Source organism: Benincasa hispida, chromosome 1 (genome assembly GCF_027475165.1).
Source record: "Benincasa hispida cultivar pf3 chromosome 1, pf3_genome.v1.1, whole genome shotgun sequence".
NCBI classification, from domain to species: domain Eukaryota; kingdom Viridiplantae; phylum Streptophyta; class Magnoliopsida; order Cucurbitales; family Cucurbitaceae; genus Benincasa; species Benincasa hispida.
The window spans coordinates 30,181,493-30,253,581 of record NC_143478.1 but is presented as its reverse complement, the minus strand read 5'-3'; the positions used below and the strand labels follow the sequence as shown (position 1 = coordinate 30,253,581).

General features: G+C 37.3%; 5 protein-coding genes across 12 annotated transcripts; 2 read left to right on the top strand and 3 right to left on the bottom strand.

Moving 5' to 3' along the window:
- The first annotated feature begins 34,205 nt into the window (after positions 1-34,205).
- GB1 (GTP-binding protein 1) lies at positions 34,206-37,876 on the top strand. Of its 5 annotated transcripts, none has more exons than XR_005482442.2 (9): positions 34,268-34,446; positions 34,812-34,920; positions 35,593-35,802; positions 35,924-36,064; positions 36,357-36,465; positions 36,587-36,648; positions 36,948-37,051; positions 37,237-37,406; positions 37,576-37,876. XR_005482442.2 is itself a non-coding variant. In XM_090312332.1 (9 exons), exons 3-9 carry the CDS (start codon positions 35,710-35,712, stop codon positions 37,590-37,592), a joined length of 609 nt encoding a protein of 202 aa, XP_090168458.1. In that variant the 5' UTR covers positions 34,268-34,446; positions 34,812-34,920; positions 35,593-35,709; the 3' UTR covers positions 37,593-37,876. The 5 variants fall into 5 exon arrangements, 3 of the variants coding, with proteins under 3 accessions (XP_038890758.1, XP_090168441.1, XP_090168458.1); XM_090312332.1 differs by having other exon boundaries at positions 37,237-37,319; XM_039034830.2 differs by lacking the exon at positions 34,812-34,920 and having other exon boundaries at positions 34,206-34,446; positions 37,237-37,319.
- Positions 37,877-37,938: 62 nt separating this feature from the next.
- Positions 37,939-42,698, bottom strand: MBD13 (methyl-CPG-binding domain protein 13). 4 transcript variants are annotated; one of them, XM_039034333.2, is made up of 6 exons: positions 42,126-42,350; positions 40,947-41,075; positions 40,738-40,833; positions 40,409-40,570; positions 39,639-39,810; positions 37,939-39,383 (listed from the first exon to the last, which is right to left on the bottom strand). In XM_039034333.2, the coding sequence occupies exons 1-6, from the start codon at positions 42,207-42,209 to the stop codon at positions 38,200-38,202; spliced, it is 1,827 nt and encodes a 608-aa protein (XP_038890261.1). In that variant the 5' UTR covers positions 42,210-42,350; the 3' UTR covers positions 37,939-38,199. The 4 variants fall into 4 exon arrangements, with proteins under 4 accessions (XP_038890261.1, XP_038890477.1, XP_038890319.1 ...); XM_039034391.2 differs by having other exon boundaries at positions 37,967-39,383; positions 40,947-41,055; positions 42,126-42,265; XM_039034470.2 differs by lacking the exon at positions 40,947-41,075 and having other exon boundaries at positions 37,967-39,383.
- A 434-nt stretch (positions 42,699-43,132) lies between these two features.
- On the top strand, positions 43,133-47,750 carry LOC120080283 (single-stranded DNA endonuclease family protein). Its single transcript, XM_090312313.1, has 14 exons — positions 43,133-43,289; positions 43,403-43,560; positions 43,661-43,722; positions 43,806-43,933; positions 44,413-44,464; positions 44,814-44,886; positions 44,981-45,054; positions 45,207-45,266; positions 45,368-45,491; positions 45,711-45,810; positions 46,409-46,491; positions 46,577-46,677; positions 46,820-46,950; positions 47,128-47,750. Exons 1-14 carry the CDS (start codon positions 43,222-43,224, stop codon positions 47,603-47,605), a joined length of 1,692 nt encoding a protein of 563 aa, XP_090168439.1. The 5' UTR covers positions 43,133-43,221; the 3' UTR covers positions 47,606-47,750.
- An 88-nt stretch (positions 47,751-47,838) lies between these two features.
- On the bottom strand, positions 47,839-48,898 carry LOC150038376 (DNA mismatch repair protein MSH3-like). Its single transcript, XM_090312905.1, has 4 exons — positions 48,706-48,898; positions 48,495-48,664; positions 48,069-48,364; positions 47,839-47,976 (listed from the first exon to the last, which is right to left on the bottom strand). The coding sequence occupies exons 1-4, from the start codon at positions 48,896-48,898 to the stop codon at positions 47,973-47,975; spliced, it is 663 nt and encodes a 220-aa protein (XP_090169031.1). The 3' UTR covers positions 47,839-47,972.
- A 908-nt stretch (positions 48,899-49,806) lies between these two features.
- LOC120080068 (pentatricopeptide repeat-containing protein At3g29230-like) lies at positions 49,807-51,968 on the bottom strand. Its single transcript, XM_039034657.2, has one exon. It carries the CDS (start codon positions 51,729-51,731, stop codon positions 50,040-50,042), a length of 1,692 nt encoding a protein of 563 aa, XP_038890585.1. The 5' UTR covers positions 51,732-51,968; the 3' UTR covers positions 49,807-50,039.
- Positions 51,969-72,089: the final 20,121 nt, after the last annotated feature.

Genomic DNA, 72,089 nt, shown 5'->3' with positions numbered 1-72,089 from the left:
AAACCCTTTTGGTTGAGACATATAGATACTCTCTTCAAGATAGCCACTCAGAAACGTTGTCTTGACATCCATTTGCCATATTTCATAGTCATAAAATATAGCAATGTACAAGAGTATTCTTATTTACTTTATCATGGCAACCGAAGAGAAGGTTTCTTCATATTCTACCCCATCTCTTTGGGTAAACCCTTCTGCCACAAATTTTGCTTTGTAGATCTGTACCTTACCAATTTGGTCTCATTTTCTCTTGTAGATCCATTTTCAACCAATGGTTTTTACCCTTTCAGTTTCATCTACAAGATTTCAGATAGAATTGAAGTACATAAACTCCATTTCAAGGTCCATGGCTTTAATCCATTGGTCTCTATCGACATTATTCATTGCTTGTTTGAAAGTCAATGGATCCTCTAAGCCATCATCTAGTATGATGACTTGAGTTTCAGTTAAATCCATGTACCGGTCAAGCTGTTGCACAACCCTTCCACTATGACGAGGCATTCTGAACTCTTGAAAAGGATGTGAAGTACTAGTTTCATCAACAACTCTTGTTGATGGACCTACTTTGTCAATAACTCTTGTTGATACATTTGTCATTTCTCTGGATCATGATTAGTTGTCGTTTGTAACTTAAACATGTATGTGGAGACATACAAGTGGATCATTCCTTAAGTGATAACCAAATGGTCTGTATTATATGGATATAGGAGGGAAACCTTATCCTGGTAACGCTACGGATGCGGCCCGCTTTGTAGAATAATTACAAGTGTTGTGACTTGCTACAGATGATCTTATCCTAATCATTCATATGGAGACATGTGAGCAGGGGCGTCCTATACAAAGGAGTCTGTATAAGACCAGACCACAAAGTGTTATAGTCTTGTTTCATAACATCGTTCATGATAGAGACTTCAGTTCACTAGAATGACTATAGGTAATATGACCTCAATCCTGAGTGAGTTAGGAACTCCTGCCTTTGAGAGCGGTCCTTTGATTTGTTGGGTGCAAGTGGCCAGATCGCCAACTCAAACCTACCACTTCGGGGATTCATCTGATTTGAGAGTTGGAAACTCAGCTATACAAGAAGGAATTCGCTCCTTCCCCGAAGCAGGGGTAAGTAGATAGATTGCTCCCTTAAGGGCTGATCCCAGGGCTTCAATGATGTGGCGCCACACACCTTCTCATGGCCCGAGAGGTTTTACACATAGTGGGACTATGTTGTATTGTTCATTAAAGGGATCAGTGGTACTTAAGGAGTTAAATGTAACTATAAGGCAAAACGGTAAATTAGCTCAGCTGTACTTACGAGCATCTATGGAAGGGTTATCGTACTGTTAATTGGTTATATCCAATGGACACAGAAATATATCTGTGGTGAGAAGAGTGCAGCTTTCGATCTTTAGTGGAATGTTTAGCAGTTAACGGATGGTGGATCTCGTGGCTAAAGAGTTTAGTCATCTATTCACATACCATTGGAGCTTCGAACCATAGGTTCATAAGGTCCCCTTGGTAGCTCAATGGATTCAAGATGAAAATCAATTTTTGGGTCAATTTGAAATGTTCAAATTGACAAGAGGGAGTTCGATTATATATGATATGATTGAACTGGTTAATTATATATGATATGATGGACATTATGTATGAGATATATTATTTGGAGGAAAATGATATAAATATGATTTATATCTAGTGGAAGAGAAAAGACTATGGTTCATATGTTGCATATGATGTGATATTAAACCATAGGTTAATGAATATAATATGATTATATTTATTATTTATTTTTGGACAATTATAGGATAATTGTGCCAGCATTTTCTGCGTAACCGTGTGATAGTTGAAGGTTGCCTTCAGTTTTCATAACTAAAGAATAAAATGAAAAATGTTTTCATTTTGCAAAGTGATCAGAGATTCGCTCACGTTTGGTATATATTGCTTATCGCATAGCAAACCGAGAGCCTACACGATAGCTCAATGTTTCTAAACAATCGTATACATGTGCACCTTTTAGTACACGATCACATAGGATTTTCTAAACGATCGTCTAGCTCTTTCCTAAACGATCACGCGCCCGAGCGTTTACTAAACGATCGTCTATAAAATCGCGACCTATTTACCGAACGATCGTGTACCTCTTCCTAAATGATCAAGCATTGTCTATACAATAGACACCTGCCTTCTCCCACTTGCTTGGTCGTAGTATACGATCTTCTTTTCCTCCTTCCCTCTACCAAATCTAATAGAACCCACACCTCCTGGATTCTCACACCGATAATACCGAGGGTTCTAAATGGTGGTGTCCTCTCTGCTATGTTCGTGTGGAGTCCGTTCGTGGGTAGATGATGGTGATTTGGTGAACGATTGTTTAGACGTTCTCAGTGAGAGCGAGAGGAGTAGTCTTTGTATGAGAACGAGTTCGAAGGTGAAGAAGAGTTCTTCAACTGGCACGTTTCTTGTTCACTTGTTGTTTAAGTTTCAAAGCATGCTTGTAATTAGTTGTTAAAAGCATATCTAGTCTGTTAGATTGTAAATGTGTTAATTCTATCACAATGAGTTTGGAATGATCTCACTTCCGCTCAGAGGTACTCTTTGATAAGAGTTCCTTCATAATTCACTTTCTGATACCAATTGATAGGATATACTAGCATGTGACGGAAGCAAACAAAATCAATAAGCACTCTAATTACATTTAATTTGAGTTCTAAAGCATGTTATTTCAAAAAATCAAAATGTGGGTTTCAAGTTTCACATACCTTTGATGAAATATTCCAATCTAAGCTACTCTTCACGTTAATTCACTTCCAAATCGATAGTGAACCATCAAGAGATCTTCTACTATTTTCAGCCTTGAATTTGATTGGTGGAACTCGAATTTGAGTGAATTTGTGAAGTTAGAAATGTGAGTTTTGTGAGGAGAAGATGAACTTCAGAAAACTATTTTCTTCAGCTTCAAAACTTCATTCTTTTTCACAATTCAGGATTTTAATCACCACCAACATGCAAGCACTTTAGATCCAGTTCAAGGTCAGTAGTTACTTCCTCTATATGGTGGGATTTGTGCGTTCTTCAAGTGGAAACACCTCATACTTCAATGAAGTGGGGTGTTTCCACTTTAAAAACCCAAAATTGATTTTTAATTTATATTTTAATTAATTCTAAATTAATTAAATTCAATTTAATTAATTCATAATTAATAAAATTTAATATTTCAATATTCAATTTCTCAAATTGAAATTTAAAAATTGGAAATTAATTTGATGTTTTAATTAATTAATTAATTAAATAAATATCAAATATCAAATTAACCACACATTAAATTTAAAACATGAATTTTATTCATGTAATTAATACTTAAGTCAATATTTAAATATTATTAACTCTCCAATTTTGTTTAATTTTAACAAATTAAACATTAATTAAATCAAACATAATTATACAGACCCTAATTTTGAATTAGAACTTATTTAAATTGAAACCCTAATTCCAATTTGAATATTTTTAAATTGAAATTTAATTTGAACAATTCAAATTGATATCATTCCAAATTCACTCAATTTATTAAGTCAAGATGTTCATGTTTTATGAGCTAGTAAAGGGATCTTATGGACATACAGATCATGAGTTCCAACGATTTTAAGATTAATTAGCTAAAACTCTTTAAACCAAATTAATCAGTATTTGTTAACTAACGAGTCACACCACTATAGCTCGACAGTTGCACTCTCCTCACTGTAGATATATTTGTGTCTACATGATTTAACCATAACCATTAAGTCGACCCTTCATAGGTTGTTCGTAATAACGGCTGGGTTAATATGTTGTTTTACCCCTGATATTACGTCTTGTTCCTTAAGTTCCTACCGATCCTCTAATGAACAATTGGTTTATGATACAATCAATAAATCGGATCTCTTTCGGGCGAATGAGAGGGTAGGGCCCCTTGTTAAAAAACTGGATTCAGTACTTAAGAGAACAACTTTTCTCCTAGCCCTAAATCGGGTAGGCATGAATTTCTTATTGCACCCTATGTCCCTAGCTATCTACCTGGTCTTACCCCTGAAATGGGAGGCTTATTGAGCAGGCGCTATTGAGCCAACCTACACCCATGAAAATCTAAGGATCATCCCGAATAAACAAGAGTTCATAGTTAACTTAGGATTAAGATCAAGTTACCTAGGTCAGCTAAGCGAAATAGTCAGTATTTAAACAGTAAACAACGTTATAAAGTATGAGTGACTTATTTCTTGGTCCAATCTTATGCAAACTCATTGCATAGGATGCCCCCACTCCTCATGTCAATACATGAACGAATCAGGAGAACTTCACTTGTAGCACCTTTCCAACTTGTAACCACTACAGAGTAGGCCGCATCCAATAGTGTTATCAGAATAAGACACCCAATCTTATTAGTATACTATAGACCATTCTAGCTACAAGTATTCATGTAATAGCCATGGGTCTTAGTTTATTGGATTTAGACTTTATGAATACAATTTAAAAATTCAATAACAACTTTATTGAAAAAATATTAAATAACATCTGTATTGATAATAGAATGTGTTTAACTTTACAAACTGGGAGTTTTAGGACACACAACCCAAAAACAAAGCTCTAGAGCACCAACCATGAAGAAAGAGAAGGAAAATGACTATAGTACCATGTGGACACGAATGATCGCTTGTGTTAGTGAATTTAATTTTGGAATTAACTTATAACAGAGAAGAAACACAGAATGATAAACATCATACAACCTTATGTATGCTTTTCTAAAAGGACAGAGAGGAAAAGGAAAGAATATACACACTCTTGAAGAACTCTTTCTTCATGATTTTCCTTTCTCGGTGAGATCACGAACTCAAAACTTCTTTGATGAACAGAACAACAAACAAAAACCTTTGGACACTACCACCAAGTGTCTTCTTTGCTATTCTCTAGGTGAGAAATCAAGCAGAGGTGCGGCCTTGCTTTCTTTAATTTTGGTGAAGGGAGAAAAGAAGTTCTTAAGAGAAATTTGTATAAAGAAAAAAGATGCTACAGAGAGTATCTTCCAACTTGAGTTTCACATAATTAAAAATTATTCACTAACTCCTTTGTTAATGGCAATATGAGAGATGTTAGGGAGTTATCAAATAACTCCCTTCACATCGTGAAAATAACTTCGATAACTTTAATTATATTAACTAAACTAATAAAATTGAATTAAACGATACATTATATCATAATCTATAGTTTATATTATATCACATATAATATAACTTATAGTTTATTCTCTCATATAACTTAATGTTTTAATATGAAACATATTTATATTAATTTTAACCTATAGTCTATATGAATCTTATTTATATAATTAATATTTGAACCATATTCAAATATTTATTTCTCTCAATAAACTTTATATTATAATGTATCCATATACATTATATTAATTGATATTTGAGCTAACAATGTGACTTTATGGACCTACAAATTAGAAGCTCTAATGATACGAGATTAATTAAATTAATCAACATTCATTAAATGTTGGTCACTCCACTAACGACCGACAACTGCACTCTTTATACTGTAGATATATTTATGTATCCATTGGATATAACCAATCAACAGTAAATTGACCCTTCACAAATTACTCATAACGACAGTTGGGTCAACATTACCATTTTACCCTTATAGTTACATCTAACTCCTTAAGTACCACTGGTCCCTCTAATGAACAATTAGTCATAGTCCAACTATAACTAGACCCTTCTCTAGCTAGTGAGAGGGTGAGGCGCCTCATTGTTCAAGACCCAGAATTAGCATTTAAAGAACAATTTATCTACTTACTTTATGATTGGGAAGGAGTGAATTCCATATTGTGTAGTTGTGTTCCTAGCTCCCCACTCGGACGAATCACCAAAATGGTAGGCTTAGTAAGTCGGAGAAACTTGCCACTCTCACCTATACAAATCAAAGTACTACCCTCATAGGCAGGAGTTCACAACTCACTCAGGATTAAGGTCAAGTCACATATGGTCATCCTAGTGATATGTAAGTCTCTTCAAGTAATGGTGTTATAAAAAGAGACTAATCATTTCATGGTCCGGTCTTATACAAACTCTTTGCCTATGATACCCACAATCACATGTCTCCACATGAATGATCAGGATCATATCATTTGTAACATTTACAACAATTGTAACAACTATAAAGTGAGTCGTCTCCATAGTGTCACCAGGATAAGGTACCCAATCTTATCCATCTACTGCAGACCTTTCATGTTATTACTTAAATATGATCCAATTGTAAGTCACCACATATAAGCTACATTAAATAACCTAGGATCTGAGTTTATTGGTTTTAAGTTAATGCAACAAAATGTCAAATAAAATAACACTTTATTTTATTAAATAAATAATTCATTTGTACAAAAAAGTTACAAACTACTAAAACACAAGATTTAAGGCATAAATCTCACAAGCTCCCACTTATCTTAAAGTTAATGGGGTTTACAAATACAAAGCATAAACAGAATACAACACACAAAACAATAAACTATGGCATACAGTATGCGTTCAGTAATTTCTCCCACTTGCCCTAGACTAAATGATACATGTCTCGTAGACCCAGACTCTCCAGGTGACTCTCAAACACATTAATCTGAGAGCCTTTGTAAATGGATCAGTAACATTATGCTTCGAAGTGATCTTTGTGACGATCACGTTCCCTCGATGCACAATCTCCCGAATGAGATGATATTTGCGCTCAATATGTTTCCCTCTCTTGTGTCTCCTAGGCTCACTGGAATTTTCCATAACACCACTATTATCACAATAAAGGGTGATGGGCTTTGACATGTCAGGAATAACTTTTAGATCTATCAAAAACTTCCTAAGCCATACAGCCTCCTTGGTAGCTTTACAAGTCGCAACATATTATGCCTCCATGGTAGAGCCAACAATGCAACCTTACTTTGTGCTTCTCCAGACTACTGCTCCTTGATTAAGAGTAAACACTGATCCTGATGTGGATTTCCTAGAATCCTTATCAGTCTGAAAATTAGAGTCAGTGTATCCTGTGAGGATCAAATCTTTAGCTCTATACACAAGCATGTAGTCCCTCATTTCCCGAAAATACTTGATAATGGTTTTAACGGTTACCCAATAATCTAATCCTCGATTGGACTGATATCTCCTGACAATCTTCACTGCATAGCAAATGTCAGGTCTAGTACATAACATTACATACATCAGGCTACCAACGACCGCTGCATAGGGGATCCGTTTCATTTTCTCAACTTCTTGAGGTGTCTTAGGACACTGTTCTTTAGACAATACAATTATATGGCTAAAAGGTAATGAACACCTCTTAGAATTGTGCATCTAATATTTGACAAGCATCTTGTCAATATAAAATGCCACCAATTTAGCCTTAAAGGTTTGTTCTCATCTACACCCCTTTTTCTCTTATAGATTGATGACTTAAATTTTAAAATGATTTTCTATATTATATCGCTTATGCATTACTGATGAATGTGAATGATTCAAGTTCATGTCCTCGGCAACGGCGCCATAAACTTGTAATATTAAAATTTGTATCTATCTTTATCTATGTGAATTATTATGCGCTAATGAATGAATATGATGATGTGCTGTGTGCTCAAGTGCTTTGCGATAAAGATATTATTGCGATACTACATTCTAAGTGTATGTGTTGATGATAATATGTTTCGTAGTATGCGATGATGTAGTACGTGTCACAAGTTTTCTTGCTCTGAAACCAAGTATAATCCAACGCAAGTTTCTCAGAATGACCCGAGGTCGAACACGGGGATTATTGTTGTTTAGCTGCGATACTAATGTGGTAAATGCGACCGGTTATTATAAAGAATAAAGAATTTGGTTTGACAGAAAAGTAAATTGCGTTGAAAGTAAAATTGCGTTATAAATAAATGTCTAAACTATTAATGATATAAGGTGAGGACTGGCTGTGAAGTTGTACAAAGAATCTAATGAATGCGATGGAAAATCTTGTGAATGAATCAGAAAAAGAATAAGTAGAGGGAAAAGACATCGCAAGTTCGTCAATCTAGTTAAGGACGCAACTAAGGTTCTGCTTTCCCTTGGCTTACAGCTTTCAGTGATCGGTCGTGTTCCCATACGTCTATGGTGAAACAGAGATGAATGTAATGAATGCAAGGTTGTTTCCATCTCTGGAAATACTTCTCACTTTAGTTAACGCATTCTTCCAACCTTCTCTTGATAGGCGGAATAACATCTTCACTTCTACTCTCACAGGTGAAGATGCCGTCGAGCATGCTTTAGCTAAACTTAGTCGATTACCTTAACAAAGATTAACTCACTCGTTTAATCCTTCCTCTTTACCCAGGGGATTAAGAACACATGATAGAGAAAATGGATGATAAATGAGTGGAAAGGAATAGAGAGATGATAATGATGAAGATAATGATATTTAACTTTAAAGATCAACGTTTGATACATGATTTGTGAATGAAAGATTAAAGAAGATGAACACAATAGATGAATGAAAGAATAGAAAAAAATACGGAAAGAGTGTCAATATCTTGACACATATCCCGATCGGAGATGTTGTGCTTGCCGACGTGTAGATGAGATGAAGTGGAAAGCTTTCCTCTCAGGCTTGCTTTCCCGGTAGAAGTGACCTCTTGCACAGAGCTTCAGCTTTGAGAATAAGAAGAATTTCTTGCTCAGATACTCACCTTTCAGCCTTGTCTCGTCGTTCTCCCGGATTTTCTCTGTAAAGTCTCTTCAGACCAGCCTCTTTTGCAATGAATTCAAGGAAGCTATTTATAGACCTCGGCTCTTGTATTGGTGGTCCCACTTTATGTTCTGATAATTCCTGCCATGGCGTAATGGAAAAGTCCACTCTGCTCCACGATCAATCTGTCAGAATCGTACAACAGAAAGTTGTACACTTGTCATAATCGCTCGCGAATGCGTTGCTCTTCACATCTTCGATCAATCGCCGCATGCGGTGTAGTTGTTTTGATCTATTGTTGATTACCGCATGCGGTGGAAATGCGTTGATCGCTTGAATCCATGATCGATCGTCGCATGCACTGCAATTGCGTTGATCATTTTTCGTTCTTGATAAATTGTCGCATGCTGTGTAGATGCATTTTACATTTTGTCCCAGAGCAATTAATGCATACGGTGACCTATTTTCTGAAAAACAAAGAGTTGGACATTCCATTTCGCCATTGCTATGGGGTTAGTGGTTGTGTTCACGACACTTTATAATTTTCGTTTTTATCAGCTAATTCTTATACTATCGACGCAACTCTTCCTTCTTTTTGCCGCATAATCTAAATAAAACAACATAAATAACTTGTATTTCTACAAGTTATCATAGATCCATTTACAACCTATAGATTTTACCTTATCAAATTGATCTACAAGATCCCAAATTGAATTGAAGTACATAGACTCCATTTCGGGATCCATAGCTTTAACTCATTCATCTTTGTCCACATCATCTATTGCTTGTTTATAGGATAATGGATCCTCAACGTCGCCATCTCATATGACGATCAGGATTTCTGTTAAACCCATATAACAAGTAGATGGGTTCGTAAACCTCCCACTACATCGAGGCTCCCTCAACTGTTGGGGTGGATATGATTGACTAGATGAATCGATATCAACAACTTTTGTTGATGTACTAGCCTCTTAAACAACTTTTGTTGAAGTTTCAGTAGTTTTGTTGGAAAACTCACTTAACACAATTTTACTACGGGGCTTATACTCCTTCATTTTACTGTTGGAAAACTCACTTAACACAATTTTACTGTTGAGGTGGATATGCTTGACTAGAAGAATCGATATCAACAACTTTTTTTGATGTACTAGCCTCTTAAACAACTTTTGTTGAAGTTTCAGTAGTTTTGTTGGAAAACTCACTTAACACAATTTTACTACGGGGCTTATACTCCCTCATGTGGTTATCTTCTAAAAATGTAGTATTTTTCGACACAAATACTTTATTTTCCGTAGAATCATAGATGTAACCACCCCTCGTTCCCTTGGAATAGCCTACAAATAGGCATAAATTTGAACGAGATTCCAATTTCTTAGGATTTGCATCAAGCAAATATGCTGGATAATCCCAAATCCTGAAGTAGCGTAAACTACCTTTATTGTCATTCCATAATTCCAAAGGTATTTCAAAAACACTTTTGGATAGAATACGGTTCGAAATATAAACTACAATCATTACTTCATAATGATGGCGGGAAATTAGAGGTCAATTTTACTCGACAACCAAAATCTCGTGGATGCGGTATGCGATGCATGTTCCTAAGATATACGTTGATAGTCATACGTCAATGGTTATGCGTTGGAATGATAATGCGTTAACGAATGTATGCGATGACCATGCGTCCTGCCACAAGTTTTCTTGTGCTCACGCCAAGTATAACGCAAACGCAAGTTTCTCAGGTAATCCGAGGTCGAACACAGGGACTTGTAGCTATATGTTTGCGGTGATGTGCATGCGCCGGTTTAAATAAAAGAATGGAAGGGATGTTGCTAAGTTAGTCCTACTCCTACTCCTATCTAACGGAAAACACAATGAGAATATGCATGAAAGGTAGAGATACGACAAACCTTGACATGAAATAAATGTATGGGAAAATAGATAAAATGCGGAGATGTTTTCATTACAACCCTTAAGAGTGACTACGAGGGCAACCCTAGTCAACACAAGCTAATGCAATCATGCTACACTCATGCACAACAAATCATTTTCCAATGCAAATGCGGTGCTCCTAAGTCTAGGACGCATGTGTTGAATGCAAAGTGTCCATAGAGCTTATTCCTAAGTCTCTACTCTTGTCCTGCGATGGTGCAAACTGCGTAAAAGCAAGGTGACCGCATACAATCGTATCCTATCTCTAGGATGCATGTGATGGGTTAATAGCAAATAGTGCTTATTCCTAAGTTCCTATCTCTTGTATTATGTGTTCTAATCTGACTCTCCCGAGCCTAGATTTTGACGTGACCTTCCCAAGTCTAGATCCTGTCTTTAGACTACCCTCCTGAGTATCCCTAGTGGACGAATGAAGCATACATACTATAGGACAATTGCATAAACTTGGTTGACGCAAGGTTGTTACTATCCCTAGTGAACAACACATACATTGCTTAATGCGTCCAACCACTTACCCTCTTGGGCAGTTGAATATTGCTGACTTTACTCATAGACAAGCAATGAGTTAGCCCATAGACAGGCGTTGCAGCAGCTTCACACTAAGTAAATAAGATTACTCACACACTCGCGCAACGCACACCTCTCGGTGGGTTGCTACATGCTTCATATTCCTAATCCACATGACTAAATATGCAATACCCAAGTAATCCCACTAAGTGTTGCAATGAAAGTAAATATGTTAAGCAAAGAAGATGGAGATGGAGTCGAAGGAACAAAGAAATGCATTGAAAAACAAATTGTATTAATTCCTTAATTCCAAAATGTTATACAATACAATATGAGAAAAGAAAAGAAAAGGAAATGACTAGCTGAAAGCAAAGATTTGCTCCCAGCAGATGTGTGTCAAGGTTGTCAGTGGTGCCATGGATGGGCAGAGGAGCTGACTCTCTCGAGATCTAGCTCCGGTCGAAGGTTGCGGTCGTCACTTTGTATGGTTAAAGAAGGTGAAGAACTCTCAAACGTCTTCTCACGCATTTTGTCTAGATCGCGGGGAAAGTCCCCAGTTCACAAGGATCCTCCCTTGGATAACTTGAATTTCAGCTCGTCGGCTTTTATTTATAGAGTTTGGGTCGCCGACAGCATTAATTGGACTGCTCTGAGTCTGACATTCGGCGCGTTAGTCCTTTCTGAACCTCTGCCACCAACGGCGTGGTAGGTGAAATGTCAACATCATCTTTTGGATTTTCTCGAGGTAGATACGTTGATGCGTTCATTCCACCTACCTTGCGTTGATCCCATTAGTTTGTGTTGTCGCATAGCCGCAATCATTCAATGGCCGCATTCGCTTAATACCACAAATCTATATGATGACCGCAATCGCCTGACGAGAGCAACTCCCATGCGATGGATGCATATGGCTGATTACCCAACATCCATGCGTTGATCGATGTGTTTGTCTTTGCGATAGAGTGTTTCTTCACATGGGGTCGTCTATGTGGTGGTCGCGCACGTTCATTTCCTGCATTAGCTACAAAAAAAAAAAAAGAACATTGAACGCATAATTAACGCAAAATAATGGGTTAGCTGGGATTCGACATGCTGATCGACGCAAACTCTTTTTCTCGTGAATTCCTAACATGATTGTCGTATATTCTGCCTAACAACCTTCATGATTCTAAGTAAAAGGGACTAAGATGGCATGCATTTATGCATGTCATCACATAATCTCAAAATGAATCAAGCAAATGAGCATAACTCATCATCAACCTAACTATGTCTAACAAGGTTTTATTTCTCCTTTTTGATACACCATTCTGCTAAGATGTACCAGATGCTGAGAGTTAGGATGCGATTTCATGTTTTATCAAATAGTTCTGCAATCTTAAATCCATATACTCTCCATATCGATTTCTTCGAAGTGTTTTAATGGTTTAACCTAATAAATTCTCAACCTCAGCCTTGTACTATTTGAACTTTTCAAAAGCTTCAAACTTATGTTGTATTAGGTAAATATACCCATAGCTATAATAATAATCTATTAAAGAGATGAAATATCCAAGCCCTCATCTTGCCTTAACATTCATAGGACCACAAAGATCTGAATGTACAAATTCCAAGGGTTCTTTGGCTCTATGATCTTTTTCAGTAAAAGGTTTTTCAGTCATTTTTCCTTCAAGACATGACTCACATACTGGTAAATAATCTTCTTTTAACTCGCATAGAAGTGCACTTTTAACCAATCTCACAATCCTCTTGAGATTTATATGACTTAATCTTTGGTGCCAAAGTTGGACATTTTCTTTAGGAGAAATCTTTTGTTTTTTATGTTGAGTTGTTGTAATTCTGAACATTTTAGTATTAAGAAGCGCCTTAATTGTTAATGGCCTTAACACATCCAGGCTTCTTTCTAAGTTTACAGAACAAATTTGAACACCATTCTTGTAAATAAACACTTTATCTACAATAAAATTAATAGTATAATGTTGTTCCAACAAACACTTTACAGAAAACAAGTTCCTTTTCAAACCAGAACTACATACACGTTGTTGAATAACAAAAATGATTTCTGTAACTATAATATAAGGCCTCCCACTGACACTACTGAGACAACTTTCCAAGTTCCAATCGGCATAATCATCTCGCTAGTCTGGAGCTACTGTCATGAACTAATTCCTTGAAAAAAAGAACAAACATGATTGGCAGCCCTTGAATCAACTATCCAGGATGAATAACATGATTGGCAGCCCTTGAATCAACTATCCAGGATAAATCATCATTCTCCACTAAATAGGTTTCCAAAACTAGTAAATCATATTACCTTGTTTGACCTTCTTTTTCATTGCCAAGTATTTGGGACAGTACCATTTCTAATGTCCTTTCTAGTTGCAATGGAAGCAGGTTCTTTTGGCAACCTTGGTCTTCCTACCCCTCTGGGTTGTAGCAGGGTTTACTTTATTCCCTTGACCTCCCTTATTCTTCTTTACTTTTTGGTGCTAGATGAAGAAAGCATAAACTTAATTCTAGAGGTCGAACCTTTGTAGAACTTTTTTGAAGAAGTGGCAACATTTGCCTCTCCCTTCAGCTCCTTGACTTTCATCAAGGATTGGTAAGTTTGTAATTCATTGAGGAGGGTGGTCAAGTTGTAGTCTAGCTTGTTCATAATAGCATTACTATGGAACTGTAGGAAACTCTCTGGCAGAGTCTCCAAAATAAAGTTAACTTGACTGGCCTCATCAATAACGACCCCATTCATTTCAACCACGTTAGAGTGGACCATCATGTTGAGAATGGCTTTCTGACAGATGTCCTTTCTTTCATATAGGTATTGAAAATGTATTTAAGAGCGTCATGTTTGAGCTGTGAGGAAGGTTGTCCATGTTGGGTTTTATGCCCTAAAACTCGTAAATAGCAGATGTAATATTTGAATGATCATTAATAAAGTGTTATTAATGTCTATTACAATAAATAGTTATTGCTTATAAAATAACACTTATTTTATTAATAACAATATGTTTATACAGAGTTTACAAACTACAAGATTATAAGGAAATTTAGGACACCATTCCCAACAAAAAGTGCATACTTTCATCCATTATCATTGCCTTAGGGGTGCCAAAGCGTGTAAAGATATGCTTTTGAATAAATTTTGATACCGTCATTGCATCATTACTGACATAGGAGATTACTTCGACTCATCTTGAGACATAATCCACTGCTACTAGGATGTAAATGTGACTGCATGAAGGTGGAAATGGGCTCATGAAGTCAATTTCCTAAACATCAAATAATACCTCTTGAATAAACAAACACTTCATTATATTCAAAAGATACACTGTACATATACTTTAAAAGATAAGAAATGGAGATCAGATTTCTTTTCATCTTAGGTACAAAGATCACATTCTTGAGTAAGATAAAAGAATTTCCAAAAAACAACTTCACATCTCCCACTACTTCAGCTGAAATGACTTCACCTGTGCCCACCTTGAAAGTCATCTCATATTCAGAAAGTCTTCTCCAAGAACTAGTTTCCTGTAGAAAATTACAAACATGATTAGCGGCGCCTGAATCTAATATCCAGGTAAGATGTGAATTTTCCACTATTCATGTTTCAACAACTAGTAAATCATATTTACCTTGTTTATTCTTTTCTGCTTTCTTTTCAGCCAGATATTTTGGGCAATTACGCTTCCAATGCCTAACCTCTCCACAATGGAAACATTTTCCCTTGGGAGTTTTGTTTTTGTTTTTGTCTTTCTTCGCAACGGTTTTCTTTTTCCCTTTTCCTTTCTTCTTCATTTGTACGGTTTTATCCTTAGAAGAAGAAGAACCAGCTTTCTGTTCATCAACGGGTTTCGTATCAGACGTGGACCCCTTGTAAAACTTTTTCGGTTTCGAAATAACATTTATTTCTTTTTTCTTCAGTTTCATCATAGATTGATAAGTTTGCAACCCATTCAACAATGTCGTTAAGTTATAAGTGATTTTGTTCATGACAACATTTGTTCTGAACGGCAGATAACTCTCAGGAAGAGATTCCAGTATCATGCTCACTTGACTTGTTTCGTCTATCATAGCCTCGTGAGCCTCTGCGATATTAAAATGGACTATCATGTCCAGAACGTGTTCTCTTACGTTGGTCCCATCCTTCATATGTGTCACATACACATATTTGATGGCTTCATGTCTAACAGACGATGACGGTTGGCCAAACATCTCCTGTAATGATGCCATGATCTCACGAGTTGTGGGCATGACCTCATGTTTCTTGTTGAGTACATCAGATATACTTGCCAAGATATAGGCCTGGGTTTTTCGTTCGCCCTTACCCATCTATCATAAACATCCCGAAAATTTCAGGTTGCCATCGAACTGGGAACTAGAGGACGCTCCTTCGTTAACACAAACAATAGGAGGACGCTCCTTCGTTAACACAAACCTCAAATCATCTACTACTGATATTGTATTGATATTTAATTTCTAATTCGAGTAACCCACTCCGTTAAATTTGTCAGAAGCAAGTAGTTGTATAATCGAGTTCGACATTGCTGAAACATTTTAAACAAATTCTATTTAATATGCATCTAAATCCATTTCAGCAAAACTAATAAAGTACCCAATAAATCTTTATTTATTTGCAATGATACTTAAGTGATTTAGAACAAGTGCTACCATGGAGTAGTCAGTAATTCCTTCACAGAAGCAAGACAGTTATTGACCAAATACTATTATCTAGAATAACTCATATCCCAATAGTTCTTTTGGTTATCATTTTTGGTCAAGATCTTTACTAACACTTACTCTTGTAAGTGTGACCCGCCATTTTTCAGATCTTATAGGAAAGTATGAATATGCATCCGGGAGAGAAGACAATATCCAAAACAGAACTGTAGACCCTATTCATTTTACTGAAGCCTGGGTTGTTCTGAATCCTATATTACAACCCTCCATAGGGATCGCCATCGTTAACGACTAGCTAGTGCCGCATAAAATGACAACAGGCACAATATAGAAATATCACGGTTCAAACTAATGGAGGAGACCGTAGGACAATGTTGACATATTTCCTTCACCCACTTATTATGAGCTACTTCCCTCATTCACCTTGTTATTGACCCATGCAAACACTTTTCGTATGGAGCAGTCGAGGTAAAATCAACAAGAAGTCGAGCATGGATCTCACGGTGTGAACTCTTGAGGACATGAGAGCTAATAACTATATATCAAATATATTGTAAATCTCCCACTGAAGTGTTCTATATGTTTGGGTAATTTACTTAGGCATGACGGCTAATTTCATACTACCTAAGTCTAAGTGATTTATCCAAATATAACTCTTATAATTGGATTTAACCTACAATGTCTAGGTGATAAATCATTTTATTACCTCACATCACTCACACAAGCTCATAAAATTAGTTAACAACTCTCAATAGTTCGGTCATAATCCCAAGGTAGGAGGTGTTTCGTAAACCGTCAATTTAAGTACCCCCAACCTTAGACAGGTTTATGAACCGTATGAGTTTGCAACCGTATTTTATAAGGCAAAAATCTATTTTAACATTTAAAATTAGTTGTTAACCTAAGTGAGCATGCAACTGTTCTTTGTTATGGATTTTAAACGTCTAGCCAATTTTATAATAACTTACAAATTTAGACATGCTTAACATCCACAACATTCAACAAAGGTATCTAATATAACTATTATATTAAACATAACCCTAACATGCATACTATATATTATAACAATTATAACATACTAGCAATGCATGTAACATGCTTCCTACGGTGGGGTTTTAAATCTACATGGCATACTGTATGCATATACCTGAATTCATTTAATTATCACATACATCTCATGCATAAACAATTAAATACTAATTGTTATGGTTTTCATTTTGGCATAAACAAGCAAACAGATAGCTAACTATTACAAACAACTTCATAATCGTCTTTAAATCGCTCGAACTGCTCCAAACCAAACCCAAAATAGCTTGAACTGGACTAAACGAGTCTGAACCGGACCAACCAAAACCATTTGAGGCTGAACCAGATTGAACCTTGAGTAAACTGGTCAAACCGGTTGCTCTCGGTCCAACCTCAATGTGTTGTTAAGGCCAATTGTGTAACGCCTGAAGGTAATCATCTAGTATCATCGCCTTGTGTTAAGAGGAAGTACACGATCGCATAGTGTTTTCTGAAAGCTGAACGATCGTTTAGTTCTATCGCATAGGACTAAACGATCTTGAGTTCCATCACAGCGCAATCGCTTAGCTCCATCGCATAGTACTAAGCGATCACATAACACCATCGCCCAACACATTCAAGTCATCGTTTAGTATCTGCTGCAGCTAAACGATCGTATAGAACATCATCGCGTCACATAGCATTTATCTACACGATTGCTCAGTGCTATCGCATAGCATTTCATCGCATCGCTTTGCGCGCATCATTGCTAAACAATCGTATAGCGCTATCGTTTAGAAAAATCAACATATCGCCTAGCTCCCACGACAAAACTAAATGATTGCGTAATACTATCGTATAGCAAATTAATGCATCGCTTAGCTTCCGCAGGTACACGATCGTTTAGTGTTCAACATCACAACGACCAGCACATATTACTAAACAATCGTCTAGCTTTTCTTCTCATCGTAAAACTTCTGGAGCTAAACGATCATTTAGCAACTGGACCTCAGCAACAAATTTAAGCAGAAGCTAAAAAATCTGGAATAGCAGCTCGACCTCCTTCGGTTGTTTCTTCAATTACATCTTAATTTCAACTCTAATGACTTCAAATAAATTACAAACTCTTGCTAACACATAAATTCTCATAAAACAAGAGTCAATTACAAATTTAATTGAGAAATGAAAGAGAATTAAGAGGCCAAAATAGAGAAAATCATAGTAGTGCATCAGTTTCATATATCTCATGAAAAAACACCCACCTTGCCAAAATTAAACCGAATTGAAAGCTTAAAAGATGCTCTGATACCAATTGAAAGAGTTAAATAATATGCAGCAGAAGTATCAAGGATCCATAAGTATTCTAATCCGTTCCCCCACATACTCTTCACATCCTTCGTATTATTAACTCTTTTCTCAACTCCGCCGCATACATTTTGTACTGTAAACAACAAACCAACCAACCCCTTGATTTATTTGTTACTGCAAAGTGATCTAAAAATTACCATTACTGGGCTTTACCAGGCAACTCAGTAGGATTTATACTTGGATCTTACTGAGAAAACTTGTATGCACAACACATTTTCCACAATTGCATTCTTTACCATTATTTCATCGCATAACACCACGCATCAAGTTTTTGGCGTCGTTGCCGGGGACTTCGATAATACATTGTGCTAACAATAATTTTTTGATTTTCTTTGCAGCTTTCAATCTCTGGGGAATTACGACCCAGAGATTGAAAGATGTTCCGACGAAGATTGAGAGACAGCCACAAACAACAACAACAAGAGAAAGATAACATGGCGGAACAACCTGGAAATGGAGCACCAAATGAAAATAATATCATGGCAAATCCCATCCTATTGGCGAACGGCCGCAATAAGACCATTCGGGACTATGCGTCGCCCAACCTCCATGATTTCACCACAGGAATCATGAGGCTCGCTCTTGACGGATCGAGATTCGAAATGAAACCGATGATGCTGCAGATGATCCAAACTGCCGAACAGTTTGGTGGTAGGTGTGGCGTGGATCCGCACGTCCACCTCCGGAGTTTCATTGAGATCTGTAACACGTTTGTGTTCCCTAACATCTCCACTGAGGAGGTTCGACTAACTTTGTTTCCATTTTCGTTGTGTGACCAGGCACGAAAATGGGCTTATTCTCTCGAACCAGGGGAGATTACATCATGGGAACAAGTAGTAGAGAAGTTTATGAAGTACTTCCCTTCGACATAGAACATTAGAAGAAGGAAATTGATCACCAATTTTGAACAGGATAATGACGAATCACTCAGCGACGCTTGGGCGAGGTTTAGGAGGCTAGTAAGAGATTGCCTGCATAACGGCTTACCAAACTGCTTACAAATGGAGATTTTCTACCACAGATTAAACCCTGCATCGCAGACGGCTGCCAATGCAGCAGCAGCTAGAGGTCTGCTGGATAAAACTTATGATGAGGCCAAAAATATCCTTGATTGCATTTCTAAAAATCATGAAGACTGGAGAGAAAGCGATCAAAGATTGAGAATCAAGGACAGTGACATAAATAACGGGGCCATCGCATCCCTTCAGAGTCAAATGATTGCGATGATGAACTTGATACAGGGAATCACAATCAATACCCCAGCAATGCATAGTGGGCAAGTGAACCCAATCAAGTAGACGACCACAAGTTGTGCTACTTGCGGTGAAGGACACCCAATGGAGGAATGCCCGTGAAACCCACAGTCAGTCTATTTTGTGAAGAATAATCTGTTTTCTAACACGTACAACCTTGGGTGGAGAAACCACCCCAACTTCGCGTGGAAAAATCAACAGCAAAATTTTCAATAAGTGGTGCAAAAAGAAGGGCCACCTGGATTTTTCCTGCGAACCAACGGTCAAATGCATAATCAAACCAGTAGTTCGCAGGCGCCGCAATCTTCCTCTTTGGAGAGTTTGTTGAAACAATATATTGAAAAGAACGAAACAGTGCTTCAAAATTAAGCGACGTCCATCCACAACCTGGAAATTCATATAGGCCAGATTGCGAGCAAACTCAAGAATAGATCGCAAGGGGCCCTACCGAGTTCAAAGAAACTCCCACGCAACCCAGGGGGGTACGGGGAAGGAGCAATGTCAAGTTGTGACATTGCGGAGCGGAAAGACTATGGCAGGGGAGAAGAAGAAGCCTAGCCAGACTGCTCCAATTGCACAGGAACCAGAGATTGCGTTGACTCGAGGAGAAACAGAAGAAAAAGAGGCGATGGAACCAGATATTGCATCCACCTCGAGGCTGAAAGAACAAGGGACCGTGAGAATACAGCTGCCACCATTCCCTCAGAGACTCAAAAAGAAGAAAAATGATGAGGTATAGTATCAACGCTTCATGAATATATCAAAACAGTTGCATATTAATATTCCGTTCACTGAAGCAATTGAGGAGATGTCCGCATATGCGAAGTTTCTAAAGGATATGGTGAAAAAGAAGAGTAGAACTGGTAAGTTCTCAATGGTGGCTTTGACGCAAAGTTCAAAATCTATAATCCCACCGAAAATGCGTGACCCTGGAAGTTTCACTATACATTGCTCTATTGGAGGGTTATACATCCTCAAGCACTATGCGATCTCGGGGCCAACATCAACTTGATGCCCCTGTCAATTTTCAAGCAGCTAAATATGGGGCAACTGGCGCCCATGACGGTAACTCTCCAATTAGCGAATAGATATCTTGTGCATCCAGGGGGGGAGGTGAAGGATGTTCTAGTTACAATCGACAAATTTATATTACCAACAGACTTCATCATCCTGAACTACGAAGTAGACAAGGATGTGCCCATCATCCTGGGGTGACCATTTTTATCCACCAGTCGCACCCAGATTGATGTGTACAAAAGAGAGATCACGCTAAACGTGAATGGACAGAAGCTCAGGTTTGACATTATCTGAGCCATGAAATATCCTGATGAAGAAGACCTCAATGAATCCGACGATGAAAAAAGTTTGAATGACAAAGAGAAGCATACAATGAATCCGACGAAGAAGACCTCAATGAATCCGACGATGAAGATGAAAATGAAGATAAGGATGTGATCACATCCATTGTAGCATGCAATGCGATCACAAAAAAAACAACCAAAGAAGATGAGATGATCGCATCCCAAGAAGATAAAGACAGTGAATGAAGAAAGAAAAACAACAAAACCATCCTTGGAACAACCACCAACAATAGAGCTGAAGACCCTTCCTAACCACCTTAAGTATGCGTTTCTGGGGCAGAATGAAAAGCTCCCTGTAATCATTTCCTCTGCACTTAATGAAGAACATGAAAATGCGCTGCTAAGTATTCTGAGAAAGTATGTAAAAGCAATTGGCTAGACGCTTGCAGACATTAGAGGAATCAGCCCCACATACTGCATGCATAGGATTCGTCTCAAAGAGAATCACAAAGGATCGATTGAACATTAGTGCAGACTCAACCCTACGATGAAGAAGGTCGTAAAGAAGGAAATAATCAAGTGGTTAGAACCGGACATCATCTATCCAATAGCCGCAACACGTGGGTCAGCCCCGTGCAATGCATGCTGAAGAAAAGAGGAATGACAGTAGTCCCTAATGCAATAACGAATTGATACCGCAAATGACCGTCACGGGATGGCGAATTTGCATAGACTACTGCAAATTAAATGCGACAACAAAGAAGGATCATTTCCCTTTACCTTTTATCGACCAAATGCTAGATTGCCTCCCTGGAAATGAATTCTACTGCTTCTTGGATGGGTATGCCGGTTATAACCAGATCATGATCACTCCTGAAGATCAAGAAAAAACCACATTCACCTGCCCGTGTGGAACATTTGCGTTTCGATGCATGTCGTTCGACCTCTGCAATGCACCGAGCACTTTCCAAAGGTGTATGATGGCCATCTTTTCTTAATATTATCTCGAAGACTCTATAGAAATATTCATGGACAACTTCTCTGTGTATGGGCAAACATACGAAGTCTATCTTAACAACTTGGAGAAGATATTGAAAAGATTTGAAGAGACGAACCTTGTGCTTAATTGGGAGAAATGCCACTTCATGGTGAATGAAGGCATTGTGCTTGGGCACAAGGTCTCCAACGATGGGTTGGAGGTGGACAAGGAAAAAATTAAGGCGATTGAAAAGCTCCCACTTCCAGTGAGTGTAAAGGCTGTCAGGAGTTTCTTAGGACATGCTGGATTTTATAGACGTTTTGTCAAAGACTTTTCAAAGATTACACGACCACTGAGTGCGTTGCTGGAGGCAGATAGAAAGTTTGACTTCGATGACCAATGCCTCAAAGCATTCATGATTTTGAAGGACGCATTAACAACCGCACCTGTGTTGATCGCACCAAACTAGACACAACCCTTTGAATTAATGTGCGACGCAAGTGATTATGCGATGGGAGCAGTGCTGACGCAGAAGAGAATAACAATGTTATATCCCATCGCATATGCAAGTAAAACCTTGAATCCTGCTTAAACAAATTACACCACCACAGAAAAAGAATTGCTTGCGGTGATATTTGCATTAGAGAAATTCAGAGCTTATTTGTTGGGAACTAAAGTGCTCATTCACACTGACCACTCGACGATAAAATATTTGATGACAAAGAAAGATGCGAAGCCGAGATTGATTAGATGGGTTCTTCTCCTCCAGGAATTCGATATGGAAATCATTGAATGCAAGGGGATAGAGAACCAAGTTGTGGATCATTTATCCAGATTAGAAAATCCAGAAGTTGACCGCAATCAGTCAGAGGTGAGCGCAACGTTCCCAGACGAGCATCTATTTCAGATTGAAGAATTTCCATGGTATGCAGACGTGGTAAATTATCTGGTTTGCGAGAAATTTCCTAAAGAGTACACCGACCACCAAAAGAGGCAACTCAGACATGAATGCAGGTCATATTATTGGGATGAGCCAAATCTGTATAAGAGGGGGTCAGACAAAATTTTGTGTCTGTGCGTACCAGATGCTACTCACCAACACATATTATCACAATGTCATGACTCACCTTGTGGAGGGCACTTTGGAGGCCAATGCACAGCAGTGAAATTATTACAAAGTGGGTATTATTGGCCAACACTATTCAAGGATGCAAGAGACTACGCGATGAAGTGTGACCGGTGCTAACACACGGGTAATATTTCATGGAAGCATGTGATGCCCATGAACATCACTTTAGAACTGGAATTGTTCGACGTCTAGGGCATTGAGTTCATGGGACCATTTCCACAATCGAATGGTCACAAATATATTCTGTTAGCCGTCAACTACGTTTCCAAATGGGTAGAAGCGGTAGCGTGCGCCGCAAGCAATGCGGCGGTAGTCTCCAAATTCATGAAGAAAAATATTTTCACTCGTTTTGGCACTCCATGTGCCATAATAAGTGATGCGGAAAGAATCTCCAAGTCGGGCAAAAGGTCTTACTATTTAATTCACGGCTACGACTCTTCCCTGGGAAATTAAAGTCACGTTGGTCCGGACCCTCATAGTCAGAGAGGTATTCCCGCATGGCACGGTCGAGTTATCCAATGAAGACGGGACAAACATATTCAAAGTTAATGGGCAACGAGTGAAAATATATTGCGGAGAAGATTGGCATCGCAAGGTCGCCTCCGTGCACCTGAGAAACTCTGACTGAAAAAGAAATGGGCGGTCCCTGCGTAATCATACGATTCAAATTCATCAGGGATGCAAGTTTTATGAAGTATCCGTTGAAATCCTCAATTCATGAACTTATCTCTATCTCATTTTAGCATTATCATTTTGCTATCTATTGCTTATCTAAAAAAAAAACATTTTGTTAACTTTGTTTTTTCTTATTATTTGACCCTCTTGATGTTTTCTTTGCATCGATCGTGGTAAACGATTGCGGAGGCACTACATGAAAGATGCAACTACTTTATTCCATCACCGCAATCGAAGAAAGCAGTTTGCCACAAAGAATGATGCGTTCACAAATAATGCGGCCGACAGCGCAAATTTGGGGTTTGTATCTTTCCTTGACTTTATTCCAAATTTTGCACTATAGCATCGCATTTTAACTCTAAAAAATTTATCATCGCATCCTCTTTAGTCGGCGCAATCATTTAACATTGATTAATTTAGTAAATCACCGCATTATTTCTCCTTGCCAATTATGATTTCAATGATGAAACGTATGCTTCTATTTTTTTGTATACACTAGAGTCAACTTAATTTTAGGATAGTCAACTCATTAAATATTTCTAGAAGTTAGTGGTCTGCTAGCTTTCTTTCAAACTGACTTTTTACAAAACTTTCTAAGAGCATCGCATGACTTCTTTCAATCTTTCATCAATATGGACATTGTCGCATTTTAAATTTGGGGGTGGGGTATTCATTTTCGACCTTGCTATTTTTAGGTTATAAAAAATCATCATAACATTGTGATCGGATCCTACTTGTAATTGGATGTTCGCATGACACACGTGGGGGCAAGCCAAAATGAAGGTAGGAATCGTGATCAATGTATAAATAAATGATCGCAACTTTGCTGCCAAATAGGCATGAGTTTAGACTGAGAAAGAGCGCCTTACTCGTAGTTGGATGTCCGCATGACATATGTGGAGGCAAGCCAAAACGAAGGCTAGGCACTTGGATTAGTGTAAGGTCATAGAAAAATATATGTAAAAAATACGCAAGGATAAAAATCATTTGAAAATACCCCCGTGAAAAAGTTTTTTTTTATGAAATAAATCATGCGATGCCCTGGAATCTAGTAAAGTCTTTTTGAAGGTTAAACTTGTGGTCCCTAAATTTTAGAAATATTTTAAGAAAAAAGCTGGATAAGAATTAAGGAGATTTTTTGTGTATAGGATTTGAATAAGGCAACCTTAAGAAATCTAGGAAAGAAAAATGTGGTCGACTTTCTAGAGAAAATCTTTAGCTTATGCTTCAGGATAAGTATTGTTTTAAATTTGGGGGTGTGATAACGAGTAGAAATGCACGTTATTACAACGCAAAGTTATAAAACAATGCAGGATTGTGATGGTAAAAATATACAATATTGCGTCGAAAAGCATTAAGTTCACAACATTGCGATCGCATGCGTCCTTCACATTAAAACAGCTAACTTATGTATTTTATGTAGGAAAATGCGTTGATGCAAGGCGAAAATGCGATCCGAAGAAATTAATGTCCGAGCGCATTAAGAGATTGCGACCGCAAGGCTATGCGATCATTTGCACTCGCAAAAATATGCTCAAGAAGGTGGTTGCATAGAGTCGACACATCAAGGTGGGTGCATCTGGGTGAAAGCTTAATAAATCACGATGGGACAGAAAGCTGATAACGGTCGATTCCGAATTAAGTTGACAAGCCGTTAACGATCTATTGGAGCAAGTTCACTCAACTTTTCGGTGGCAATTATTCGGTGCATCAGACAAAGAATTAATGTCATCCCATCAGTGCAATCATAAGAGAGAAGAAGCTTTTCACCCTGAAGCTCTATATACCAAAGGCCATCTTCATTGAAGAAGTTCACCCAGTTTTAGAGTTCAACATATAGATGATAGTTGGCCTCGTTCTTAGTTTTCTTATACTTAGAAGGTGGAAGTGAGAGAAGGGAAAAGACGCCGAAAGATCATCTTGGTCAGCTCGAGAAAAGACGCCGAAAAACAGAGAGAGGGTCGACTCTTGCGAGAGTAAGAATATCTTTTGAGCAGAGTAGAGAAGAACAGTGTAAAAGCCTTGGGAAGCAAGAAATTGCTACCAGGCTCTTTGTTCTTATTCCACATTGTCATTCAGTACTTCGATTATATATTTATAGAATGGAACTTTCTTATCTTCATCTGTTCACTCTCTTTAAAATACGCATGAGTAGCTAAATATATCGAATGGGTTGAGAAGTACTTAGCTAACATGACCTAGGATCTTCATTGCATGCGACCATCTTGTCTTATGTTGTGCCCAACACCCTTTAGAGCTACTCGAGAGAGAGTCTAAAGAAAGAACCTAAGACTTGAGAGAGCTAGGTTAGAATCTAGACTCGAGAGAGCAAGATTAGATCTGCATAAGTAAGAGATAGGGACTTAGAGATAAGCTCTGTTTACCAACATGCATCACATGCACCCTAGAGATAGGTTATGGTAGTATGCGGTCGCCTTGTATATGTGTGTGTCATTCGTCATCACATAGACAAGAATAAAGGCTTAGATGTAAGTCCTTTAGACATCATCGCATATATCGCATGCGTTCTAAAACTAAAAGTCGTAGCATTTGCATTGAGAGATGATTTGTTGTTGTATGTGTGTAGCATGATCGCATAACATGAATGCAATCCTAGGAAGTGTTAGCTAAACCCTTTCTCAACCCGTTCTCCCACATACTTATCGCATCCTTCGTATTATTAACTCTTTTCTCAACTCTGCCGCATACATTTTATACTGTAAACAACAAACCAACCAACCCCTTGATTTATTTGTTACTGCAAAGTGATCTAAAAATTACCATTACATATTGTTTTCCTTAGTCCCTGAGTTCGACCCTGGGTTTACCAGGCAACTCAGTAGGATTTATACTTGGATCTTACTGAGAAAACTTGCATGCACGATGCATTTTCCACCAACGCATTCTTTACCATTATTTCATCGCATAACACCACATATCATGACATTGTGTGAGAATGCGATGATATGCAGTTTCAGGAATGCACTGCTTGAAGATTTGATCAGGACCGTGCTTGTACAAGTGAGTCTCGTTTCAATAGTAGAACTTGCACTCATGCATTAGTTTCTTCTTTTTTCGTGCATTCTAATCTTCGAGGACATTTGCAAACCAAGAAGTTCCTGTTGTCCACATACCAAGGTGCAAAATCATCAATCTTCAGTATGGCTTCGTTTGGGAAGCATGCGTTTACTTTTGGTTAGTTGCGATCAACTTCTTCATCCTCAAGCCTTGGTAAATGGTCAACCACATTGTTTCTTTTTCTTTCCTATCTACAAACTCTGTGTCAAAATCTTGTAGCAACAAAATCTAGCGAATAAGGCGGGGCTTCGAATCCTTCTTAGTTATCAAATATTTAATGACAGGGTGATCCATATGTATGATGACCTTTGTCCTCAATAAATAGGCTCTAATTTTTTCCACAACAAATACCACCACTAACAATTCCTCGATTATATAATTCTCTTGTGCTTCATTAAGCGTCTTGCTGATGTATGCTATAGGATGAAGAATCTTGTCCTTGTGTTGAACTAGTGTAACAAATCGCTTGCATTGCACATTAATTCAAATGGCTGCAACTAATCAGGGGTAATTAACATTGGTGTTGTGATCAATGCATGCTTAAGTGTTTCAAACACCTTCACATAGTTTTTTTCAAAGATGTAGAGCCTGTTTACTTCAAGCAACATACTTAGTGAACGTGCTATTTTTGAGAAATCTTTAATAAACCTTCGATAAAAACCTGTGTGTCCAAGGAAACTTCTTAATGCTTTCACATTCGCAGGGGGGAAGTTTCTCAATAGCTTCAATCTTTGCCTTGTCAACTTTTACGCTAGATTTTGATACCTTGTGCCCAAGCACAACACCTTTAGTTATCATGAAATGATATTTTTCTCAGTTGCGCATTAGGTTGGCATCTTCGCATCTTTGTAGCATTAACTCAAGGTTAGCTTGGCAGGCCTCATAAGATTTCTCAAATACGGAAAAGTCATCCATGAATATTTCCACTGTTTGTTCCAGATAATTTGAAAAAATAGCCATCATGCACCTTTGAAAAGTGTTAGATGCATTAAACAGCCCAAATGGCATGCATCAAAAGGCAAACGTTCCATATAGGCAAGTAAATGTGGTTTTCTCTTGGTCTTCTGGGGTTATCATGATTTGGTTAGAGCCTGAATACCCGTCCAAGAAACAAAAGAAGTAATTCTCAGCTAGCCTATCTAACATTTGGTCAATAAATGGTAAAGGGAAATGATCTTTCTTAGTTGTTGCGTTGAGTTTTTTATAGTTCATACGTATTTGCCACCCAGTGACAGTTTGAGTGGGTATCAATACATTGTTCTTATTCGGAACTACAATCATCCCTCCTTTCTAAGGGACACATTGGACAGGACATACCCACTTACTATCATAAACGGGAAAGATCACCCCTGCATCCAATCATTTGATGATTTCCTTTTTCACAACCTCTTTCATCGCAAGGTAGAGTCTACATTGATGCTCAACAGATCCATCTTTTCGTTCTTCAAGTTTGATTTTGTGCATACAATATGAAGAGTTGATTCCCCTTATGTTTGCAAGCGTCCATTTGATGGCTTAAATATATTTTTTCAAAACCTTCAAAAGAGTTTATTCATTAGCTAGAGTCAAAATAGCTTAAATGATGACTGGTAGAGTGCCTCCATCGCTGAGATAGGTATATTTAAGTGAGTTGGAAGAGCTTTCATCTCTAATGTTGGAGGCTGTTCCAGTGATGGTTTAATTTTATGATCTTGGTCGCCTAAATTAAGAGGCTCAAAGTTCCTCTAAATCTCCCTCACAACATAACATAAGTCAAATTGTTGTGCGTCCAATTTTTCTTCTTCATGTTCTGCATCATTATCAGGATTTGTTTCATATTCCCAAGTGCCTTTAATGTTAATCATGTGGCACGCGTCTAATTCGTCAAGGTATTCTGACGCCTTTAAGATGTTGAATTTCACGTGTTGTCCATTCACCCTCATGACTATTTCTTCTTTGTCGATCAACATTCTACCTATTGATAGACATGGTTTGCTCAAGGTTATGGGCACGTCTCTATTCATTTCATAATCCAGGATTATGAAGTTTGCAATCAACCTTAACCAATACATCCTCAATTTTGCCCTTAGGATGCGCTAAAAAATGATCTACCAACTGTAGTGTCACTAATGTTGCCCGTGAAGAGAATTGAATCCCAACGAAAGCGTGTGATCACATTCTTTGATTCTTGAAACAAATAAAAAATATAAATAAGCTGGAAAAGTTTAAGAACATACCTTTATCGATCCATAATGGTAACAAAATCTCCTCTTGAATCTTCTTGAAACTAGCTGTCTCCTTCTTGAATTCTTCTAATTCGATAAGAGATTCCTCGTTATGACTTTAGCAAAGATTCGGTTTGTGAGAACCATTTCTTGAAAGAATAGAGGGAATGGGAAGAAGAATTTTCTTAGAACTTTTCTAAGAACATTGGGAAAATTTCTTGAGAGAGTTTCAGAGTAATCTTAGAGATTATTCTTATAGAGAGTAGAGAGTATGTTCTATGAGTAATCTTAGAGATATACACTTTCTACCCTCTACAAGAATAATCTTATGAAAAGAATTTAAAGGATGCATCTACACAAATCTGGAGAATTTCTTGATAGAGTTTCAGAGTAATCTTAGAGATTATTCTTGTAGAGAATAGAGAGTGTGTTCTATAGACCTTTAAGTTATTTCTTGAACATTATCTACCTGTATGTCAACTACATACATGTTCAAGATTTCATGTGATAACATTGGATTTTTTCAGTTAATGGATTTTATTATTGCATAATTAATGATTAATTAATAAATTACGAGGCTTTAGGGCACAAATCCCAACAATTTCTCACTTGCACTAAAGCCGGTGAAAAGCCGATGAGACATGTATCCTAGGACATACTTTATACCCGACATGATCTCCCACTTGCCCTAGCGAATAAGAGACATGTCTAGTAATCCTACACATTCTAGATAACTCTCAAATACTTTAGCCTAGAGAGTTCTTTTATATAAATCAAACCATATTTCATTCAAAGTCATCTTGGTCACTACCATGGTACGTTCTCTCAATATGCTTTACTTTAGACATTGGTGTTTACTAATATCCTTAGTCTTAGTCTTTGTGCCACTATTATCTCATAAAAGTGTGATAGACTAACTCAGAACGAAAACACTTTCAGATCTTTAAGGATATTTTATGGCTACACAAAGTTTTGCTTCACAAGTAGAAACAATCATCTTGTGTACCAACCTCCACCACATAGGATAAATTAGTCTTACTATAGATTTCTCTAAATCTTTGTAAGATCTCGTGTATCTTGTGAAAGATCATAACTTAACACCATACACAAAATTTCTCATTGTCCATAGATACTTTGAGAAAGTTTTTAATTTTGTACTCAATGGTCACACTATGGATATAACCAATTTAACTAACCAACTGAATGTTATATGTTAAATCTCATTAATACATTAATAGTCTCCTACCAAGAGAATATAATTAATCATTTGTCCTCATCACTTGAGATATCTTAGGATACTCTTCCTTAGACTTAACTCCACATTAGAATGATGCATTATCATTCTTTCTAAAGTTCTGCATCAAATATTTCACAAACATTTTGTAAATGTAAGATGCTCGAGACTCACTTAATATTATGTCCCTAATTGGTTAGGTAATCAAAAATTTTATGTCATATTGCAACATTCACAATGAGTAATACGTTATTAACATAAGACATGGGAAACATCCACCTGTTAATTACTCTTTTGTCCACACAAGATCATCAATATTTGTTGAAAGTCACAGGTTATGATAATTCTTATCAAACCTTATATTCAAAGATCTAATTGTTTAATTCATTTCTCAAATGAACATACACCATTTTGCAAACTCTTTACATTTGATCTTTTAAAGTTGAACTCCTTTGTTAGTTTGTGCAGATGCATCCTTTAAATTCTTTTCATAAAAGAATCTAAACATTTATTTTACATATCTTATATGCAATAATGAATCAATGCATAAAGACTCCACTATGGCAACGTGTGCGAAAATTGACCCACAATCTAATTTCTCTTAACATGTTTCATCCTCTACCATGAGTCTTACTTTGAAGATTTGCATCTTCCTATCCACACATAGATGTCTCTTTTGTAGATCTATTCATATCCTATGGGTTTTACCCCATCAAGAAAATCTACAAATCCAAATTGAAGTATATAGACTTTATCTCGAGTTCATGGCTTCGACCAAGCAATCCTTGTCAACATTTCTCAACATGACTTTAAGGAAAATAAGCCTTTAATCTGTAAACCCATATAACTATACTTGACTTCAATTAAGTTATAAGGTTGAGTTATCTCATAACTCTCCTGCTACAATAGAGGTTTATCCTGTTTGATTAGAATTCATTTGACATTCAAATATGATTAAATGGTTATACACTTATTAACTATTTAGTGAATTTACTTGAAACCAAAATATCAACACTATTTAACCTTGGTAAAGGTTTGTAGTCTTGAATTCATCATTTCTTATAAAATTAATATTTGTCATACAAATACATTATTTTATTTAGGATTATATAAAAGACCGTTTTGTTTCTCCTTAAGGACAACCTACACATATGTAGATCTTTGAACATATTTATTTCTCTTCATTTTGTTTCAATATGTGCATCTTAACGTACCCATATTCTGAAATGTTGTAAACTAGTTTACTACACTTCCATAATCCAAAATAATGTGACTATGTCTAACAAAGTATTCATCATTAATGTGACCAAGTCTAACAAAGTCATCTTTCTCCCTTTTAAAGCACAATTTCACTCAAATTGTATCAAATGATTAAAATTGAGATATAATCTCATTTCCTATCGATTAGGTGTAATACTGCAATTTCTGTACTTTTATGATCTGATCATAATATGTCTTGATAGACTTGCCCAATTGGTTTGAATTTTAGTCTAATTTCTTTGAACTCTTCAAAGAAAAGACTTAGTTACATTAGACAATGATACTCATACATTAAATATTCAGCTACCAACTTGCATTTTGATTTGACATTCACCGCTCACGCATTTGTCGTTTTCTATTTGTCATGTTTTCTGCTCAACGCATGGTTCTCTGTGTGAAAAATTGGGCGTCAATCTGATATCTTTCGATGCGTCCACGACTACGGCTTTTGTTTCCTTGGTCAATTTTGCTTCTTTTCATCCTACTCCTGCGTTTAATGATGTTAGATTTTATAATTTTCAGGGTAATATGTTTTGTAAACGCATGGATGCAAAGTATGATTGTCTACATGTATTGTATACCAAGTTAATGCATTTTCTCCCAAATTTTCCTAATTATTCTAAATAAAAATGTACAATAACTTGTATTTCTACAAGTTATCAGCTATCAACCTGAAGTGATTGGTTGGTGTCATTTTATTAATTTGAGATTCAAGTTTAAATGCCACATTTAGATTAATGAGAATTTCCAATTGTGATATATGTTACTAACTTAAGTTGGTTATTTGATGCTATTTAATTTTCTTAAATTAAAATTCAAGTTTAGTTGTATTCGATTAAAAATTGGTAAGCAACCCTCACCCCTGTAGTATTGTTATATGATCCTACAGTTACCAAATGAACTCTCACTCTCCTCTCACTTCTGTTTTCTTTTATATGCAGATAATTTAAAGTAAATCAGTAACTCTTGTCAGCTTGGAGGTTCCAACAGAATTAGGTAGTTGTATTCTTTGAATTCACATAATCTTGTAACAAATCAATCCCCATCAACTAATACCTCAGACCACATAAATCCTCAACTTTCTGATTCTAATTCTCAACTTTCTCTGTTCTACCTTCTCCTACTATCCCAAATTCCTCTCCACTTAACAACATTCGCTCTTCTCAGCCCACTGACCAATTGCCATAGCTGTACCTGTAATATTTTGGAGATAATGCCTTGGTTACTAACATTTCCACAGTATCCGATTAGCATCCAAAGTAAACAAGGTCAAAGTATGGAATTTCAAATAATAAAGTACTTATGGTAAATGTAAGTTCAGTAACTGATGAACCAACTCCTTTTACACAAGCTTCAAAACATTCTAAATGCCAATTAATTACGGAAGATGAATATGGCCGGGCTTTACTTAGACAAGGAACTTGGACTCTAGCTTCTCTTCTGGTTAAAGTTATTATATTAGATGTAAATGGGTGTATTGAATGACAAGACATCTAAAGCGTGGTTTGTAGCCAACGGCTTTCATCAAGAGGAAGAAGTGAATTTCTTTGAAATATTCAGCCCTGTGATTAAAAACCACCGTCATAATAGGTCTTTCCTTGGCTGCTTAGTTTGACGCCTTCCTACTCGGTGATCTACAAGAAAACACAATAATTTGACAGTCTTACTAAACAAGGAAGCAAACACAATATTTGATACTTTATGCAAATGATAAGATATATACAAAACAAAGTATTCATTTGAGGGGTCCGCCCTAATCATAACTATATATTGGTGATAAATCTTAGACCTAAAAATTCGACTATTGAACTCTCATTCTATTGATGTGTATATATATACTACGTATGTACATATCTATATCTATATATATATATATATATACACGTACATTACACGTATGTAATAATTTTGAAACAAGAAATGGTACCATATGACCAAAGTTTCAAAAGATAGATAACGATTAGGCAAAGTTGTCTAAACAAAATTAATTTAAGAGGCAATGGTTATACTTATACTTAAAAAAGAAAAAAAAAAAAGAGAAAAAGAAAAAAAATTGGTGGGGGTGGGGGTAATTAGGGATGGAAGCGATTCGGTTCAGTTCGGTTTGGAGGCCAAACCGAATCGAACCGCTTTTATTTATACTGAAACCGAACTGCATCGTTTGTGCAGTTTAAACCGAACTGAACCAAACCGATTCTATTCGGTTTGGTTCGATTTCATGAATCGGTTTCACGAACGGGCGGCGGACGAACGAACACGAAAGAAGAACTCTGGTTCACTGGCACGAACTCTGGTTCACTGGTTCACTGGACGAACGAGCACGAACGAAGAACTCTGGTTCACTGGTTCACTAGACGAACGAGCACAAACGAAGAACTCTGGTTCACTGGTTTACTGGCACGAACTCTGGTTCACTAGCACGAACGAGCACGAAGAACTCTGGTTCACTAGCGGTCTCGAACAAGCACGAACGAAGAACGAAGAAAGAAGAACGATAAAAGAAGTCGTGCGTCCTACATCTGACTCGGACCGACAGCGGCGGCAACAAAAAACCCGAGAAGTTCTAAAGGAAAAAATCGAAAGCAAAAGGAAAGGAAGAAGAGACATCGTGCGGTGTTTACTGATGTAATTGAAAGCAGAACAAAAAATCCTAGAGTCTTTACTGATGTAATTTACTCTTTAGTTTTAAATTTAAGTTATTTATTATTAAATTTTTATATATTTATATTTAAACGGTTCGGTTCAGTTTAGAAAATCGGTTTTCAAGCTTTGAACCGAACCGAATCGTTTAAATTCGGTTTCAACAGTCTAACGAACCGCATCAAACCAAAAAATTCGATTTTACTTATAAATCGGTTCGATTCGATTCGAGCGGTTTTGCTGTCCACCCCAAAGGGTAATACCGGTATTGGGAGGAGAACATTGGGTTGCAATTGCGGCAATCGGGCGAAATTGAAACAGAGCTTCCTTTAGAAGGGTGGTTCGCTTCTATCGTTGTTGGACGAAAAGACAGAATTTCAGTTACTTTCAGACGGTGGGAGCTAGTAATCGCTGCACTGGAAGGCAAAGCCCTACACTACCAGCAGTTCTTTCACTAGTCCCTTCTTTCCAATAGTATGAATCCGACTTCCTCTCTGTTTTATCGATCCGAATTTGTAATGGGTTTCAATCAAAATTTCTTCAAATTGCCTGATCTGATTCATTTACTGCCATATTTAAGCTTTCGATCCCAGAAATTCAACTGGGCACTTTTCCATTTCCATTTTTTTGTTCATGATGGAATTCTCTCGTCTCCCATTGCAATTGTTTCGGGCGTTCAATGTTTAATCTTTTCTATTATTGAAATTGATTTCGATTCATAACATATGGTTCTTCATTTGGAATACGTTGTTCGATAATTTTGGTTTTAGCTCGTGGATCTGAATTTCCGTAATCTATATGCTGATTTCGCCGCTGAAAAATATTTCTACCTCTTGTAGATGGGATGTTTCGAATCAGTGTTAAGAATCCCTATTTGATTTCTTATGCAAGTACGGAGTTTTGGGTGAGATTGTTATGCATTAAAATTTGATGGTGCAGGGGAGTCTGGTATTATATTTTCTCTTTTCCATAACAAGAACATATCAATGGTAGTTGCTTTTGAATTTCAGTAATGTTTTAAGTAGGCTTGGAATGCAAAAGCTTCACAGATTGCTTAAATTTCTAAATTTGAGCTTTATTTTGAATTCTCTTGGAACCAGACTTACATTTTGAGAAAACAATCTGGTATACTGATGGGTTGAAGATATCTAATGGACGGGGAAAAGGGTGAAAGAAAGCTTTAAAAATAATTACTCTTATATGATTTGGATGTTAGTTATGGAGCAGGTTGATGATTTTAGAGAGTTGACGCTTGCGCTGAAATGAAATCTTTCATTGAGTTTCTATTATTTTAATCTAGACTAAAAACGTAATTCACGTCCCTAGAAGTTAATGAAAAACAATTATGAAGTTGAAATCAACTCGCTTATTGTGATTGTCCCGAATAGTTAAATCAAAACTATTCTGGTTAAGAGGGTGAGTATTGCATGATGAAGAGAAAGTCATACTGAATCTTTATATAATTTGTCACTAACCTCATATTTAATTGTTTGTCTGCTTTACATCCCTGTTTTGGTTCTAGAACAATAAGGTTAGGGGTGTGAGGCTAATTTACGATGCAAACATAGTTTCAAGTGGAGCTATGAGCTATCTTTTTATTTGATTTATTTTGATATTCAGGGAAGTTATTTCTACCCTGTTTCTGGAGTTGGAGAATAAACAGACCAGGTTTGAAGTTATGACGTTTGACCCCAAGGGTTAAGAGAAACTAATACCCCAGTAAACTGAAAAGACACAATGTTTTCTTTATTTTATGGCCTCTGGAAGTACCTATTTAGTAAGACAGAGTTTCATGTTCTCATCCTAGGAATTGACAAGGCGGGGAAAACAGTAAACTTCTCTCCTCTAGACTAATTGAGCATGGTTATTTCGTCAGATTTTTCATCTATGCTTTTAGCGTCTTTCTAGACTTACTAACTTCTTTCCATTCACTTATCTCTCTTTCCTATAGACTTTGCTTGAGAAGTTGAAGTCCTTATACTCAAACTTGGAAGGTCTCTCCCCTGATCGGATTGTTCCAACTGTTGGACTCAATATTGGGCGTCTTGAGGTGTTGAATGCAAAGCTTGTCTTCTGGGATCTGGGAGGTCAGGTATGAATATGCAATGAGCAAAGTATTGCTATATGAAATCTTTAATTGCAATGCATGATGTGTTGGTTTGACCTGTTGTCAACCCCATATCTTGTAGTGATATATGTGTCGCCAGATTCTTTTGGTGCTATCTTTCTTTATGAAAATACATTATGTAAAGCCTGAAAGTTTTTACTTGAGTTCAGCAGTACTTCTCTCTTTCATCTGTGAGGGGTTGAGGGTGGGGGTTAAAAAAGGGGATTTCAATATGTTATTTATCTTAGTTCTTTTTTCTCTTTTGACGTTATCGCAGCCTGGCCTTCGGTCTATTTGGGAAAAATATTATGAAGAGGCACATGCGGTGATCTATGTAATTGATGCTGCTTGTCCTTCAAAATTTGAAGATTCCAAATCTGCACTGGGTAGGTGATAATATAAGATGGCCATACCTTAATTGCATCGGTAACAGCAGGGTTCTACTGCTACATGATCTACCAAAACTTGAATATGATGCATTGATATTATTTTGGACTTCTTTCCCAGAGAAAGTTCTTCGACATGAGGATTTGCAAGGAGCTCCACTTTTGGTTTTAGCAAACAAGCAGGTCAGAACCAGGAGTCTGTTGAACTCTTTCACATTTTCTTTTCTGCTAACCTCTTTTCTGGATAAGGACAAGTTTATATAACATGAAACTATGAACCCCCTGCTGCAATATGATGAATAAGTTGTTCATAAATTCGAAAATTATTTATTCAATTATTTGAAGGATAGAAGAAATTAAGTTGTATTGTTGACAATTATGTAGTATTTAATATTTTCTCCTCAAAATCAAAATTATCGTCATATATTGTTCTCTTTACATTTGATTGGGCTGTCACATCATTTGAATACATGGATGTGCAGGATCTTCCGGAAGCAGTATCAGCAGAAGAACTTTCTCGTTATCTCGATCTTAAAAAATTGGACGAAAGAGTCTACATGTTTGAAGCTGTTTCTGGCTATGATGGGTACGTATATGTAGTCAGTTAACTTGAAAATTGGGCTTTTATTATATGCAAACTAATGGGGTTATGGGACGGAGATCAAACCATGACATCTTATCTTTGCTTTATGCCTGTTTATCATCCATGAGTTAGCTTTTGCTTGCAGATAACATGTTAGAAACTGAAAATGTTCATTCTTTTTGTTACAGGATGGGGATAAAGGAAAGTGTTGAATGGTTGGTGGATATAATGGAAAGAAGTAAAAGAACCGAAATATTGAGAGCTCGAGCAGGTGGGGCTGGTCTGGGTTCTATTTAGATCAAATATGAAACAATCATAGTTGGTCTATATTTCTTCCATAAACTTGTGAAAAACCCAGGTTCCATACTAGATCCTACATGCTTTAAAAAGATAGATTTCTCCCCCTACATCTGCATTGCATCACTCTACATACTTGAACTGCGCAAAACTAAGAAAATCAAGCTGGAACACTTTATATTAGCCGCTCGACTTTTGGTACTTATTGTGAATGTTCCTCTCGTTTACAGGTGTTAGAGGCCCCTAATTCATTACATCCTCCTGTCTGAGAGCGTTCACTCGATCTGGCTTCCTGTTATCTAGCTTTACTACAAAATGTAAAGATAATCTTGATTACATGGCTAATTGGTAGCTTTAGAATTTCCACCTGCAAAAGTACAGAATTACGTGTTTGAACCTGGGAATGTTTTCATAGGCATTCTTGGCTGGGAATGTTTTCATAGGCATTCTTGGCTGACCATGTTTCATACAAGTGATTTAAATTTTGTCATCCTTAAGTCGTATAAAGTTGTTACATTTTAAAGTGTTAAACTTATTTATTATCATGATTGGATGAGCTCTGCACAAAGTATCCATAAATAAAAGATATATACTTGCAAAATGACCATATTAAGGTCAGCGACTAAGGGTAACTTAGAACCAAATCAAAATCAAGTCCTATATGTAGGCATCATACAGCACATTATGTTGCCCAGGGGTAAGGTGCAGAACTCGGGCAAAGGAGGGTTGGCTGACCACAACTAACAAAACTAGTAAAACAGGGGGGAAAAAAAACAAAAAGGCTTTGTAAACAAAAAGGAAATTTTATCTTTTCTATGCTGCCAACCAAAACTGTACATTTTATAACGTTGGTATTAGTGCCTTTGGAACTCGTTTCTGTTTCTTTCTTGTTGGTGCAAACCTGTTCCACAGCTTTGGAAGTTAATACTAGGAGATGCCTCAAGTGCTTGAATAACCTGCTGCTTCTGGCTAACATTAGTCTTGTAGAAATAATCCGTACCAAGATGATCTGAGGCATTTGCGTTAGTTCCTTCGGTTTTCGAGGTGCTAAATTGGTTAAAGTAATCCTCAACATCAGGATTGTTATCAAGTGGGATTTCACCAGTTAGAGTTTTAATAGCAAATTCTATACAAGGGTCTGCCAATATTTCCCCAACTGGCAACTCCAGAGTGGATTCTAGCTTCTCAACATCTTTATTTTTTACTTTCCCTACTCGAGTAACAGGAAGTTCTGGAGATGCCACTTTCTCATTAAGCTTGTTTTCTGCTCCTACGTTTCTTCCCTCATTTGGAGTGAAAGCAGTGGAAGTATCAACATTGTTTTGCATCAGTGATGCTTCTGAGCTTATGGATGCATCAAAAACACCTCCCGTAAGTGTTTTAACTGCAAATGCGATGCAAGGATCAGTCAATAAGTCCTCCACGGGCAGTTTAAGAAGAGGGCCTTGTTTTTTCATATCAGCCTTATCTTCAATTTCCACCTCACCTTCATGTTTTTCCAGAACATCCTCTGGAGACAGAAAGGAATTGCATTTCGGCTGCTGCTCATATGCATTCTCAGATTTCATCTTCATAACATTCATAGGCAGAATGGACAAATCAACACAAAAACGTTTTTTTTCACCTGAATCTGGACTTGTGTCAATTTTAGGAGGATCAATTGTGCTCTTAGTTTCATGCTTGACATCAGAATTCTCAAGACATTGAGATGCTGCCCACTTAGTTGTACTGGCTACTTGCTTATCAGGCTCCTCGCGTGCAACTGAACGTGCTTGGCGGCCTGTTTTAACTTCAAGCACTGGTTCAGCTTGGAGCCCTGCAAGTCGTTTTGAAGCACGGCGAGGCAAGTTTATGTTATTAGTTTTCCTTTGTCTCTTTCTGCTCTCATTCTTTGTTGCCTCATTTTCAGCAGTGCAATTGTGTTGAATGGATTTATCTGGAGTCAATACAATTTCAGAAAAATCATTCTTTCCAGCTGATTGCTCAATACCTTTTGCCTCTGTTGGAGTTGAGCAACATAACTTAGCGCCTATCCCCCCTGCAGTAATTTCAAAATTCACATTAGATACAGAATCTTCAATTGGCAGAAGCACTCATCATTCTCATTTCAGTTTTTCAGAAAAATTAAGGAAAGCAAAGCAACTGGAATCTTTAGCTTCATTGTTTAAAAAGCATGAACTCCCACTCTCAACAAACCTCTACTTAACGCAGATATAAGTGACGGAGAAAGGAGAAAATGAGGTGTCTATCAAATTAAGTATGTCACACTAAAGCTGCATGTTAAGAACAATACCACGACTCGAATCAGGTTTCGGAACAGGCATGCTTTCTCCAACACTTGTAGCATTTGGAAACATAGCTTCATCATCCACTATTTCCCTAGGTTCTGATAAGTTCCCACTCCATATAATCTGTCTCCTTGCTTTGCCAATAGCTAGCATCTCTTTCTTAGAGACAGCAGGTGACTAAGAGAGAAGGAAATAAGAAATTTAGTGTTAAGGCAAAAATAATCAAACTTAAGTTTAAAACAATTTTCTTTCTGCATTTTTGGTTTTTAATACTTCAGAAGCAGCGAATGTTTAATGCAATTAGTCAAAGAAACAGAATAATTAAGAAAGAAATTATGTTATTTATTTCTCTCTCTATTTTTATCATGTTTAGGGGCAAGCAACTAAATTGTTTCCGAAACCTTAAAATCTCAAGTCTACAATCTAATTCTTGAAAGATCTGGGAGCGAGAGACATTGCACTAGTGTAACACAACCATAAACTCTTAAATTTCAGATTGCCAAGTAGCTATAATAGTATTTGTGGGTTCCATGCCATCAATTCGGGATCCGTGATTACAGACCATAATTTATGTACATATTCTAGACGAAAAGAATTCACCCAAATTTCAGCCATTGATACAGAGGAGATATTTGATTGCATCATTAGCAAGAAGGGCTCCTCCTTGGAGAGAGAATGGTTAAGGGGCATCACTCCAAAGTATAACATTTATTTTATCAAGTGATAGTTGGACCAACTGATGAACACTGTCATAATCATTTTTAACTTCAAGTACCTTCAGAACACTTGCAGAGATTTCATCATGTTGAAACTCAATGTTGCTGTTTCTCTGGCTCCTTGATTTACGTGCTGATCGGCCCACCTTGCCACTTGTTAGATATCGATGTACATCCCTTATTGAGCGAAGTGCATTTCCAGTTACAGGATCAATGTAAGACTGCAAACAGAAGTTGATTTGTTAATATTATTCATGTTGTTTAGCATGTCACTGACTAGCTTAAGGCACTAAATATATTAGATGAAACAAAGTACATGGTTAGTATATCCAAATTCCAAATGACACAACAAATGGAAACCATATAAGGGAAATAGATGATCAATTACTGAATCTCTTCTTATCCTGTTAGCAGTCGTCGTTACTGTGATTTCTCTGATCCATCCAGGGGATAAATCTTTTGCTATTGTCTTCTTAACTTCCACCTAGATTGCTTGAATAATAGAAGTTTTTAAAGAAATATCAATAAAGTTCATAATAAAAAAGACCATCAAATCGAAAACAAAAATCAGAGTAGAGGATAGATTTTTTGACAGACATTGTTCCTTGGTTCCTCGACAGTTCTGCTCTCTTCAGATTCAGGATGACAGATTGCTGCAGTTTTGAGGTATCTAAACACCTCTGCCCTAGAATTAAATCTCATTTGACTTGAGGGTTCAAAATAATACTGCAACATTAGAATCAGTCACAAAGATCCAACAAATTACTTATCTTAAAATGAACAGCACATAATTGGCCACCATCAGTTATATGATCTTTATTCAGACTTCTTTTGCATATTAACATTCCACATGATAGTGGAATTCATGGTTATCAAATAACTATTTGAATACCAAAAGCAAATAACCGGAAGACATTACTATAGGAAGGATCATGTTATGATGTTAGGACATGAATAGAAGTTACACTAAGATAATGGAAACTTTAGTTGCCTCTTCTGGAGGAAAAATGACACTACAGTTTGGTGCTCCACACAAGACTAAACAGAAAGGACCTAACAAGAGATGAAAATAGTTCATTCACAATGCAAATAGAAACTTTTAAACTGATGGGGAGACTTGGCCAAGGACTACATGGGAGCATCACAACCATTGAAGCCAAAAGAAGGTAAGTCTCTAAAGACAAATCTAAACCGCTGAATAATAAATTTAAATGGATGGATAAAGACAAATTTCATATTATATCGTCTAACCTTCCTTCACCATGCATTTGAAATATGAAGAGGACTCGACTCTAACCGGGGTTTGAACACAAAGACCTCTTGGATCACCTACTCTAATACTATCTTAAATGAACGATGGATCCAAAAACTTAAGCTCCTGAATAATAAATTTAATATTATAGTAATCTAACACATTTACTTAGATTAGAAAGTTATAGGAAAGCTTTAGCTAATTAGTGCAAAATCAGAAGCATACACAAGACCACACTTTCTCCCCAAAAATTAGTCACTTATCTTCTTCCTTTTAACTTACACAACCAAATTTTCTCACCAGAAGTCATAGTTCCTAACAAGCCAAAAAGAAACACATTTTCAAGATTCACAAACAGCACAAGAATCTATACCAGGTGAGCACATGAGAAGAGAAAGCAAATCAAGAGCTAGTTTTAACAGCAATGTCGAACATAAAAGTTACAAACCCAGCTAAAGATCCATGAAATGCAAGAAAAAAACAGAGGAAAAATAAATGAAAACCAATTAAAAGAAAACCAGTACCTTATCCTTTTTGCCACTCTTTCTCACTTTGACCTTCACAGTCCAGCCAGGTGGTAGGCAGTCCTCTGAATTCTGGTTCATCATTCAGCCGGAAACTCAAAGACTTTTCCGGTGAAACCCACCAGCCAATCTCAATAACCCTCTCTCTTTTTCTCTGTTTTGGGTAGCCAAGTTTCTGATTTTAGAGTCAAATCCCTTCAAGAGGACGTTAAAATGGAGGAATCCGACAAAATATTCTTTCAAACCACGTGTTCTGAGAAATACCCTGCGCGGCATATAAACGTGTCGGACCCCATGGATTATCCTCTACATCCCTCCCCTTCAAAATTTTATACGACCCACTTTTCTGGATCTTTCGATTGGTTTTTTGAACCCATTTGCAAGGTGAAAACGCTGATCGTTTTAAATGTACCACCGCTTAAAGTGGAGGAGTATGGTAAGTAGTTGGGAGTAAAACAGAGGATTGAAACCGCTAGAGGTTCCGGTAACGTCTACTGTAACGGGAGATTAGAGGGGAGGCTGTTTCAATGTACCTAATATATTCCTTTTATTGGGAATATCGAAGCTTTAATTAATCTTAGCAATGGAGGTATGTTGAGATTTTAAAAAAGAGCGGGCTGTTTGGATGTCTGCAAACTGTAAAAGTAAAGACTTTTTCTTTTTTCAAAAAGTCAAAGAAAATGCATAGTTTGTTTTGGGTTTTGAACTTCGAACTAATTATAGAACTTTTTTAAATTTTTTCTTTTGATAGTCGACTGAAATTTGATTGGGTTTAATGTCGATCTCATTTAATAAAAATTAACATTTTACTTACACCGTAGAAACTTTTATAAAAATACAAGTTTTCACTCTTGTTAAAAATTTCGACTATTATCTACGTTCTATTATATAATATCAATGGAAGATTTCTATCAATCATCTGTCTTTATAAAAAAAAATTTAATTTTATTATTTTGTGTATTTTTTTTTTTTTTGAAAATTTCCTAAAAATGCTTCTTTTTAAGTTTTTTTATTTTTTATTTTTTTTATTTTTTGGGTGGGTTGAAGCAAGGACCCGCCCAAGGGAAAGCCAAGGCAAAACCTCTTCACTGGAGAAATGGGAGTAAAGAACTTCTGGGATATCTTAGAATCGTGCAAGAAAACTCTCCCACTTCACCGTCTTCAGTAAGTTCTTTCCTTCTATTCTATCATTTTCTTGACAACCAAACAGGGGATTGCATTTGTATTATTTTTCAGTTGCCCTGTTTGAGTTTTTGCCATTTTGAATTGGGGTTCAGGAATAAGAGGTTATGCATCGATCTCTCATGTTGGATAGTTCAGCTTCAAAATGTAAGCAAATCTCATTCTCGTTTGAATAATAACATTTACCTGAGGGGGCTCTTTCACCGCCTTCGAGCTCTCATTGCCTTAAATTGCAGCCTTATTTTCGTTACAGGCATGCTCCTTTTCATCTTCTTCTTTCTTTCTTTTAATCTTCTCGTTAAATCGATAATGGGTACTTATTTTTGTGTTTAATGAACACTTATGGCCTGTAGATGGTTCAATTCCTGGGATTAAACTGTCAACATATAGACGCCGCTTGAACAATGGAAGTGAGGTGGGAATTCTCATAACCCACATTCGTTTTTGCTTTCCCCCCTTTCACTTGAATCTTACTTACCAAAGCTTCAACAAAAACAGGTTGCTCAAAATGATGCAAATCCCCAACAAATATGCTCACTGAAAAGGAACAAGGGTTCTGAGTTCTCTTTAATGATTAAAGAGGCAAAAGCCTTGGGACTGGCGCTTGGCATCCCTTGTCTAGATGGGTAAATTCGTTTGTTCTTTCGAAAACCTTATGATATCTCTAAGTTGTTCAACAGTAAAGAAAAGTATATCACTACATATGCTGTCAGCCATAACAATTTTTAAGTTTTTATTTAGTATTTGGCTAAATGATACAATTTAGAAGGGTTCATTAAATTTTCCAACTATATTTAAAAGTTTGATGAGAAATCAAGACTTGGTCAAAGAATTATTTGGAATACATTTTCAAGTGTTTAATTTTAAAAAATAAGTCTTTTTGAAAGAAATTGGAGTGTTTGACAACCATTCAAAATAGTTTTTCAAGTATATTTTAGTCAGTTTTTATCAAAAATGTTTAAATAAAAATGAATTTTTTAAAAAAACATTTTTTTCTCAAATCAATCCAGATAGGCCCTAATTTAATTAAGGTCTGGTTATCTTGTGGTTTTCTCTATCTTGTAACTGATCTCTTCAACCTTTTATCATATTCTTCTAAATTTAGGCTTGAGGAAGCTGAAGCACAATGTGCATTGCTAAATTCAGAATTATTATGCGTAAGTAGAGGCTTAGTCCATATTTGGTAATCATTTTTTTTTTTGTTTTTAGTTTTTCAAAATTAAGCCTAAAACACTTTTTCCACTTCTAAATTTCTTACTTTGTTATGTAATTTTTACCATTGTTTTCAAAAATCAAGTTAGCTAAGAATTCAACTCAGAAAGATACAAACCATTGTATGAAAATGAGAGACAAGGGGCTTAATTTTAAAAAATCAAAAACAAAAAATAAAATAGTTCTCAAACTGGGCCTTAGTAATTGTCCTTCAGTGTGCCAGATGCTTATTGTTTCTGTATTTATATTGTCTTGAACATCATTACTATTATTAAGTCATCATTTCCTGATCAGGATGGATGCTTTACTTCAGATTCAGATGCTTTCCTTTTCGGTGCTAGGACAGTATATAGGGACATCTGCCTTGGTAAGTGTCGTACTAAATCATGCTCAGTTTTTATTGAGTTGTTTTAGATTTCAAAATAATGTACTCATTATTCCGTTATTTGTTGTTAAATTAGGAGATAATGGTCATGTACTTTGTTATGAAATGGATGACATCGAAAGACATTTAGGATTCGGAAGGAACTCAATGGTAAATTTCTTGTACTTTTGTTGGTCTGCCTCTACAGTTCAAGCAATGTATATTTTAACAGTGTGGGATGTTTCATTCATCAGATGAATTTTCTTTTTGTATGACCAAATATGTAATCATCATCCACAAATCATTTTGAAAATGGTCTGCAGATTACGTTGGCTCTACTTCTTGGCAGTGACTACTCGCAAGGCGTTTATGGCATGGGACGTGTAGGTTTAAATTCCCTTTTTGCTCAGTTGGATTCCTGTTTATAAGTACAATCCGGTTGCAGCATGTAACCATGTGTCTGCTGTCTTTGTGCCCTTTGTAGGAATCTTCTTGTCAGATTGTTAAAGCAGTAGGAGATAGTGCTGTCCTTCAAAAAATTGCATCTGAGGGACTGTCTTTTGCGAAGAAGGGGAAAAATTCCAAAAAGCAAGGACTTCCTAAGTCTGGTTATAATATTACTATGAACTGTATTTTTCTTTTCTACACATTGAGTTAAATGGATGGTGAAATTTAAACCTTGGATCGAAACTAAATAACAACCAGTTTTTACAGATTGAGCCATCAATAGTGGGCTTAGGAACTTAAATATTGTAGTTTTTAAGAATACTCTGATACAATAGGTCAATCAAGTTTTAATTTTGATTTGGATTATTTTGGTTGCATAGGGGCTGGGCAGTATATGCATAAATGTGATCAGGTTTCAGAAGTAATTGATGCCTATTTGAAACCCAAATGCCACTCAGCTGATTCTGAAGATGTGGCTAGGTGAGCTTGTTGAACTTTTGGAATTACAATATAAATTTTGTTTTAGTTCTGTTCGTCTGTGTTGTAGTAGTATATCTTCTTCTTCTACCTCAACTCTGCACCTGAACTTCCTCATAAGATATGTATATATGTAAATATTAGACCGCCAATTAAGAATGTTTATAAGAGGAGGGGTAAGAAAGGCAATTCCCCCCAGGCAGGAGAGTAGCTGGGAGTAAGCTTCGAAGTGTATGGTTGCAGAGACTGTTGGTACTTAAACTAGGGTTGTTATCTTGATACGACCTTACTTGAACATGATCTATTTTATAGGTTGTATAACTATGTCCTTGAGTTCTAAGCTAGGGTGCTTATCTTCATATTTATAATAGAATAGTAGTTCTTGTGGAGAGCCTGGCCCTCTTGTTAAGGCTGGTTGTTTGTTGGTTTTGTACTGTTAATTTGAAGAACTTTTCCCTGTATTTTGTTGTTCGGAAGTTTAACATCACAGGGTGAGGAAGAATCCTTACAGTATATTACACATTAATGCAGTCATTATTATGGCATATCTGGTGTTAGTACAATGGAATGCATATGCCTTCAACATTTTCTTTCTCTACAGGGTTCTTGTTCAGCACCCATTTCAACGTATCAAACTTCAGAAGATATGCGCCAAACTTTTTGCGTGGCCTCCTGAGAAAACAGGTTCTCTTTTCATTAATCTTTGGAGCTAAATAGATAAAATTATTTGGTTATGTTTAGCTTGTGAATACATCCATGTGTGGTTTAGATGAGTACATTCTCCCAAAGATAGCAGAAAGAGATCTACGGCGATTCGCGAACATTCGGTCTAAAACATCAGAACTTGGTTTCAATATTCCACTTCAAGAAGTAATTCTATTTCTTTAACCATGGATACCTGGTTTAATGTTTTTTTATTCTTCTACTTTTATGAGTTGTCACGAATATGGATACTGGCCATTGGAGAGTCATTATACTGTATCTGTTTGGTTATGTTTTTTTTCTGTTACAGGTACCAGTTAATTGTCCTGTTTCTGGAATTGTCAAGCACCGAAGAGTCCAGGGCAATGACTGCTATGAGGTTTCTTGGAAAAATGTTGATGGACTTGATTCATCTGTTGTGCCAGCAGATCTCTTGCAGACGTATGGAGTTTATTTAAATGGTTATGTTATTTACAAGTATACTGCTTATTTTTTTGCATCTCAGTTTCTTCCATAACATTGAAATATCCAATTCTGATATTGGTTGACTAAAATGTTAAAATACTACTAAGCTAAGACTATTATTTCTCGCCTTGTTTCTTTTTATATGTTCTACAGTGCCTGTCCCGAGATGATTATAGAATTTGAGGAGCAAAGAGCTGAAGGAAGAAAACAAAATAAGCGCACTACTAAAACAAAGAAGACGGAGGCTACTGTTGCTGAAATTGATGAAAGACTTCAAACTCTGTTGCTTGAAATCGAATCTGAAAGCAGGGCAGTTCATAATCTCTCCCATGTTCCCATAGTTTCAAAGACTTCTGCTACTGGTGTTGAACTGAACGAAGAGCTTTTTGTTGACATTGAACCAATAATTGTTGATCATGCTCCTAGCAGCAGCACAGAGAGGATTGAGGTCATCAATCTCTTAAGCCCTTCACCTGCAATGCAAACCCGTAAGGTTTCAAAATTTCAACAGAAAAATAGTCAAAAGATTGATGTAATTGATTTGAGTGATACAGAAACTGACCAATCACCTGAACATGAGAGAAAGGCAAGAGAGTTGAGATCTTTCTTAGCTACTTTAAAGGGTAAATGACTTCCACTGGAAGGCCAATAATGTACCATGTCTGTTGCAATAGAAGTTGCATATCTATATTGTAATGAGAGCTTTGCTCACAGAAGGAATAGGATTTAGAATCTGGCTTTTGTAAATGAATCAATTTCACCATTTTTCTCAACAAGATGGGCTGTTTGTGATCTTACCAAACAAGATGGAATGCTGTACACAATGGTCCTTTCACAAAAGAAAAGAAAACCACTAATAATATATATTTAAAACCAGACTGAACTAAGGTCCTTTGTACACTCAGCTAGAGGGGTTTTCCTCCACTGCTCACCCAAAAAAATAAAATAAATAAAAAATAAAACTCATTGATTATCCACTCCAATATGAGTAATTTCTATCACCTGTCAATTCATAGCAAAATTAAATGAGCAAGACAAGACAGCAGTACGAATGAGAGTATGAGAGTAGTTGAGATCAAATCACTGTGTTTTACCTTCCTAACAAGTCCATGGCCATGCTTCTAGCTTGGTAAATTTGATGGCACTTTTTTCCCATATCATCAGCAGAACATGTTGTAGCTTTCACGAACAGAAAGAATTTCTCATATTCATCAAATCTCTCTGACTCACCAACACCTTCAAGGAAGCACTGGAAGCTTTCCCATTTCAACCCCTTGGCCGATGCTTCTTGCAAATGCTGTTCTGTGGATTTACGCTCTGCTCTTCTGGTTACTATTTCTTCTAACCAGACTCCCATTTCTTTGGCTCGTGCAATACATGATAAAGGTATCTAAAAAAACATAACAACGGCAAAAAGAACTAGGGTCACAACAAGTAAAGAGCATTCACGCAGGCTTTCAAGTGAGGACGCTCCATAAGATTTCAAACGGGGGGCAGGACAGGACGATAGATAAAGTTACCTGTGCAAGTTGCGTAATCTTGAAACCAAAACTACTCTCCGCAACACCGGGAACGAGCTTATATAGGTAAGTCACATCCTCAGTTGATTTTGGGCCCGACAAGCTTAGATTTTTGTGTGAAGATATGAGACATTGTATACCCCCGTAGATACTGGGAACTCCTTTGCAATCTTAGCAACTTTAGGATAGTGGGTGACAAATAGGACCAAACATTTCTTCTGCTGGAGAAGATTATGCAAAGCTGCATATGCAATGGCCACACCATCGTGGGCGCTTGCACCTCTCCCAAGTTCGTCAATTATGACCAAGGAACATGATGTGGAATGATGGAGTATACGTGAAGTCTCAGTCATTTCTTCTAAGAAGGTGCTTCTACCTTGTTGAATATTGTCAGAAGCACTCATTCTAGTTATATACCGTCCAGAACATGAAGTTTCGTAGAGAATGCCCCGACCTACATGGATCAGAAAAAATATTTATAGGTAAATCTGAAAGAAATGTGCAATTGAGGAAAAGAAAGAAAGGAATAAACTAATGTATTGAAACTTCACGTTGCAAGAAAGTAAACGAGACCATCGTACATTCGTTCTGTTAAACCAACGATTGAAGGAATCTACTTTGATGCATTGATGTTTAAAGTATATATTGATTCGATGGAAAATTTTAGGAGTTTAATTATAAGTTTCACATGATATTAGTCTAACGAAATCTAGAAGTAAGTGTTAAATTAATGCACCTACAAAATTTCATATTTAAATTTATATCATCATTAGTTCAGGGTTTTAATTGATTCAACTTTCAATGTGTAGGAATATAAATTGGCATTTGCATTTTTTTAGAAGTCATTGTCTATTGTAAACGAATTTTAATATTTTTGATTATATGAGCCATGTTTTTTTAAAGTTCAAGACATAATAAAGCGCAATAGTCATCTGGGGCTTAAGTGCAAGGTGCAGAAAAAAGTGTGGACTTTTTTTTGTGAGGCGCACTATATATAAAAGTGTTGCATTAAAAAGAGAAAGCATGGTCCAAGTGGAAATATGGGGAAAAAAAGCCTCAAACACAATAAATTTTGCATTTAGGCTTAGTAAACTTGATTCTTTTAGTTAATAACGAAGGAAAACTCATAATTATTACTATTTTTTTTAAATAATAAAAAAAACCTAGGGTCAAAGCTGTGAACCTTGCGACTTCACAAAACACGTGCCTTATTTTGTGAACCTTGCGTTTTCAAGGCGAGGCACCAAACCTACGCCTTGAGCCTAAGCGTACGCCTGAGAGAGCTTTAAAACACTGTATATGAGATATAAAATTTAACTTCAAATCAAATAAATTTGATAGTTTAAAAAATACTGAATATGTCAACCCAGACTAGATTCCAATTATAGTTTACTAACTCTAACTTTTTCAAAAAAAAATATAACCAAAGTTACAATTTAACTATAAAAAATTTACTCCAACAAAAGTGGGGTTATAATTTTCAACTTTTGACCTCTGATAAAAATAGAAATAAATGTTAAGAGTTTTCATCCTCTTGAAAATATCCTACAAACGATGAGCTCCACTGGGTGCATAAATAACACTACTCTGGCCAGTCTTCTTCAAAATATTCTCCTCTTCCATTTTTTCCCTTGCAGTTACAGCCTCTGGCCAGTGCTCAACTGATGCATACATATTCGACAAGCTCACGTGGATTCCACCTTCATTTGATCTCAATTTGCTTGCCCTCTCAACTATTTCTCGTGCTCTCTTGAAATCACCTCTTAACTTGCAACCACCCAACAACGCTCCCCATATTGCAACATCAGCCTCAAATGGCATCTTCTCTACTAGATGCAGTGCTTCCTCTAGCCACCCGTTTCGACTGAGCAAATCAACGATACAACCGTAATGTTCAATTCTCGGTCTAATCCCATATTCCTTCTCCATCATATCAAATATGGTCTGACCTTCTTCCACCATCCCTCCATGGCTGCAAGCAAACAAAGCTCCAAGAAAGGTGAAGTTGTTTGGCTTCAGGCCCTCTTTTTGCATCAAAGAGAATAATTTAAGAGCATCTTGAGCCTTTCCATGGAGGGCAAGTGATTTCAGCATAACATTCCAAAAATACACATCTTTCTTTCCAATTTTGATGAAAAGAATAAAAGCTCTGTCGACGTCTCCACATTTTGCATACATTTCAATCAAAGCAGTCGCAGCAATAACTCCAAGTTGAGAGAAATCATCAATCAAGTAGTGTATCCACTTACCAAACTCTAGATCAACCAAATGAGAACAAGCTGAGAAAACAGATACAAAAGTATATCCATCAGGAATTATACCTTCTGCTAGCATTTGGATAAAGAGATCCAGTGCTTCCTGAAATTCCCCATTTTGAACGTAGCTAGAAATCATGGAATTCCAGGACACCACATTTCTTTGAGGCATTTTATCAAAGAACATTCTTGCTGTAACAAGGTCTCCAGCTTTGGCATAAGCCCCAATCATTGAAGTCCAAGACACGACATTCTTCTCTGCCATTTGTTCAAATAACTCTCTTGCTTTCATTACCTCTCCTACCTTAATATAACCAGAAATCATTGTATTCCATGACACGGTATCTCGATCTTCCATTGTATCAAACAACTTCCGTGCACCATCAACATCCCCAGTACTCGTATACCTTGAGATCATTCGGTTCCATACTTCAACAGATCTAACACACATTTCATCGAACACCTTGCGAGCATCAGAAGCCACCCCATCAGTAACATCCCCAGGTCCAGAAAATTCTGAAATTTTCACATATAAATTAAAAAGCGCAACAGAAACTGAACAATTCAACGAAAATCCAGACTTGAGAATCCGACAATGCACTTTTTTTCCATCCCAGAACCAACCCAAATCAGCACACGAGTTTAGCACAAATCGGTAGGTGGAATTATGGGGTTTGAGTCCTCTTTGAAGCAAACCGCCATACAAGGACACGGATTGCTCAACAGGGCCATTGAAAGCATAACCCCTGATCATTGCGTTCCAGAATTGAATTTCGGTTTTGAAAATGGGATTGAGATGAGAAAACACGAGACTTGCGTAGTCCATGTTCCCAAACTCGGTGGTTCGTCGAAGAAAGCTGGGGGAAACATGGATGTTTTGGTGAATGGATGTGGTTAAGAGGAGAGCGTGGATTTGTTTGAGCTGCGCAAAGTTGCATCTTGGTAATAGCTCTGAAATTTTGGACTCCAAGTTCATAGCCATTCATCATTTATAACTGCTGTAGTGTAACAGCTCGTCTTCTACGGCTATTAAAAATAAAACATGACCATGAAGAGTTCGTGCGGGTCCTCCTGTTCGTGCTCGAGAGAAATAAAGTGATGTACGTAGAGGAATGATATGGAATTGTTAGGTCATTGGTGGGTGGAGCAATTATTGATAGAAATTGGAAAGACAATGGATGGGGTGTTATCTAAAAACGGTTTTTTTGTATGGATGGTCTCATTTGGGAGACCCAAATGAAAAATAGCCAAATGTAGAAAAACTAATGGAGAGTGTGTCATCCACGTGTGATTTTACCCCTTCGTTTCTGAGATGCACCCCATGTGCCTACCAACTCGAAAGGAACTCGATCCTCGATGGCGTGTTACTCGTTCCTCGTTGGCTCGTCATACGATCCTCGATGTACAGTCACTCAATACTCGGATGCATGGTCACTCGATACGTATGAAATCAACACGTGTATACTTGATCATAGCCACGTCATACTCGATATTTGATTAATGTATACTCGATCATTTTGAATTGTCCGTGCCCATCGGAGGACCTGCTCTGTAGTTAAAGCTCATGTATGAACATATACAAATTGAAAAATTTTCTGACAATTTTCATTATTCTTTCAAATCAAGTTATTGAAATGTGAAGTAATTTTTTTATTAACTAAGAACAAACAAAATTGAAATACAAAAGAGAAAATCGAGCTCACTTTCCCTCCAAAAAATCCACTTCACAAAACCTATTTTTCTTGACAGAGATCAAATTATAAAGACATTCAGATTATTTCACTATATTGTCTCACACCTCAAGTAAGTAAATACGCTAGTTTTTTTCTCATTTTTTTGCTCACGTTTTTTACTTTTTCGACGTTGTGCGAGATATATGAGCGTAGTAAAGAGAACAAGTGAGTGTGAGTTTGTGAGTGTGAACTGAGACATGCGAGTAGCTCCTAATGGAGCGAGAATGAGAGGAGAGAAAGCTATGAAACAGTAAGCATCGAGTTAAGAATACCGAGTATTGAGGAACGAGTATCGAGTATCGAGTAGTGAAGAGTGTGTAGCGAGAATCGAGTATAGCGAGTATTTACAGTAACCAATTTTCCTAATTGCTCATTTAGTGTATTGTTTTTCTTGAATGATGGAGAAATATATATTCTTATGTTATGGTGGTACATGGGATGACACAGAAGAACGCTATATTGGAGGCCGTTTGAAAGGTTTGCTAGTTCCGAGTACATTGACGTATAATGTGAAGGAATTGAATCCCACGGCGGAAGCGTTGTGAACGTCTTGCATCCCACACTTCGATATTTACATAAACAAATTCATTGTATTAAAATAAAATATAAACATGTAAATTAGCATGCTTTGGGAAAAGATTAGAACAATTCTTACCTTTGTAGATTCCCAAGTTTCATGAACAATCCTCTCGAAGTTTCAACGAACAACTCCTCCAACGATCTTGATAACGAATGATTTCTTGAAAATCTCGAACACTACCACGAGAGTAACCTCGTCTCTAGGATTCCAATAGAGGGATAGGTAGTATTCAACTATTCGGGGGGAGAAAAAGCTTTTGGAGAGTACATAGGATTTTCTTTGTGGCTTTCCATAATTAATTAATTAATTAACACTTATTTGATTAATTTGCACAATTAATTATATATTACTTATTTAATTAATTCGCACAATTAAATAACACTTATTTAATTTAATTTGCACATTAATTAAATAACTATTAATTAATTCTTTGCTAATGTGCAATACCTCTCTATTAATTAATTCCTTGTGAATTTAATTCACTTGAATTAATTAATTGAATCTTATTCAAATATTACTTTCTAACATAATTTTAATTATAGATCATATCCATAATCAGTTATATATTAATCACATTAATATATAGTTTCCTCAAATTAATTTAAACAATTCAAATCATCCCTCTTTAATATCTTTTAGTGAGCTAACAAGAGGACCTGGTGGACTTATAAATTAGAAGCTCCAACAATATGAGATTAATTGGCTAAACTCATTAACCAAACTAACCAATATTCGTTAATTATGGATACACTCCACCAAAGACCATAGTTGCACTCTTCTCAATACAGATATATTTTTCTATCCCCGGATATAGACCAATAACAGCAAGTTAGTCTTTCACGAATGTTTGTAACTCCAACTGGATCAAATTACCATTTTACCCTTGGGTTACCACTGACTCCTTAAGTACCAGTGCTCCTCTAATGAACAACTTGCTTATGGTTCAACCAATAAATAGAAACTCCTCTCGGGCCAATGAGAGGGCAAGGCCATTTGTTCAAGTTCTGGAGACTCCACTTAGGGAACACTCATCTACTTACTCTTAAGGCGAGAATGAGTGAATTCCATCTTGTATTATAGTGCTTTTAGCTCTCCACTCGGTCTTGTCCCCAGAATGATAGGCATATTGAGTCGGTGAACTAGCCACCTTTACCCATACAAATCAAAGGACAATCTCTCGTGATTAGGAGTTCATAATATACTCAAGATTAAGACTAAGTTATCTAAGTCATCCTATTGAAATAGGAACATAACTAGTTAACGGTGTCACGTCTAGTGGTTAATATTTCGCGGTCCAACCTTATGCAAAATCATTGCATAGGATACTCTCACTCGCATGTCAACTATATAAGGCAACCTTATACTATCGACCCTTCAGGCTGTATCTTGAACATTGTTCCCTATTGTTAGGGATGATGCCCTAAACTCTCATGTCCTATAGTTTGTAAACACATTTTTGAACAAACGTTTGTGATGTATAATATATGATATTTTATTTAAACTTTTGTTTATGAATATTGGATTTTTTTATTTGCTTTACCACAAACCAATAAACTAAGATCTCTGGTTGTCGTTTGTAACTTAAGCGTGTATGTGGAGACATATAGGTGGATCATGACTTAAGTGATATCCAAAATGGTTTGTAGTATATGGATATAGAAGGGAAACCTTATCATGGTAACACTATGGATGCAGTCCGTTTTGTAGAATAGTTATAAGTGTTGTGACTTGCTACAGATGGTCTGATCCTGATCATTCATGTGGGGACATGCGAGCACGAAGTGTTATCGTCTCGTTATATGATGTCATTCATGACAGAGACTTCACTTCACTAGGTTGACTATAGGTAACATGACCTTAATCTTGAGTGAGTTGGGAACTCTTACTTTTGAGGGCGATCCTTTGATTTGCATGGGTGCGATTGGCCAGATTGCCGACTCAAACCTACCACTTTGAGGATTCGTCTGATTTGGGAGTTGGGAACTGAGCTACACAAGATGGAATTCACTCTTTCCCTGTAGTAGGGGTAAGTAGATAGATTGCTCCCTTAAGGTCTGATTCTGGGGCTTGAACGATGTGGCACCACACACCTTCTCATGGCCTGAAAGGTTTCCACACATAGTAGGACTATGTTGTATTGTTCATTAGAGGGATCAGTGGTACTTAAAGAGTTAAATGTAACTATAGGGACAAAATGGTAAATTGGCCCAGTTGTACTTACGAGCATCTGTGAAGGGTTATTGTACTATTGATTGATTATATCCGATGGACACATAAATATATTTGTGGTGAAAAGAGTGCAGTTGTCGGTCTTTAGTGGAATGCTTGGAAATTAACAGATGGTGGATCTTGTGGCTAAAGAGTTTAGTCAGCTATTCACCTACCGTTAGAGCTTCGAACCATAGGTCCATAAAGTCCCCTTGGTAGCTCAATGGATTCAGGTTGAGAATCAAATTTTGGGTCAATTTGATGTATTCAAATTGACAAGAGAGAGTTCGATTATATATGACATGATTGAACTTGTTAATTATATATGATATGATTGACATTATGTATGAGATACATTATTTAGAGGAAAATGATATAAATATGATTTATATCTAATGGAGGAGAAAAGACTATGGTTCATATTTTGCATTTAATGTGATATTAAACCATAGGTTAATGAATATAATATGATTATATTTATTATTTATTTTTGGACAATTATGGATAATTGTGCCGACATTTTCTCCGTAACCGTGTGATAGTGGGAAGTTGCATTCAATTTTTGTAACTGAAGAATAAAATGAAAATCATTTTCTTTTTGAAAAAAAAAAATCGGTAATTCGCTCACGTTTGGTGTATACTACATATCGCATAGCAAACTGAGAGCCTACACGATAGCTTAATGTTTCTACACAGTCGTATACACGCGCGCAGCTTACTAAACGATTACATAAGATTTTTTAAACGATCGTCTAGCTTTTTCCTAAACGATCGCGTGCTCGAGCGTTTACTAAATGATCGTCTATACTATCGCAGCCTATTTACTAAACGATTGTGTATCTCTTCCTAAACGATCATGCATCGTCTATACGATAGACATCAGCCTTCTCCCACTTGCTTGGTCGTGGTATACGATCTTCTCTTCCTCCTTCCCTCTACCAAATCTAATAGAGCCCACACCTCTTAGATTCTCACAACGAGAATACCGAAGGTTCTAAGTGGTGGTGTCCTCCTCGTTGCTGTGTTCGTGTGGAGGCTATTCATGGATAGACGATCATGATTTGGTGAATGAATGGAGTGGACGTTCTCAGCGAGAGCAAGAGGAGCAGTCCTTGGCGAGAGCGAGATTTTGGTGAAGAAGAGTTCTTCAACTGGTACGTATCTTGCTCTCTTGTTGTCTAAGTTTCAAAGCAGGTCGGTAATTTGTTGTATATTGCATAACTAGTCTGGTAGATTCTGAATGCATTAATTCTGTCACAATGAGTTTGGAACGATCTCGCTTCCGCTCAGAGGTACTCTTTGATAAGAGTTCCTTCACCTTTATGTCTCCATATACAATTCAAGACTCATAAGGCAACCTTGGATGTTCATAACGAGCAGAAATGTTGTTATTACAGTACTAAGTTATTAAACAATGCAGGTTTGCGTTGATAAAATATATAAGATTGCGTCCAAAAAGTATTAAGTTCATGACATTGCGGTCGCATGCGTTCATCGCATGGAAACAATTAACTTTTGTATTTTTATGCAGAATATGCGTTGATGCAAGGCGGAAAATACAATCACAAGAAATCAACATTCGAGTGCAACATTACCGCAAGATTTTGCGGTGATTTGTGCTCGCAAATATCTACTCAAGAAAGATTGCCGCATAGAGCCGGTGCAACTTGGTGGACGCATTTGGGTGAAAAGCATAATAAATCACGACGGGATAGAAAGCTGATGATTCGAGTCCGAATTAAGTTGATAAGCCGCTAATGAATTACTGTAGCAAGTACACTCAACTTTTCGGTGACAAATATTTGACACATCAGACAGAGAATTAATGTCATCCCATCAGTGTACTCATAAGAGAGAAGAAGCCTTTCACCCCGAAGCTCTATAAATACCAAAAGAAACCTTCAGAGAAGGGGTTTAGTTCGTCTAGTTCGACAGTTAGATAATTTTCTCCATAGTTAGAAGTAGCCTTGTTCTTAGTTTTTCTTTTACTTAAGGTAGAAGCAAGAGAAGCGAGATTGTGCCAAAAAGTCGTTCCGGTGAACTTGAAAGAGTGCCGAAAGCGTCGAGATCGGAGAAAGGGCCAACTCCTCCGAAAGCAGGAATATCTTTTGAACAAAATAGAGTCAATAGTGTAAAAGCCTTGGGAAGCAAGGGATTGCTACCAGGCTCTCTATCCTTATCTTCCATTATCATTTTGTACTTAAACTTATCTATAGAAATGGAATTTACTTCTTTATATCTATTCACTCTCTGTTTATTACGCATGAGTAGCTAAATCTGTCGAATAGGTTGTGAAGCACTTAGGTAGCATAACTAGGGATCTTCATTCTATGCAATTATCTTGTATTATGTATGCATCATTCGTCCATTGGAGATACTCGAAAGGGTAGTCTAAGGGTAGAATCTAGACTTGGAAAAGTCAAGTTAGAATCTAGGCTTGAGAGAGTCAGATTAGAACATATAATCAAAAGATAGGAGCTTAGGAATAAGCACTGTTTTCTATTAACACATCGCATGCATCCTAGAGATAGGTTAAGATTGTGTGCGGTCACCTTGTCGTTGGGTGCATCTTGCATCATCGTATAGGCAAAAAGTAGAGACTTAGGAATAAGCTCTATGGACATTATCGCATTCATCACATGCGTCCTAGCACTAGGAGCACCGCATTTGCATTGGAAAATGATTTGTTGTCGCATGAGTGTAGCATGATCACATAGTTTGAATGCATTCTCGGGAAACACTAGCTAAAGACCTTCTCAACCTGTTCCTCCACATACTCAGTGTATCTACCGCATAATCAATCTTTTCTCAAATACACCGCATACTTTTTATACAACAAACAACAACCCAAAAACTACTCTTGATTTATTGGTTACCATAAAGTCTTATTAAAAATTATCACCGCATACCATTTTCCCAAGTCCCTGAGTTCGACCCTGGACATACCAGGAAACTCAGCTGGATTTATACTTGGATTCTGCTAAGAAAACATATTGCTTAACGCATTCCCATCACTGCAATTCATTTCATAATTTCACCTCATAAAATAACGCATCAGATGTTAGTTTACTTGATTTAGGATTATTAAGACAAAATAGACAAACAACACAAACAATAACATTTATTGAATTAACATCTATAACTTTTTGTTGATGACATCAATTAATAACATTTACTATCTACGAGTTTTAAGACATCAAACCCAACATAATGAGCTGTTAAATCTAGTATATGAGACCATGCAAGTTAGTTCGAGAGAGTTCAAGATTATAATAAGAGTGACATATAAGATGGATATTGATTCTCCTCCAATATGCTTAATGGACAATGTTGATGTTAAATTTCTCTTCTCAGAGTATGATCGTACTAGACCGCAAGTATTTGTAAGTCTTGAGAAATTGAAGAAATTCATCATGAGGTAACATTTGATTACCCAAAGAGAGAAGACCAACCCATGTGTGGAACGAATGTCATTGAGCATGATATTTGTCCATCGGGTGTCTCACTGGAAAACGACAATATGGATGTTAATATACCAAACATATTGCATTCGAATGTGTAATAGAAGAGGTTGGGGTATGTGTAAATGAGAATGTGATTGTAGAAGAGAAAGAGGCTAGAAATGAAGAACATCCAACCTAGGTTGTTTTAGGGAGTGGTCCTTCTATTGTGAATGAAGAACAACCAACTCCAATTCTATCAAATGATTTTGGCTATTTTTTTTGGAGTTTGCCTCGCCAAAATCCGTGCAATGTACCATCCAATAGTAGTGCCAAAACGGGGGACTTGATCATGCAACCATAGTCACTCGTAGGGTTGGTGGATTCGTTGAAGTAGGTCAAATTTTCTTCAACAAGAATGATGTGAAGATGAGGTTAGCAATGTTGGCCATTAAGAACAACTTTGAGCTGTAGGTTAAAAAATCGAACAAAAAAATGTATAGAGTTTTACACCCGACTTGTAAGTGGTTCGTTTGATCAATTAAAATGGATGGATGTGATATTTTCAAGATCATAAAATGCACGCCCAATCACACATGCTCAATTGAAGTATTGAATCATGACCACAGGAAAACCAATGCATTCATTATTGGTCACTTAATTAAGGATAAGTTCAACGTTGGTCAAGGGGACAAATCGCACCATATTATTGAGGATATATAGCATCAGTGTCAATATTAGTTATGACAAGGTATGGTGTGCGAGAGAAACTGATTTTGCTCTTGCAAGAGGGATGCCAGAGGAATCATATGTCGTCTTGCATGCATATGGTGAAGCTTTAAAGATAAAAAATCCTGGAACTATATTTGAGATGAGCTTGAAGAATCAAAATATTTCAAATACATGTTCATGGCACTAGGTGCGAGTTTAAGAGGTCTTAAGAGTTGTCGGCCGATAGTCATTGTAGATGGTACTCATCTAAAGGGTAAATACAAGGGAACAATGCTAGTTGGTGTTGCAATGGACAGTAATAACCAACTATATGTTGGGGTTGATGTCCTAAAGTCTCGTGTCCTGTAGTTTGTGAACAGTGTATGAACACTTGTGTTGTTAATATATGATATTTACTTCACATCTTGTATTTTGCTCTGTTAATTATTTTAATTTTCTTTACCACAAACCAATAAACATAAAATCCCTGATTATCTGTATGTGACTCAAGCATGTATATGGTGACATACAAGTGGATCATGTCTTGAGTGATAACTAAAATGGTCTGTAGTATATGGATATAGGAGGGAAACCTTATCCTGGTAACGCTAAGGATGCGGGCCGCTTTGTGGAATGGTCACAAGTGTTGTGACTTGTCACATATGATTTGATCCTGATCATTCATGTTGGGGACATGCGAGTAGGGGTGTCCTATACAAAGAGTTTGTATAAGACCTGACCACGAAGTGTTAACGTCTCATTATATAACACTGTTCATGACAGAGACTTCACTTCACTAGGATGACCATAGGTAACATGACCTCAATCCTGAGTGAGTTTGGAACTCTTGCCATTGAGGGCGGTCTTTTGATTTGTATAGGTGCGAGTGGCCAGGTCGCCGATTCAAACCTACCATTTTGGAGATTTGTCTGATTTGGGAGCTGGGAACTCAGCTACACAAGATGGAATTAACTCTTTCCCCGAGGCAGGGGTAAGTAGATAGATGGCTCCTTTAAGGGCTGATTTCGAGGCTTGAACGATGTGACGCCACACACCTTCTCTTAGCCCGAGAGGTGTTCACACATAGTTGGACTATGTTGTATTGTTCATTAGAGGAATCAATGGTACTTAAGGAGTGAGATGTAACTACAGGGGCATAACGGTAATTTGGTCCAGCTGTACTTACGAGCATCTGTAAAGGGTCATCGTACTCATGATTGATTATATCTGATGGACACAGAAATATATCTGTGGTAAGAAGAGTTCAACTGTTGGTCTTTAGTGGAATCACTGACAGTTAACAGATGGTGGATCTCGTGGCTAAAGAGTTTAGTCAGCTATTCAAGTATCGTTGGAGCTTTGAGCCACAGGTCCATTAGGTCCCTTGGATAGCTTCAATAAAGTCGAGAACCAATATTTGAGTTAATTTGAAATGTTCAAATTGACAAAAGGAAGTTCGATTATATATGATTGATAACTTGTAGAAATACAAGTTATTTATACTGCTTTATTTAGATATTGTAGTTAAAAGAGAGAAAAGTTGCGTCAATTGTATGAAAATTGGCTAAGAAATGCAAGAATTATAAGGTGTCGTCAATACACCCACTGACACCATTGCAATGGTAGAAAATAATATTTGAAATTTGTTTGCAGGAAATCAAGTCACCGTATACGCTCATTGTTCAAGAGAAAAAGATTAACGCATCTACGTCGCATTGCGCCAATCATTCAGAAATGAATAGACGATCAACGCAATGACGGCGCATGAGAAAATTGATCAAGAGCTTCACGATCAACGTAACTTCAACTGCATGCAGTAATAAAAAACAACACCGCATGCGAGCAAACGATTGAAAGATGCAAATGAGCAACGCAATCGTGGAGGATTTTGACACGTGTATAACTAACCGTTGTGCATTTTTTACGGATTGATTGCATAACAGAAGGAATATTTATTCCACCATTTTCGGAATTTCCATAACAATAAAGTGGGGACCATACGGCAGAGAGTCAGAGCATTCATCTATAAATACCCTTAAATAATTCACTGAGAGACATACTTGATACGAGGCTATTTTGATATTTGTATATTGAGAGAGAGGCTGATCTGAGTGCTGATCGGAGAAGATCCGGGAAGAAAAGAGGCAAGGCCGAGAGGTGAGTCTTAGGGCGAATCATTCCAAATCCCCACTGTGAAGCTCTGTACCTAGATTAACTCTATCGGTTAAGCAGGCCTGAGAGGGAAGCTCATCCTTCCATTCACTCCATACGCTGGCAAGTGATTTCTCCATCCAGATCTGTGTCAAGATGTTGGCACTCTTCTATATTTGTTTCTATCTCTATCATCAATTGTATCTCATCTTCTTAGTCTAAATCATTCACACCATATATCAGATGCTTTATTCTATAATTAAATGTCACAATCATTTTCATCTCCATATTTCTGTCTACTTCCGTTCCTCCATTAATCGCTTTCTCCACGATGTTTTCTTAATCCTTTGGTAATTAGAATGAATTAAACAAGTAAATTAATTTGTGCTAAAGAAATAAATATGTTTAGCTAGAACATATTAGACGGCATCTTCACCTGTGAGAGCAGAAGTGAAGATGCCATTCGGATCTGTCGAGAGAAGGTTAGAAGAATGCGTTAACTAAAGCGAAAAGTACTTCTAGAGATGGAAGAAACCTTGCGTTCATTACGTTCATCCTTGTTCACCACAGAAATGTGGGAACACGGCCGATCACCGAGAGGTGCACGCCAAGGGAAAGCGGAATCGTAGTTATATCTTTAACGCAATTAATGAACTTGCGATGTTTGTACTAATTATCTTTTCTCTTTCTGCTTCGTACATAAAGCCTTGCCACCGCATAACACGATTCTTTGTATAATCTTCACAGTCAGTCTCAAACTCGATATCATGTATCATGTAACCTATATCTTGTATCAACATTGCTTAGGTTTACTTTGATTGCACTTTATTTTACTGCACAACTTTATTTTATTGCAATTTTACTTTAACGCATGTTTTACTTTATCGCATGTACAAACCTCACTTATACTAAAGTGAAAAACCCCTGGTCGCATATATCACGAACGTAACACAATTAACCTAAAACAATCCCTGTGTTCGACCTCGGATCACTCCGAGAAACTTGCAGTGGAATTATACTTGGTTTCAATGCAAGGAAACTTGTGACAACGCATAACATACTACAAGCATTCCGTTAATAACGCATACATCTAGAAGTAGTATCGTATATCATTGCATCATTGCATTATACGCTTACAAGTAGTATTTTATATTATAATCATCCATGCATTGTATGACATAAGAATAAGATAAATATTATGCATTACAATGATATAATTGGACTGGTTAATTATATATGATGTAATTGGAAAATGTATGAGATACATTATTTTGGAGAAAATTAGATATAAATATGATTTATATCAAGTAGAAGAGAAAATACTATAGTAGATATGTGATATCAAACTATAGGATAAAAATATAATATGATTATATTTATTAATTAATTGATTAATTATATGATAATTAATCATTTTTTCACGTTCGAACGTGGGTAGTGGGCAGCATTGGTTATGGTAACTGATGGGTTAAAAATGAAAATGGTTTTCATTTTGAATCGGGCAATTCATTATTTCAGCAATCGCCCAAAAGTTTCGTGAAGTGCGCGTTGGTTATTCAAAATGATCGCTTGAGAGCCTATACGATAGTGTTCTCCGCCTAAACGATCATATACCTCGTGCCTAAACGATCGCACACTGTCACCTAGACGATCGGGTAGCTTCTCTAAACGATCGTATATTGTGCCAATTTAGCTAAACAATCTTATACCTTTTCCTAAACGATCGTTCAGCAAATCCTACACGATCGTGTAACTCCTCTATGCGATAAGCACTTCTACTATACGATAGCACTATTTGATCTCCCACTTATTTATCGTCTACATGACTCATTGTCCTCCGTCCTCTATCAAATTCACCAAAGCCCACCCTTTGGGTTTTCACTCCGAGAATACCCGAGGCTCACTAGTGGTGGTGTCGTCCCCGTTGTGGCGTTTGTGTTTGCGTTGACCGTGCTGTTGCAGTCGACGTTCCCGTCGGGTGTTGGTATATCTATTGGAGGGATCCGCTGTGTTAGGGTTCTAAAGTTCGAAGACAGTCTTCAACTGGTATGGAATCCTTTCCCCATTATTTATTTTGTTCTGAGCGTGCCGATAATTAGATTTATGTGCATAACTGTATGTGTTAAATGTATATCTTTTGTATTTCGGTCACGATGAGATCGGAGCGTTCTAAACACGCTCATGGAACTCTCGGTATGAGATCCTTAAATTGGTATCAGAATCAGGTTCTGATACTTCGATTTCATTTGTTGCAACGAAATAACATATACATTCATGGTGGGTGCATTTCTACGTTATTTTAATTGTTAAATATGTTGTGGATGTGTCGGATTAATGGATGTTTTTGGGATGAATAGCCTCGGTTGTATAAATCCTTTTACATTTGCGGTTATTTGTAAAGGCCCCTGCATTTTGGGCATTAATAATCGTTATCGAGTCTATATTCAAAGTTTGTTTGAAGTCTTGAGTCGTTCGTCGAAGTTCTGGGTAAAGGTTGCGGCTCTTCAAGGAAGGAGGCGATCTAGGGTTGATCGCATCATGCAGAAGAAGTTCTATACGATCGTTGTCCATCGCATCGTAAAGATGAAGGAGTACGTGATCATGATTGAATGCATCAATTAAACAATAGAGAATGCGATCAAGGGTTGGTCGCATCAAGTTAACGATCGGGCACGCGATCACTGAGTATCATTTAATGCGTGCGCATGCTAGATGATCGTTTAGGTTAGCAAGCTTCATCACTTAGTAACTGATTAAATGATCACTTAGCTTCGCAAGGTAAATTATTTACCAAGTTGCACGCATCAGTTAGACGATGAGACTCTCGCGTATCGTTTAAAGCGCACGCGCTAGACGATCGTTTAGGTCAGCAAGCTTCATCGCTTAATAATTGACTAAACGATCGCTTACTAATGCAAGGTAAATCATTTACCTATCGTCGCGCTACACGATCGCATGGATAATTAGGCTTCGCAACCTCGTCATCGTCTACACGATCATTTTCTTATGCTCCTATCGTCTAGTGTACGCTGATCGATCGTCTACCTGCTGAAGTTTGCTACACAATGAAGACATCCTGGTAGTTCAAGACCTGGTTCGCCTGTGAACCGGTTTGCTCGATGAAAAATGTAATATATAGTGTTTTTCATTCCAGTTTTTTTTAAAAGGCTCATCCCGGTCCATTAATCCTTTGTTTATTACATGCAATGTATATTTTATATGTCATATGGTATGCACATATAGTAAACCCCACCTTAGGTTATGCAATGATCATGCATCATCTCTTTATTGTAATTGTTATAATTTAGAGAAGCATGATTTTAATTATGTAAGAGCATGCTCATGCATCAAATAATATAAGAGTTATATTTATGCATGCATAAAAAGCATTGACATGCATCATCTTTATATTATAATTGTTATAGTATAAGGGTGAATGATAGCATGTTTGCTTGGTTATTACGTGTTATATAAAAGTTATATATATAGTAATGACTAGACATTGCATGAAGCATGACACATAGGTATTTTATAAATGTTATGAATGCCTCGTTGTGTGCAATGGTTTTAATTGTTTCTTTTTAAAAGTTAAAGAGAAATTCGAACTAAAAGAAATAAGAAAGACATGCATGCTCACTTAGGTTTAATTCATGGTTTTAAAGTGTTTAAAACGTGGATCACATAGATCTAAGATCACGGTTCTAATACGATTAGCAACCCTAAGGCTTTAATCTTTTAATCAGTTTAATAGGATTAAATTGGCTAATAAAAGGTTAAAGTGTAGCAAATCTATTTATAAAGGACCTTTTGATTAAGGTGGGTTTTGTCTAGGCTGGGGTATTTAAGTTGATGGAAACGTAACACCCCTACCTGGGAACTTACCTGAAAAGGTGAATTAGATAGATTTGATGCATGCATGCAAGTTAAGGACAGTCCATTAAAGTGTTTAAATATGACTACTTGAACTTATTCAGATTTCATAGACAAACGTTGTTTATGAGCAGAGTTTAAAAAGACAACTTGGACTAAAATCAGTAGTTGGATTGTCTAGGTTAATGAATCCCTAGGTAGAACATTCAGTGGGAGGTACTTGGGGCATAAGATGCTTCACTTAAACCTTTCACTTTTCTCCTAAATAGTCCATACAATGAGATCTATCCTCGGCCTCGTGGCACCTTTGGTGTGTCCCCCCAACGGATGGTGTTTGGGTAGGTCAATATCAAGGTGGATGGAGAGAATGTTCATAGTAAGTGGGAGCCCTTGGTCTCCCTCGTTAGGTTGAATAAAGTTACTGTGCATCGCCTCGAGGCACCCTGAGAGTGTCCCCCTAAAGGATGACAGTTTTGCGCGTTTCTTTACTTGATCTCCTATAAGAGGATAAGGTAACTTAGTCTCTTGTTCTAATCTGTCTTTTCCCTATGGTAAGCACATTAGGACAGGACTTTGGTACCAAAAGCGAGGGGTTACACTTACGCGAAATAGTTAAAGGTTAACGATTCTGGACTGAAAAATGGTGACTGTTAGGTTCAGTTTCAAGAGTTGGTTCTACCTAATGGTTGAGAATGTCTCATCCCAGTGAAGGGGCAACTGATCACCCCATCGGTGGCGTTTGTCCTGCCTCACTGGGGCATCATTGAAAAGTAAATGTCTATAACTTAGGGTACTTAAAACTGTTTTGCAAAACTGATTGGTTTAAAAGTGGTTTAGCAAAATCTAATAAAGTTTTGTTCGTATTTTCAGCAACATTTTCAAATGGTAGCAACCACGTTATCATTGTTAAGCACCGAAAAACTCACTGGCGATAATTTTTCAACATAGAAACACATGATCACGACGATCCTAATCATCGAGGATCTCATGTTTGCTCTCTGTAACGTGTTTTGTATGTATGATATTCAATGCTCATGATGATACGATACTACTACTATTTATGCGTAATTAGAGATGCTCAAGTAGTATGCCCTGCATTGTCACAAGTTTCCTTACGATGGAACCAAGTGTAATTCCACCGCAAGTTTCTCGATGTGATCCGAGGTTGAACATAGGGAAGTGGTGCCGGTTATTGCGGTATGTTCATGGTATATGCGACCGAGTTTTTCAATTCTTTATAAAAGTGTGTATAGTATATAAATTATAGTAAAATAAAGGAAAGCAGTAGAATGCGATAAAACATGGAAATACAATAAACCTAAACTAGATGTTACAAGATACAGGCTTTATGTGTAAGATACTAGGATTAAGGTTGGCTATGAAGATTGTGCAAAGACGTGGGATGCGAGGACAAGTCTTGTGAATAGATTAGAAAGAGAAAGATAAGTATTACAAACAACGCAAGTTCTTAATTGAATTGAAGGTATAAATATTGTTCCGCTCTTCTCTTGGCGTACACCTCTCAGTGATCAGCCGCATTTCCCACATGTCTGTGGTGAAACAGAGTTTAACGTAATGAACGCAAGGTTGCTTCCATGTCTGGAAGTACTACTCATTTTAGTTAACGCACTCTTCTGACCTTCTCTCAATAGATCAGAATGACATCTTCACTTTTGCTCTCACAAGTGAAGATGTCGTCTAGCATGCTTTAGCTAAACGTATTTTATAACTTTAATACATATTAAGTTCTTTGTGATTCATATTGCTCATCAAGGGATTAAGAAAACATCATGAAGAAAGTGACTAATGGGTGAAGGGAAACAGACAGAGAATGGTAAACGAAATCTATCAAACATTCAATATTTCTACTAAGTGTTTGATACATGATGTGTGAATGAAGAGATAAAGAAAATATGGAATACAATGAAAGAGAGATAGAACAGATACAATCGGGTGCCAATGTCTTCGCACAGATTCGATGGAGATCTGCTTACCGAATAAGATGGTTTCGATGGTAGGAAGAACTTCCCTCTAAGGCTTGTTCCACCGGTAGCAGGGGTCTCTGCACGGAGCTTTGATCGAGTATACAGCTTGTCAGATCTGAGATTTACCTCTCGGCCTTATCTCTATCTCTTCCCAGATTTCTTCTTTTCAGCACTCAGCTTAGCCTTTTTCTCTCTAAAATCTTACAGCACTTAGCCCAGTATCAAATAGCATATTTTTCTCTGAAATCGCTAGGGTATTTATAGGAGCAGATCCTTTGACTCTGCCCTTGTGGTCCCCACTTTTGTTATGGAAATTCCGAAGATGGAGGGATATTATTCCTTCTGTTATACAATCGGACCATCAAATCTGAACAACGGTTAGTTGTACATGTGTTTCAATTCTCCGCCTTTTCATTGCTCAGCTTCATCTTTCGATCATGGGTTCGCATGCAGTGTTTATTTTTATTACCACATGCGGTCGAAGCATAACTCTGGATCGACTGTCGCATTGCGCCATTACTTCGGTAATCGTCTCTTCATGGTTGATCGACGGTCGCAATGTGACAGAGATGCGTTGATTAGTTTCTCATGAGCCTTGAGCGCAAGCGGTGACTTGGTCTCCTGCAAAATAGAGTAAAATTTGCCTTGTCCTCCATCTTTTTGGTGTTAGTGGGTGTAATTGCAAACATTTATAATTATTGTCATACTAGGTTAATTTTCATACAATTGGCGCATAATTACTAACTTTTGGCCGCAATATCTAGATAAGATGGCATAAATAACTTGTATTTCTGCAAGTTATCACTCTCACGGAGGCTTGTCCTTCTATTCCAGCTCCAAATGTCGCTCAAAATATTCGGGAGGCATACGAGCGATGGACAAGGGCGAATGAGAAGGCCCGAGCCTACATCTTGGCAAGTCTTTCTGAAGTCTTGGACAAGAAACATGAGCCTATGGTCTGAGCGCGTGATATCATGGAGTCCCTGTGGGGAATGTTTGGACAACCGTCTGAACACCTTATGCATGCGGCTCTTAAATACATATTCAACTCCAAAATGCAAAAAGGCACCTCTGTTTGTAAACATGTGCTAAACATGATGGTCCACTTCAATGTGGCGAAGTTGAATGGGTCTACCATCGATAAGGCCAGCCAGGTTAGCATAATCTTACATTCTTTGCCAGAGAACTTCCTGCACTTTGTTAGTAATGTGATTCTTAACAAAGTGAAGTATAACCTTACAACTCTCCTCAACAAGTTGCAGACATACTAATCTTTACTGAAAAGTAAGGAGAGGCAGAAGGGTAAGGAAAATGTTGCTTCATCCTCCAAGACGTTCCATAGAGGTTCGACCTAAGGAACGAAGTCTGCACCTTCCTCTTCTAACTCTGCAAAGGGGAAGAAGAAGAAGGGTGGTAAGGGAAAAGGGAAGGCACCTACTAACCCACCACCTGTCGCCCCAAGAAGGCGTCCACAAGTTGCTAAGGGAAAGTGTTTCCATTGCAACCAAGATGGACACTGGAAGAGGAATTGTCCTTGGTATCTGAAGGAGAAGAAAGCAGCCAAGGCTAAGGCCAAGGTCGATAAAGGTAAATATGATTTACTTGTGCTTGAAACTTGTTTAGTGGAGAATGATGACTCTGCCTGAATAATTGATTCAGGCGCCACTAACCATATTTGTTCTTCTTTTCAGGAGATTAGATCTTGGCGGCAGCTGAAGGCTGGTGAGATGATGATGCAAGTAGGCACCAAGCACGTCGTCTCAGCTGTGGCAGTGGGAGGACTCCAGTTAGCTTTACAGAATAGGTTTCTTATTTTAAAAGATGTATATATTGTTCCTGAGCTAAAAAGGAACATTATTTCTGTAAAGTGTTTATTACAATGTAAATACACTGTTTCTTTTTATTTGAATAATGCGTTTATTCATAAAGATGGTGTTTTTATTTGCACAGCAAATCTGGAATTGAATTTATATGTGTTAAGTTCGTTAGCCATTAATTCCCTCCATAATACTGAAATGTTCAGAACTACCGTAAATCAAACAAAACGTCGACAAATTTCTCCAAAAGAAAATTCTCAACTCTCAGCACCGGGTATACCTCAGCAGAATGGTGTAGCGGAGAGGAGAAATAAGACCTTGTTAGACATGGTTCGCTCGATGATGAGTTACGCTTCCTTACCAGACTCGTTTTGGGGTTTCGCAGTGGAGACTGCAGTGTATAAACTCAACTGTGTTCCCTCCAAGAGTGTTGCAAGAACACCTCTAGAGTTTTGGAACGGGCGTAAAGCTAGTTTACGTCACTTCCACATTTGGGGTTGCCCTACACATGTGCTTGAGGCTAATCCCAATAAGTTGGAACCACGGTCGAGGTTGTGCCTCTTTGTAGGCTACCCCAAAGGTTCACGAAGGGGTTATTTTTATGATCCGACGAAAAATAGGGTGTTTCGAAAATAGGATGTTTGTATCAACAAACGCTACTTTCCTGGAGAAGGATCATATAAGAAAGCACAGTCCACAAAGCAAAGTCGTGTTATGTGAACTTTCCAATGAAACTACTGAAACTTCAACAAAAGTTGTTGAAGTACCTGCTACATCAACAAGAGTTGTTGATAGGAGTTCGTCTACTAGGTCGGCTCCACCTTAAGAGTTAAAGGAACCTCGACTAGTGGGGGGTTGCGAGCCCACCCGTTCGCTATCTGGGTTTCACGGAAATCATTACTATGGTAGCAAATGGCGACGTTGAGGATCTGTTGTCTTATAAGAAGGCAATGGAGGATGTTGACCAGGATGAATGGGTCAAGGCCATGGATCTCGAGATGGAGTTGATGCACTTCAACTCAGTATGGGATCTTGTAGATCAGCCTGATGGGGTTCAACCTTTAGGTTGCAAATGGATCTACAAGCACAAACGGGGTACTGATGGGAAGGTACAGACCTTCAAGGCTCGACTTGTGGCAAGGGGTTATACCCAGGTAGAGAGAGTCGACTATGAGGAGATTTTCTCGCCTATTGCCATGTTAAAGTTGATCCACATCCTCCTGTCCATTGCAGCTTATTATAATTATGAGTTCTGGCAAATGGATGTCAAGACGGCCCTTCTGAATGGTAATCTTGAAGAGACCATATATATGGTGCAGCCCGAGGGATTCATAGCCCAAGGTCAAGAGCAAAAGGTTTGCAAACTGAATCGATCCATTTATGGACCTAAACAGGCGCCTCGATCTTGGAACATACGGTTTGATACTACGATCAAGTCGTTTGGCTTTGACCAAAACATTGATGAACCTTGTATCTACAAGAAGATCATCAACGTTTCAGTAGTCTTCTTAGTGTTGTATATAGACGATATCCTACTCATTGGGAATGATGTAGGTCTACTGACTGCAGTTAAGAACTGGCTAGTGACCCAATTCCACATGAAAGATTTGGGTGAGGCTCAGTTTTTTCTAGGTATACAGATCTTTCGGGAATGTAAGAACAAAGTGCTAGCACTATCTTAGGCATCGTACATTGACAATATGTTTCTCAAGTACTCGATGCAGGACTCCAAGAAGGGCCTACTGCCGTTCTGGCATAGAATCACTTTGTCTAAGGAAATGTGTCCTAAGACGCCTCAAGAGGTTGAGGAGATGAGACGAGTCCCATATGCATCTGCCATTGGCAATTTGATGTACGTGATGCTCTGTACTCATCCAGACATCTACTACGATGTGGGCATAGTTAGTAAGTATAAGTCTAACCCAGGCCAGGGTCACTAGACCGCAGTGAAGAACATCCTCAAGTATCTTCGGAGAACGAGGGATTACATGCTCGTGTATGGTTCGAGGGATTTGATCCTTACAGGATACATAGATTCTGACTTTCAGACTGATAAGGACTCTCACAAGTCCACATCAGGGTCAGTCTTTACTCTTAACGGAGGAGCTGTAGTGTGGCGAAGCACTAAGCAGGGATGCATCACCGACTCCACTATGGAGGTAGAGTACGTAGCGGCTTACGAAGCTGCTAAGGAGGTGGTCTGGCTCAGGAAGTTCTTGACAAACCTGGAAGTTGTTCCAGATATTTCTAGGCCCGTTACCCTCTATTGTGATATAGTAGGGCAACGAAAAACTCCAAGGAGCCAAGGAGTCACCGGCGCGGCAAACACATAGGCCGGAAGTATCATCTGATTTGCGAGATAGTGCATCGAGGGGACGTGATCGTCACGCATATCGCTTCGAAGCACAATGTTTCTGACCCGTTTATGAAGGCTATCACAGTTACAGTATTTGAGGGTCACCTAAGAAACATGGGTCTCCAGGATCGCTCGCGGCTGAACTAGGGCAAGTGGGAGATTTTCTTGTACTGGGATTTTATGCCCTAGTTTATTGTTTTGTACTAAGTTTTTTGTACACCCCACTTCGCTTTAGGACAAGTGGAAGATTGTTAGGGTTGATGCCCTAAAGTCTCGTGTCCTGTAGTTTGTAAACAGTATGTACGAACACTTGTGTTATTAATATATGATATTTAATTCACATCTTGTATTTTTCTTGGTTAATTGTTTTAATTTTCTTTACTACAAACCAATAAACATAAAATCCCTAGTTATCTGTATGTGACTCAAGCATGTATGTGGTGACATACAAGTGGATCATGTCTTGAGTGATAAACAAAATGGTCTGTA

Coding starts and splice junctions, on each gene's coding strand:
- GB1 (XM_090312315.1), top strand. CDS start 35,710: ATGTTTTCTTTATTTTATGGCCTCTGGAAGTACCTATTTAGTAAGACA. Junction 36,466..36,586: donor AGATTCCAAATCTGCACTGG/GTAGGTGATAAT, acceptor CTTCTTTCCCAG/AGAAAGTTCTTCGACATGAG. Junction 37,052..37,236: donor GCTGTTTCTGGCTATGATGG/GTACGTATATGT, acceptor TTTTTGTTACAG/GATGGGGATAAAGGAAAGTG.
- MBD13 (XM_039034333.2), bottom strand. CDS start 42,209: ATGATGAACCAGAATTCAGAGGACTGCCTACCACCTGGCTGGACTGTG. Junction 40,571..40,737: donor ACAGGATAAGAAGAGATTCA/GTAATTGATCAT, acceptor TTCTGTTTGCAG/TCTTACATTGATCCTGTAAC. Junction 39,811..40,408: donor TCTCTGCAAGTGTTCTGAAG/GTACTTGAAGTT, acceptor CTTCTCTCTTAG/TCACCTGCTGTCTCTAAGAA.
- LOC120080283 (XM_090312313.1), top strand. CDS start 43,222: ATGGGAGTAAAGAACTTCTGGGATATCTTAGAATCGTGCAAGAAAACT. Junction 46,678..46,819: donor TCAATATTCCACTTCAAGAA/GTAATTCTATTT, acceptor TTTCTGTTACAG/GTACCAGTTAATTGTCCTGT. Junction 46,951..47,127: donor CCAGCAGATCTCTTGCAGAC/GTATGGAGTTTA, acceptor TATGTTCTACAG/TGCCTGTCCCGAGATGATTA.
- LOC150038376 (XM_090312905.1), bottom strand. CDS start 48,898: ATGAGTGCTTCTGACAATATTCAACAAGGTAGAAGCACCTTCTTAGAA. Junction 48,665..48,705: donor TCTTCTCCAGCAGAAGAAAT/GTTTGGTCCTAT, acceptor AAAGTTGCTAAG/ATTGCAAAGGAGTTCCCAGT. Junction 48,365..48,494: donor AGATTACGCAACTTGCACAG/GTAACTTTATCT, acceptor ATGTTTTTTTAG/ATACCTTTATCATGTATTGC.
- LOC120080068 (XM_039034657.2), bottom strand. CDS start 51,731: ATGGCTATGAACTTGGAGTCCAAAATTTCAGAGCTATTACCAAGATGC.